This window comes from Ochotona princeps, chromosome 14 (assembly GCF_030435755.1).
Source record: "Ochotona princeps isolate mOchPri1 chromosome 14, mOchPri1.hap1, whole genome shotgun sequence".
Lineage (NCBI taxonomy): Eukaryota > Metazoa > Chordata > Mammalia > Lagomorpha > Ochotonidae > Ochotona > Ochotona princeps.
The window spans coordinates 4,522,760-4,582,007 of NC_080845.1; the positions used below are offsets into that span (position 1 = coordinate 4,522,760).

General features: G+C 55.1%; 2 protein-coding genes across 18 annotated transcripts; both read right to left on the bottom strand.

Moving 5' to 3' along the window:
* Positions 1-1,053: 1,053 nt before the first annotated feature.
* ODF2 (outer dense fiber of sperm tails 2) lies at positions 1,054-35,024 on the bottom strand. Of its 16 annotated transcripts, none has more exons than XM_012929329.3 (21): positions 34,550-34,704; positions 33,731-33,962; positions 32,122-32,212; positions 29,489-29,557; positions 20,171-20,341; positions 19,242-19,402; positions 18,340-18,469; positions 17,660-17,791; positions 14,419-14,490; positions 13,160-13,231; positions 12,939-13,055; positions 12,378-12,563; positions 11,691-11,800; positions 10,715-10,850; positions 6,961-7,071; positions 6,734-6,838; positions 5,620-5,778; positions 4,289-4,389; positions 2,815-2,977; positions 2,273-2,398; positions 1,054-1,253 (listed from the first exon to the last, which is right to left on the bottom strand). In XM_012929329.3, exons 2-21 carry the CDS (start codon positions 33,760-33,762, stop codon positions 1,065-1,067), a joined length of 2,433 nt encoding a protein of 810 aa, XP_012784783.2. In that variant the 5' UTR covers positions 33,763-33,962; positions 34,550-34,704; the 3' UTR covers positions 1,054-1,064. The 16 variants fall into 16 exon arrangements, with proteins under 16 accessions (XP_012784783.2, XP_058528348.1, XP_058528345.1 ...); XM_058672365.1 differs by having other exon boundaries at positions 29,432-29,557; XM_058672362.1 differs by having other exon boundaries at positions 19,242-19,459; positions 29,432-29,557.
* A 5,622-nt stretch (positions 35,025-40,646) lies between these two features.
* On the bottom strand, positions 40,647-49,461 carry CERCAM (cerebral endothelial cell adhesion molecule). Of its 2 annotated transcripts, none has more exons than XM_058672348.1 (13): positions 49,380-49,461; positions 47,108-47,218; positions 46,894-47,011; positions 46,362-46,496; positions 46,074-46,278; positions 44,619-44,738; positions 44,260-44,336; positions 44,060-44,166; positions 42,867-42,999; positions 42,070-42,197; positions 41,702-41,905; positions 41,216-41,468; positions 40,647-41,108 (listed from the first exon to the last, which is right to left on the bottom strand). In XM_058672348.1, the coding sequence occupies exons 2-12, from the start codon at positions 47,179-47,181 to the stop codon at positions 41,216-41,218; spliced, it is 1,554 nt and encodes a 517-aa protein (XP_058528331.1). In that variant the 5' UTR covers positions 47,182-47,218; positions 49,380-49,461; the 3' UTR covers positions 40,647-41,108. The 2 variants fall into 2 exon arrangements, with proteins under 2 accessions (XP_058528331.1, XP_012784790.2); XM_012929336.2 differs by lacking the exon at positions 49,380-49,461 and adding an exon at positions 48,457-48,710.
* Positions 49,462-59,248: the final 9,787 nt, after the last annotated feature.

Here is a 59,248-nt window from a genome sequence, read left to right on the forward strand (position 1 = left end):
AGACCAGTTGACACCTTAGAAATAAAACAAGACCCATCAGGCCTCTGTGTGGCAGTTTGCAACACTGGCATCCACATAGGATCGCCAGTTCAAGCCCTGCCTGGTGGTCTGTTTCGGATCCAGCTCCCTGCTAATGTGCCTGGAAGTAGCAGGACTCCTGCCACCCCGGGGAGAGCCTGCATGGAGCGCCTGGATTGTGGCTTCAGCCTGGCCCACCTCTACCCACTGCTGCCATTTGGGGAGTGAAACAGCAAATGGGCAATCTCTCTCTGTTCTTGTGCCTTGTCAAACAAGTACATACATATTTAAAAAAAGAAAAAGGTGATAGACACGTATCATTACAGGGATCTGTCTGGAGCAGTGATGCAGCAAACACCTGGAAACCACCAACGGGCTCTTACAGAATTTTATTTTTAGAAAAGGGATTGGTATTTTAAAAAAATCATCCAATGGAGCCATAAAATAACTGATTATAAAAAGCATTTTGTAAAACCATACAAATACTTCAAGAATAAATCGACCCCCGAGAAACAAACCAGGACAAAAAAAAAAAGTGAAGTTGGGACGACACCTGCACCGGGCCAAAGGGACGCCAGCCCTCAAAGGACCATGGGGAAGCGCTTTGGGGCAGGTGGGCTTGCACGAGACAGCCTCCCACCAAACTTCAGACGGGAGCCTCAAAGACGACCCACATCAGTGACGGAGGAAGACAGCAGATAGGCTTACGACCTGGGAGGCTCCTGCTGGTTCAGAGAGATTCCTGAAAAGATTGGAACTGAGCGAACCGGAGGAAAAGGTCCAGGCCAGATGTCCTGTTGGGAGAAGAGCATCCCGGCCCTGCCACCATAGCTCCATTCTAGTATCTATACCCAGTGCTAACTGAACACCTGCCAAGATAACTGAAACTCCCAGCTGACAACTGTCTGTCATCAGAGGGGCACAAACCAAGGGCAACAGAAGTCAGGGACTTCTCTGCCAGTCAGCTAAGGATAAGATCCTGAACTCGCTTTCTCAAGGGCGGTGAGAGAGGAATGAGGCTTGACAACTCCACAGCATCAAGCACCTCAGGCAGGAGGCGACCGGGAGCGGATGGGGGAGCTGGTCAGGAAGGTGCTGTAAGGCCCATCCCCAAACACGTTGGCGTAGGATGACTTGAGGAACTGGACATAGTTCTGCATGCTGCGGTTGGTGCCCTCCGACTGCTCCAGGCGGTCTTTCAGGTCCTGTAGCCGGCTCTGGTAGCGACGGTCTGCCTAAGAGAAGGAATAGATGGGTGAGTCCATGACAGACAAACCCAGATGCACGGGGACATTTTTAATGGCTGTCAGGGGATAGTAGAGGGGAACAGGGAGTCACTACTAGTGGGGATATCCCTGGGGGACCAGTATCATATGCCGTAAGTGGATGAAGCTGCTGCCTGCAATGGCAGTATTCCGTGTGTGTGCCAGTCCTGGCCATTCTACTTCCAGGCTGGAAACCAAATCCTTGGTCCCCTGCCATCCATGTGGGAGATCTCCTGGCTTTGGCCTGGACCAACCCCAGCAGATGAAAGATTTTTGTTTCTCACCCTCTCTGTAACTCTGCTTCTCAAATAGATAAATGAGTCTTTTAAAATATTTATATATATATATATATATATGCGTGTGTATATATATATGTGTGGGTATACACACTTTTTTTTTCGGGGGGGATAAGTGTTTAGGTTAGGTCACCAGCTCTGGTGACCCCATCCTGTCAGAATGCCTGGGTTCCACACCCACTCTAGCTTCCTGCTCATCTGGACCCTCAAAGGCAGTGGCGACAGCTCACATGTCTGAGTCCTTGCCAGCCATGTGGGAGACCTGGATTGAGTTCCCAGCTCCTTGTGGCCTTGGCCTTGGCTTTGGCTTAGTGCAAACTGGTGTGGGTTTTCTGAGAGATTGAACCAGTGGATGGGAACACTCTCTCTGCTTCTCAAATAAATAAAAGGGTTTTTAAAAATTATTTGAGACTGTGATAATTATACTACCCTGAATATACTAAAATCTACCACATTGTATCATTTAAAGGATAACAAAGTTTTGGAATGTAAATTGTATCTTATAAAGTTATTTTAGAAAAAACAAAAAAGCTAGAATATCCTTAGAATATCCTAAAGGAAGAGGGAAGTGCATAAAACTAAAACCATGTCACAGTCCTGAAAAGACAGAATGTGCTGTCCTGCCACCCCACAGGGAGCCAAGACCCCCACCTGCCCAACACTCTCCTGGCCCTTGCCCAGCAACCAACTCACGTCATCACGGCTCCTCCGCAGCTGGTTGAGTTCTGTCTTGGTTCTGCTCAACTGGGTCTCAAGGTCTAGGATTTTGCTCTGAGCTGCTCGCTCCTTCGACAGCGCCTGCTCCTTGGTTTGTTCCACCTGCACGGAGGGCACGGGGTAGGGGGCTGGCTTACCTCATCCGTGGAACACCTGCCCTTGCGGGGGGAGGGCCAGCCAGCCACTGCTGCCATCTGGCCCCACACACAGCACTTGCACAGCAGTGTGGGCGTGTGTGCTGAGTGACACCCTGGGGGCAGGAGTTAACCAGGGCACTCCTGCCACCAGCTGCGTCCACCGTTTCCCAACACTGCCTGAGTTGGTGGATCAGAGTCACAAGGCAGTGAGTCACTGAGTCATCACCCTGTCCTCTCTAACAGTGAGTCACTGATCCTTCCAACACAGCCATGAGGCCGGCACTACTACCTGTTCACTTCTCAGATGGAGATACGTGCTCAGAGAGGTTGCCCGATCTACCCGAGGTCACAGAACTCATTAGTAACAGGCTTGCGACTGACCTGTCTCCTGGCATCTTCAATAGCGCTCTCCAACTGCCTTGCCAGGGACCCACATTCCCTCGTTTTCTCTTCCAGGCGCAGCTGGGACTGGTGGATGGCCTCCTCCCTCTTGGCAATCACCTGTAGGAACTCGATATTCTGGGCACTGGTCGCCTCCAGTTTCCTAGGCAAGAGCACTCAATCAGATCCTGTACCTGCCCCCACTGCTCTTGCTCCTCCCGGCCAGGGGGCTGCCATCACATCACAAATCTCCAGGAAACCATGGAAAGAAACCAGAGAGACGTGCAGATTGGCGAGGCAGCCAAGCACCGTGCGGCATGAGCGCTGGCTGGAAGACAGTAAGAGGAAGAGCAAGCACTGCCGAGCGTGGGCTGTGCCACGTTGCACACTGTCAAGGGGTGCAGCTGCTGGCACCTCACAAAGCCGCCACCACTGCTGACCCACTTCCAGATGACACAACAAAACCTCCAAGGGGGGAAGTCCCTGGACTGAGTCAGACTCGTCACCTGTGCTGGTCACTGCCACCTCCCTCAGCAAAGGGACCTCAGTTGGCCACCTAACATCTTATGTGACCAGCCAATGGGAAAGAAATGGCCGAACCAGGGTACATGCAATCCTCCACCACTCTGGCAAGACGCCTTCCAGTTTCGGGATAGCATAAGTCTTGCTGGCACGAACTGCACTTTCTGGGTCAGTAGGGCTTAGCAGACCAGCTGGCTTGGCCTCCCTGCAGGTTGTACTGGCCATGCGGTGCTTCTGACCATTCTGAAACTAAGACTGGAATCAGAGCTCATGTGAGCTCTAGGGGGGAGCTCAGCTCTGCCAGGTACTGGCTCTGAGGCCTTGGCCAAATCACTGAACTTGTCCTGGCCCCCAAGCTCACAGACAGAAACCTTTCCGGAGAGTTTCTCTGCCAGGAAACGTGCTAATAAGCCTTTACAAGAATAACACCAGCAGTTCTTCTGCAAGAGTTACCCCTATTCTTTTCTCAAGATGAGAAAACTCAAGTTCAAAGGAAATGGTTTGCTTGAAGCCCCAGTGTAGATTTAAAGTAGCAGAGATGCCAGCCAAGGCCAGGTAAGCGGGTATACTCTTGACCTTTGACAAGCCCTAAGGAAAAGACAAGAGTCCTTCAGAAAAGTCCTGCTGGGAGGGCTGAGGGGCAATGCCCTGCACCTCTGTGTCCTGGCCATTCCATTCCCACAGGCCCGTGGTTGGCCGGCACCAAGTGTGCCTCGGCGAGGTGATCCTGCACGCTTGGTTGTGGGGTGCCGCCCAGGCCGGGACTCCACCTTGCTGCTCCTGCCCATGCTTACCACTGCAACGGGAGCAGCCTTTCCCTCTGAGGTCTGCCTAGTACCTTGCGGGGCCTTGAGTCCCTCAAACACTTCCGCGCACTGAGCACAAAGCAGCTAAGTGGCTGAAAGTTCCAGGTCCTAGGGAGAGGACAGAGATGGGACCAAGTGTCTCTAACCTCTCCAGTTCATCCACCTTCAGACTCAGCTGTTTATTTTCCTTCTGGGAGGCCTGCTGTTTCTCTCTCGCCATCTCCAGCTTGTCCCCCTGGTGTTCGATCTAAAATGACAGGAACACAGACTGGTTTATGAAGGCATTTCCCACGCCGGTCCTCCCTTTTCCCTGTAACCTGTCATCCACACCCAAGAGAGAGGCGTGCAGCCCTCAGCAGGTGTCCAGGTCTCAACACGCAACCTGGAGGAGAGAGGAGAGCAGGGACGGATTAGGCCATGCAGCTGTGTTGCCAAGACAGAAGCCAATGCCGTGCCAGGAGGATCCAGACTGGGACACTAAAGAAGCACAGCGATGCTTTCTTGGCCAGGAGAGGTCACTCAGAGGCCCAGCTGGGACACGGGGCAGGTGTTCAGAAGACGCAAGTGGAGAGGAGACCTTAAGTGGTCCATGGGACTGGCGTTGGTACCAGCAAGTTCATCTGCCCCTTAACTGCAGGAAGTGCAAGAAAGGCAACAGGATGGGCTGGCGAATGGGAGCAGTGACCCAGAGGCCTCAGACATCAGAGCCTCAAGGGTTCTGGCAATGCTCGGATCCAATGGAGGAGGTAGTCTAGAGATAAGAGTAATGAGAACATGGACATGGGAACTTGAGAGGGCTGGGAGGTTTGGATCCCCACAGGGTATTATTAGCACGGAGATGTTGGGAAATGACTTCTTCCCCTCTATGTCCTTGGGCTACTTTTTTTTTTTTTTTAATAAAATAGGAAATGAAATGAGAATGCTGGGGCAAAGAGGAGGTCCCTAAACATGTAACACTCCTTTCATTATTTCAAAGAAACAGGTCAAGAGGGGAAGGGCCTTGCCCAAGGTCACATTGCCAACAAGTGGACACCATGATGCCCATTAACCACAGATATCCGGGAAAAGCAAACGCTTGCTTCTCTTCTGTCTTTCGGGGCAGAATCTCAGGCAGGAGATCTGTTGAGAGGAAGCAGAGGCGGGTAAAGCAGGACACACAGGTGGAGAAGAGGGGCACACGTGGCGGGTTTGTGCTGGAGGACGCGGGCAGAGGTGAGCGCTCAGCAGGGACAACAGCAGGACCCGACGGCGCCACGGGAGAGTGCAGTCATATTACTACAATCACTTGGTGCAAACACAAGGTATTTGGCACACCAGACTTTTATTTCACAGCACTGATGATAGCTCACTTCTTTCAGAAAGCAGCAGCCAAGAAAAAGGAAGTGGTCCTCCCTTGTGGGGTGGGGCGTGCAGCTCATCTTGGTAAGCGGGCCCCTGCTCGGGCCAGTTCGTGAGACCCCTTCTGCCAGTCCCTTACCCGGCTGCGCAGGTCTGATATGATGGCTGTGAGGTCAATGTTCTTCCTCTCATAGCCCTGCAGCTGGTCTTGGCACTCGGCCAGCTTAGCCTCAGTGATCTTGAGGATGTCGGGCAGCTGCTGAAGGTCAGCCAGCTGGGACTGGAACTGCCGACGAGCCTGGAGGCAGGAGAAAGGCACTGTTGGGCAGGGCCCAGCCATCCTTGGGGATAGGCAGAGTCTGCTGGGGTGGGGAGGGGTGCGGCTGCTGCGATCCAGAGAGGGGAAGCCTGTCAAGTCCACAGGCCCAACACGGCCTGCCCTCCTCAGGGGACCGCTGAGCAAGAAGCCAGCCCCGCTCTTGGCCAGTCCTCGCCTCGGCATTCATTCAGTCATGCAACAAATACAGGAGTGGGGGTGGGCCAGCATCGTGCTAGGGGCTCCCTGCAACTGCTTCTTTCACTCAGTCAACAACCTGTGAAGCAGGGGCTGTGTCACCATGGACGGACACTTAGGTCCAAGAGCGTGAAATCCTCTGCTCCGGCTCAGCACTAGGATGGCCAAGAATGAAGTTTGTGACGCGCCAAATCCCCAGGAAGGCAAACACCATGCCACGGGTCGGAGGGAAAAGTAAGAGCTCTCTGCTCTTGGTCCATCCTTGTACCTAACTGGGGCACGGAGGGGAGGTGCTCGAATACTTGAGGGGGCAAGGAGCTGCCCCAGGTTATGACACAAGTTAGTGGCCGAGCCTGGACTGGACTCATGTCCGAGGTTAAGATGATCCTGTATGGGTCAGCTGATCATCTCTATAGGAATAGGCTCTTTGGGAAGGGGAGGGGCATTTAAAGGCACAGGGGCAGAACGAAAGACCTGGTCTATCCAAGTGCACTTGGATGCTCCAAGTAGCAAGGGCTTTTGTTTTCACATCTGTGCTTTTGCCAGGAAAATTTAAAAAGGAAGAAGCCAGTAGGTTAAGAAAGGGATAAAGCAGCAGCATGGCAGAAGGGAGAGAGGGCAGACACGTGCTAGAGCAGCCAGCCCGCGGACCAGAGTCAGTTCATCTTTGTCCCTCGGGTCCAGACCCTGAACGGGACATCGGAACTGGGTGCGGTCAGGGTAGGAATGAGAGCTTTACCGCCTCGATCTCTTTGTTCATCTCATCTTTCAGGATCTTGTTCTCTTTGTCGCAGCGTTCGAGCTGGGCAGCCACTTCATCAGCCTCCAACCTTGTCTTCATCACCTGTGAACCAACGTCACAGTGAGCTGCCTGCGAAGGGCCGAATCTGGGAGAAAACCACCTGCACACCGGGCCCTTCCTGGGGGAGACGGAGAGACGGGGCTGGGGACCGCCAGGAGGCCCACCTGACTCTTGTAGTTGTCAATCATCCCCTCGTAGTTCTTCACCGATGCTTTCAGCTGCTGGACCTCAATGTGTGCCTGGTTGAGCTTGTCCTCCATCGGGGCAAAGCTAGCCTGGAAGGGCGTGGGGGCTCCTGTGTAACCAACCAGCTCAGACGCCCCCTCCCCAGATCAGCTGTCCTCCAAGCAGCCAGCAAAGGAAAGCCCCCCACCCTGCCCGGCCCAGAGGCACCGGACTAGACTCCTAACTCCAGCCCAACCAAGGAGCGCCACACATCAGCGACTTCCACCTCTCAGAAAACATGCGTGTGCATTCACAAAACTGAAGGTCAAACTAAGCCACACTCATCATCAGCCAAGGCCCGGCGAGACACTGCATCCCCGCAGGCGCAGTTAGTGCATTCTTCTCAGCGCTTGCAACAGCCTCCTGATTTGTTCTTACATGCTTTTAAAATGAACAACAGGCTGTGAATGTCAGGCCAGTAAATGTCCCCGTGTAACTCAAATGCTCCCATCACTTTCAGGGGCTACACTGTATCACCACTACACAGCTGTGTCACACAAGAAATCACCTAGTAGACTTTCACGTTTCCAAATTTTCTCCTTCAGATTAGATTCACCACTACACTCCCACCAGAAAGCCTCACACCAAAAAGATTGACAATACCATGTGTTACCAAGGAAACAGAGCAGCTGTAAATTTAACCACCACTGTTGGAAGTGTAAGTTTTCCAATTACTTTACTGTTTGCTAACACCTGCCAAAACAGAACTTGGGTACACTACTTCTGATCCACCTGCCTGCTAATGGGATGGGGAACCTGCTGGATGGCCCTGGTGTGTGAGACCCTCCCCATCCATGTGGAAGACCCTGATGGAGTTCTTAGCTCAATGGATGGAATAGGTTTCTCTCTCTGCCTCTTGAATAAACAAAAAAAATATGTCTTTAACAAAAGAGGGACAAAGATACAACCCAACCGTCTACCTCAGACGGACTAACTATGTTGGTGTATTCACTAAGGGCACACTGCGTAGCACCGAGCCACTGCACACAATGGGATGACTCTCAAACACCTATTGAGTGCAAGCAGGGACAAGAGTGTATCAACTACACAAATACAGCTACCAGGATGAAAAACAGGTGCACCAATCCAAGATCATCAAGTTATGCCCACCATATGCAACACTGGAATCCTATATGGGCACTGGTTTGGATCCCACTTGCCCCACTTCTGATCCAGCATCCTGCCAATGTTCCTGGGAAAGCCGCGGAAGACAGTCCTAGGACTTTCCTTGCATCCATGAAAAGGAGTTCCAGGATCCTGGTTTTACCTGTTCCAGCCCCAGTTGTTGTGGCCATTTGGGGAGAAAACCATAAGATGGAAGATCCCTTTCCCCAACCCTTTCAATATCTTCCTCTCTCTCCTAACCTTGCCTTTCAAATAAATAAATCTTTAAAAAAATCAGGAATAGTGATCAGTAAGAGGGGCTAGCAAAGTGGCACAGCAAGCTAATTCTCTATCTGCTTGCACTGGCATCACACATGGGTACCAATTCATGTCAGTTGCTTTACTTCCCAGTCAGCTCCCTGTTAATGGCTCGGAAAAGCAGTGGAAGATGGCTCAAGTTCTTAGGCCCCTGCAGCCATGTGGGAGACCCAGAAGAAACTCCTGGCTTTTGGCTTTGAATCAGCTCAGCTCTGGCCACTGCAGCCACTTGGGAGAGTGAACCAGCAGATGAAAGACCTCTCTCTTTCTCCTTCTCTTTCTGTAAAATCTACCTTTAAAAAATAAATCTTGTACCCAGCACGGTAGACTACAGCTGAAGTCCTTGCTTGCATGCACCAGGATCCCATATGGGCACTGGCGGGTATGTCAGCTGCTCCACTTCCCATCCAGCTCCCTGCTTGTGGCCTGGGAAAGCAGTTGAGTACAGCTCCAGGGCCTTGGGACCCTGCACCTGCGTGGGAGACCTTGAAGAAGCTCCTGGCTCCTGGCTTTGGATCAGTTCAGCTCTGACCATTGAGGCCACTTGGGGAGTGAACCAGCAGATGAGGATCTTTGTCTCTGCTCTCCTTCACTCTGTAAATCTGACCTTCCAATAAAAATAAACCTATCTCTGTCTTTCTAACATACTTATGTCCTTCTCTCCATAACTTTGCCTTTCAAATAGATGTTTAAAAACAAAGTGACTGAAGAGGGACTATCACTGCTGTATAACCAGGAATCCCACACAGAGCACTGCTTTGAGTCCCGGCTGCTCTGTTTCCAATCTAGCTCCTTGCTGAAGCATCTGGGAAAGCAGAAGATGGCTCAAGTGTGTGGGCCTCCTGTGCTAAGCCTGAGTGGAGTTTCAGCTCCCAGCCTGGGCCTAGCCCAGCCCACTGGGGAGTGAACCATCAGACAGAAGGGATCACACTGTCTCGGTCTCTCCTTAGGCCTTTCAAACTGCCAAGTAATTAAATCAGCATTTAAAAAAGCCATTAAACAAGTCATTGAGATACAAAGTGTATTTACTTTTATGAAAATTGTAAATGAACTTTAACAAAAACCAAAATCAGTTAAAAAAAAAAAACAGCTAAATGTTTCTGCTGAAATCAATAAGAATATCAAACCTATTTCTGAGATGTCACCCCTAAGGTCCAGGTGCCCCTCGCCCTGTGTGCGCTGTCTGAGATGTCACCCCTAGGGTCCAGGTGCCCCTTGCCCTGTGTGCGCTGTCTTGAGATGTCACCCCTAGGGTCCAGGTGCCCCTCGCCCTGTGTGCGCTGAGATGTCACCCCTAGGGTCCAGGTGCACCTTGCCCTGTGTGCACTGAGATGTCACCCCTAGGGTCCAGGTGCCCCTCACCCTGTGTGCACTGTCTCTGTCATCTCTAGGGTCCAGGCGTCCTTCGCTCTGTGTGTGGTAAGGCTATACAGGAACCATAAGAGCCAGACCTCAACAATCCAATGCAAGTTCAAATTCCAACTCCAACACTGCCTTGGGCAAAATCTTGGTAAGAAACCTGACCTCTCTCTCTCTCTCACACCTCAGCTTCCCATATCTTATCCAATCATCAGATCACCGGGAGTGTCAGTAAGCATTACTGCAGGGCCCAGCAGTCCCCAGGAAGAATGCACAGTAACACTACAGTCAGCTGTCTCTCGTTGTGTGGGGGCTGCGTGTGCCATGAGCACTTCCCATGCATTTACCGCTCAAAGACCTTGTTTCCTCCTTTACGGAAACGGCACCAACGTGACACACACTGTCCTGGGTCCAGCACAGTAGCCTAGTGGCTAAAGTCCTTGCCTTGTATGCGCTGGGATTCTATTTGGGCACCGATTTGTATCCTGGCTACTTCACTTCCCATCCAGCTCCCTGCTTGTGGCCTGGGAAAGCAGTCGAGGACGGCCCAAAGCTTTGGGACCCTGCACCGATGTGGGAGACCAAGAGGAGGCTCCAGGCTCCTGGCTTTGGAACGGCTCCAGCCATTGCAGCCACATGGGAAGTGAATTGGTGGATAGAAGATCTTTCTTTCCTTCTCTCTGTAAATCTGGCTTTCCAATAAAAAAAAGTCTTAAAAAAAAAAAAAAAAAGAAAAGAAAAAAGATGCACTGTCCTGCCCAGGCCCTCAGCTATTCTGAGGCAGAATCAGGAACCCAGGCCTTCCTGCCCAGAGCGTGTGCCAGCATCATCGGCCCAGGCCCCCAGCCTCTGCAGACCCTCCTGCTCCTATCTGCACCCACCAGCTGCCCAGCCCCAGATCTCACTACACACCTTCAGCCTCTCGTTCTCCAGCTTGAATGCAGAATACTCGGCTGTCTGGCGGTGCAGCCTTTCCACCAAGCTGTCCCTGTCTTCCCGCATCTTCTCTTCCAGGGTTTGTTGTTGGTTGACAAGATCTGTTACCCGGCTGAAGTGAACACAGATGGGAAGGATCAACTGCACAGGTTCTCAGGAGCCTAGTCTTCGTGGGACGGGGACCAGGTTCACCCACCCAGGCCAGGCCCAGCCTCCTGGCACACTGCCTGCTTCAAGCCCTAACTTTAAACAGAGAAACAAGGGACCACCTGGCCTTGTGACACTGCTGCTGTGGTGTCCTCATGTCGTGTCCAGCCGTCTCCCTTGGGGCAGGTGGGAATGGCAGGCTAAGCCACTGCTCAAGGGTGCCCACATCCCACCCATTTCACAGCGCCATTTCATGTTCCAGCTACTGCTCTGTTCCCGATCCTGCCTTCTGCCAGAGTATTCTTGGAGACAACAGGTGAAAGCTCAGACACTTGGATCCCTGTCACCCACATGGCAGACATGGAGGTCCTGGCTCCTGGATCCAACCTGACATACCCTGGCCATTACAGCCATTTGGGGGAGTGAATCAGTGGGTGAAGACCTCTCTATATACAGGCAACTTTGCCTTTGCAATAAATATATCCTAAGAAACAAAAGCAGCTTTTGTCACTAGGAGGACAAAAGAGAAGAAAAAGGGACAACTTGCTCCCCATTCTCTGAGCACAGGGACAAAGAGGCCAGTGCACCAGGCCTCCATGAGCAGCAAAGCTGGTCCCTCCCGTACCTGCCACCAGGTAGGACCTCAGCTCCAGCCCCACATCTCAGCCCAGGCAGTCCCTGGCTGGAAGCCCCAGGATCCTGGCTCCCTTTGGAGCATGTGCCCCGCCCACCTCAGGTGGCCAGTCCCCCTCCACTTGCACACCCAAGTCCCTCAGCTGGCTCCTTAACCAACACAAACACGTACTCATTCAGAACAATGATTTCCAGCTCGAGGTCTCCCTTGTCCTTCACAACCTGGTTGTAGCGGCTCCTCCAAGACTCCAGAGTGGACAAAGCTTCAGCAACATAAAGATCCTGGGGACACAGGACAGTGGCTCGTCAGCCCTGAGCCAGCATCCAGGCTGCAGGGGTGGGGCGGGGCATGTCCTAGATCTCCCCTTCCTCTGGCACCCTGCACTTAACTGCACGTCCCCTCTCTGGAGAGCAGCAGGAGCCGCGGTAGGGCCAGCTGGGCTGATGGCCAGCACTCCCGTGCAGTCTGAACTGCCACTCCTATGCATGCATAGATGCACCTACACGATCCCACTAGTAGTCCACCTACCCACCTGTCTCTTCCCCAACCCCAGTCAGCCATCTTCCCAGTGCCTCCACACTTCCTGCTACCTCCAGTCCTCCATCTACACACTCTATCCAGTCACTGTGTCTACTCGGCCACCTCCACCAGCCCTCTAGCCTTGCACCCAGTCATTGCCTACTCAGCCATGCCCCCACCTTCAGCCTCCATCTGTGCACCCAGTCACTGTCCACTTGGCCATGGCCCTCAGCCAGCCAGCCATGCACCCAGTCACTGCCACTCAGCCAAGGCCTCCGCCCTTCATCTGTGCCTACTTGGCCACCCCAACTCCCATCCCTCTGCCCACCCCTCTGCCACCTTGTCGGCAAGTTGTACGTGCAGCTGCTCAGCATACTCCTCGCTCTTCTCGGCTCGCTCCTTCTGGGCTCGAATGGCCTTCTTCAAGGCCTCTTTGTCTCGATCTCCCTTTTGCTTCAGTTCCTTCAGCTGCTCCATGATGGCTTCCACTTCTGCCTTGTGCTGGTTCCCACTTCGTTCAAGGTTCTGAGAAGGAGGTGGGGGGAGAGTCAAGAAAATCAGGGGGAAGGGAAGGCCAGGGAGGAGAGGGAAAGGACAGAGGGAGAAGGGGAGAGGGAGAGAAACAGGTCAGGATGCTGCCTGCGAGGCTCTGGTCCCTCCTGGGCCTCTCAGCCGGCCGGGTCTGGACGTTAGGGAACAGTTCCCCAGACTCCTTCCAGGACCTCCACTCAGCAGAGCTGTAACTTCCCCCGACCCCCGGGAGCCTTGGCCATGCACCCAACCCTTCTGCCTAGTGCTTCGGCCACTACGCCAGAGCCTTGCTAAAGCCTCAGGCAGGCAGCATCCCTGCAGCCAAGGGCCAGGCCTCCCGCTCGCTCGCCCTCCCGCTCGCCCTTCCACCTTGATCTGCATGCACAGGCGACTGTTCTCAGCCTCTTTGCACCGGAGCTGTGCCTGCAGATGCCCACGCATGGACTCCATGGACTTCGAGAGCTCAGATGCTGTCTTGGCTTGGGCCTTTGGAGAGACAGACAAAGGGATAAAGTCGGGAAGTGATGGCAGCAGCTCTCTGCAGCTGCATCATGCTCCAAGGTGCAAAGGCACAGAGCTGGGGATGGTACCTTCTCACATTGGATTTCCTGGAGGAGCTCTTCCACCTCCTTGTCCTTGTCTTGCAGCATTAACAGCAGGCGCTGTAAGAGAACATACATGGTCATGGGCCGCTGGGGACAGCAAGGAGGCCCAGCCCAGGGAGAGACTTAGAAATGCCCAGCCCCAGAGGCCCACGGTCCCAAATGCACTGGCCCACACCACCAAGAGGTAGGAAGCACTCAACATTATGTGTTGAAAAATTTTGTTCTTAAACACCAAACATGAATTTTGGAATTTCGAAAAATGGTGTTAATTATAGAAAATATTAACAATCAAAAATCTCGAAAGAACCACCTAAGCCCCCTACAGCAACAGTGCAGTCATTAGCATGTTTTACTGTTCCCTAGCCTAAAAGCTCACATTTACCATATGTGATTAAATATTCTGCACCTCAGGCTCGGCAGCGTGGCCTGGTGGCTAAGGTCCTCGCCTTGATCCCATATGGCCGCTGGTTCTAATCCTGGCGGCTCCACTTCCTCTATCTCTCCTCCTCTCAGTATATCTGACTTTGTAATAAAAATAAAATCAATCTTAAAAAAAAAATATTCTGCACCTCTTCAAACAGGAATTTAATGTCACAAGTTACTGATGCACAACCACCTGGGGATGCAGGAGCTCCCCAGTCACCACTCCTCCCTCAGCTCAGCCCTGTACTCAGTGGCCCTCAGCTGGCCACACTGTTGGAACAGTGTGCAGCTACCTTCCTGGAGACTCCTCAAGGCCCCAACAGGGCTCGGAGTTAAGCAGCCTGCTAGCCAGTTCCAGCCCAACAAGACTTCCCTGCGTTTATCTGGACATAGAACCACCCCATGTCCATTTTTTGGGCCCTCGTTTTCACTCTGAGGAACTTAGAATCCAAGTAATAGGCTTTGGAATGTTATAGAAAAATCTAGAATTGGGACTGCTGAGTCATGAAGTATCCACTTTGAAGTCATGATGCAAACACTGCAACCTGGGTTTCTCAGACCCTGGGGAATCTGTAAGTCCATCATCACATCGAGCATGGACATAAACATCACAGCCCCCACACACTGTCCAGCTTCGGACCCCCAGCTTTCAAGTGATGGACCACAAGCCTAGAGAAACAGACATGCCACGAGCCTCCAGGCCACACGACAGCTCAGGGAAGTGGGAGCCAGAAACAGGCCAGAGCAGGGCTCCAGTTCTCCCACTCAGGTCTCTGTGGGCGAGCCAGCCCCTGGCAGCCAGGCAGGGGGCCCGTCGTTACCGCTTTTTCCGAGTCGGCCTCCGCCAGCCGTTTCAGGAGTGCTCCTTGTTGTTCCATCAGTCTTTCAGAATCCTTCAAGGGACGGAGAGGGAGAGAAAGCCAGGTCATTAAGCAACAGACCCCGCCATCTGCCACTGGCTGATGCTTCTCCAAATGATAGATTAGTACCAGTAAGTGACCACAGAGTCATGTCCACAGCCACCCATGCTCCCCCCGTCACCAGTTTGATGGGGCCCTTCCTGCCCCATGCACCTGCTCACTGCCACACCTAGAGAAGCTGTGTGGGCTGGGAAGGCTGAATTTGCTAACTATACAAACATTTACATACTGCAACTTGGTTTCTTTCTATTTTTTTAAAGATTTATTTTATTTTCAATACTAGGACAGATACACAGAGAAGAGGAGAGACAGAGAGGAAGATCCTCCGTCCGATGATTCACTCCCCAAGTGAGCGCAACGGCCAGCGCTATGCCAATCCAAAGCCAGGAGCCAGGTCTCCCACACAGTGCAGGGTCCCAAGTCCCCGGGCCATCCTCGACCACTTTCCCAGGCCACAAGCAGGGAGCTGGATGGGAAGAGGAGCTGCCGGGATTAGAACCAGCATCCATATGGGATCCCGGCGTGTTCAAGGCGAGGACCTTAGCTGCCAGGCCACAGTGCCAAGCCCACAACTTGGTTTCTTAAAAAAAGATTTCTAAATATGAAAGGCTGTTACAGAGAGTCACAGAGATTTCCATCAACCGATTTACTTTCCAAATGGCTGCAATGATTGTGGCTGGGCTGGTCCAAAGCTAGGGGCCAGGAGCTTCTTCCCGTGCCCATATGGGATGGTGGCCCTATCAGCGCCACAGTGCCAGACGCACAACTTGGCTTTTTTTTTTTTTTTAAGATTTATTTTTATTGCAAAGTCACATATATATAGAGGAGGAGACACAGAGTATCTTCCATCCAATGATTCACTCCCCAACTGACCACAACGGCCAGTGCTGCGCCGATCCAAAGTCAGGAGCCAGGAACCTCTTCCGGGTGTCGCACACAGGTGCAGGATCCCAAGGCTTTGGGCCATCCTCCACTGCCTTCCCAGGCCACAAGCAGGGACCTGGATGGGAAGTGGAGCCGCCGGGATTAGAACCAGCGCCCATATGGGATCCTGGCACGTTCAAGGCGAGGACTTTAGCCACTAGGCCACACCATGCTGGGCTCAAAAAATCAGTCTTTCTAGCACCAGTGTTGTGGCATAGCCTGCAATGCCAGCATCCCATATAGACACCACCTCGATTCGCAGCTGCTCCACTTATGAGCCAGCACCTGGCCAAGGCACCCAGGACAACAGTGGAGGACTGGTCCACGTGCTTGGGCCCTTGCACCCATATGGGAAACCCAGACACTGGATCCTGGCTTCGGACAGGCCCAGCCCTGATTGTTGAGGCCATTTGGAGAGTGAACCAGCAGATGGAATGTCAATGTCTCTCTCTCTCTCTCTCTCTGTAACTGTCTCTCAAGTAAAGTAAACATTTCAAAGAAGAAAAAGAAAGTTACGGAGATTTCAATGTGCCATATTGTCCAACCATTTGAGGTGCTTAGCACACTGACTACAGTTAACTGAATACCATAGCAGATAGCTGAAAGTCACTACGAGGAATTTTTTTTAGATTTTTTGTAAGGGTGGGGGAACCTGGCATGGTGCCTCAACAGACTAATCCTCTGCCTATAAATGCCGGGATCCCATATGGGGCACCACTTCTAGTCCTGGCTGCTCCACTTCTGAGCCAGCTCCCTGCCAGTACTCCAAAGAAAGTAGTAGAAGACAGCCTAAGGCCTTTGGTACCTGCACCCATGTGGGAAACCTAGAAGAAGTTCCAGGATTCTGGCTTTAGACTGGCCCAGTTCCAGCCATTGTAACCATCTGGGGAGTGAACCAGTGGATACAGGATCTCTTTTTTTTCTGTAGATCTGCCATTCAAATGAAAATGAATGAATTAAAAAAATGTATCGGTGAGAATAAAGGCGGAGATTTGGGGGAAAAATGTACTGGGGACAGCATTATGGTGCAGCAGGCAAAGCTGGAGTGCCAGTGTACACTCTAGGGATGCCATTTCAAATCCCAGATGCTCCACTTGCAATGCAGCTCCCTGCCAATATGCCTGGGTAGGTAGCAAAGATGGCCTGGATATCTGGGCCATTGCGGCCGGGCGGGGGGAACCTGAATGCAGCTTCTGTCTCCCCAGCTTCAGGCCGCTCAGCTGTGGCTGTCGTGGCCCACTGGGGAGTGAATGAGAAGATGGAACATTTCTGTCTCTCCCTCCACTCTCTATAAGTCTGCTTTTTCAACAATTAAAAAAAAGTTTAAAATTTTAAATTATTTATCTGAAATCCAGAGTTGGAGAGCAGTGCTCAGCCGGGACGCTGGCAGTGCAGGCCCCACACACTGCATCTTTCATCTCTCCCTGATTTCTAACCTCTCACTGCCCGCTGCTCTGGGAGGCTTAGGGGAAGCTTCTAGCTCCTGCGTTTGGATTGGCTCAGCTCTGGCCTTTGTGGTCATTTGGGGAGTGAACTAGCAGATGGAAGATCTTCCTTTCTGTCTCTCCTCCTCTGTATATCCACCTTTCCAATAAAAATAAATAAATCTTTTAAAAAAAATTATCTGAGAGACAAAGACCTGCATTTACAGGTTCACTCTTCAAAAGCCCACAACAGTCAGAGCTGGGAGAGAAACTCAATCTCCCATGTGGGTAGCAGCGGCCCGGTGACTTGACCCAGCACCTGCTGCCTCCCATGATACACATCAGCCAGAGACTAAAACTGGGACCAGAGTGGGTAGTCCAAGCCAGGGTAGCCCAGGCAGCACCTACATCCCTGTGCCAAATGCCCACCCCAAAAACAAAGTGATAACCACAAAATTCCTGCCTGCCAGCAACTAATTCTCCTGGCCAAGCAAACCTCAGGCCTGGTACTCACCACCCTCCCCCGTGCTCCACCACCCCTGAATGGGCCGAATCTACCTTCCCTTCCCCATCTCCTGAAGCTCCCCCTAACCGCTCCTTCCTGTGTCACTGGCCCAGCTTCAACCCCAATGGCACCTGACGACAGGACACCAAGCACTTGCAAAGGGAAGGATCTCATGCAGCCCTGGCATGCTCCGGCCAGGCACTCGCAGCACCACCTTTCTCACAGCCAGAGTGCGAGACCAAGGGGGCAGGCCCACGGAGGCTATGCGCTGGCCCAGCCAAGAGCTCACCTCTTTGCAGTGCTGTTCCCTCAGCAGGTCTCGAAGGGTGCGGTTGGTCTCTTCGAAGGTGCTCAGCTTCTGCAGGAGCAGCTCCTTCTGCCTCGTAAGGGTGTTGATGTCCGTGCAGGTCATTTGTTTTTCCTGGAAGACAAGGAAGCAGCCTTAGAAGGTCCAGGGCAGATGAGGAGAGGTAGGAGAGGAGGGGGTGCTGGTGCCAGAAAGCCCAGTCAACAAGAGCCAGGCAGCAACCAGGGCCAAGGTAACCAAGAGCAGACTTTCAGGAGGCAGACCTGTAAGGTTGGCAGGAGCTGAGCCTGCCCAGAGCAAGAGGTGAAAAACGGGGCAGTAAAGCCGAGCGTGGGTGAGCGTGGTCAAGGCAGACTCCTTGGAAGAGGCGAGGATGATGACATCTGGTGGCCAAGACGTGCAGGAATCAATCATGACTCACTGTGATCCCTGGTGACCCATCGTGAGGTCTCCTAGAGGCCCTGGCTACCACAGGTCATGTTCAAGGGTCAAGGCCTAGGATGTGAGAGAGGCAGGAGGGGTAGGGAGGGAGGGCAGGTCCTCAGCCAGCCTGGATATGTCACAAAGACATTCTGATGACTGCGTCAAGACCCCACCCTGGCAGCAGCAGTGCCCTTCCCAGGCCCAGTCCCACACTGGCACTGGTCCTGGCTGCTGCCTACCGTTTTCAGCTTGCCGATGGTGTCCTTCAGGGCCATGACTTGCTTGGCAGCGGCGGCTCCATCCATTTCCGCCTCGACCAGTTTGGACATGAGGCACTCCTTCTCCTGCTGGAGGTGTTTCTTCTGAAGCCTGGGGCCAGGAAGACAGGGCTCTGTGAGCCCTGACAGGCCCTGCCCACCTAGAGCTCCAGGGCTCGCCTCACAATGCCCTCTGGGGCTTCCCCTCTTGTCTTCCTGGGAACAATGGGGGAGGGGATGGGGATGATCCCTTGGACACCAGCACTCTTCTGGAAGGCGGAGGGCAGACGGCAGCCTCCACCCCAAGGAGAGCCCTGCTCGACACTCAGACGGCCACCACTGCTCACCTCGGTCTCATCACCAGCTTCTGAACCCTCCCACCCACTCTTCACACTGAGCCACGTCAGGTCACACCATTCTCCTGCCTTTAAAAGCCTTCCTATGGCTCCCAGCAACCCTGGAGTCCACCCCAAATGCTCAAAGTGGCTGTGAGAGCCAGGCCCCTTGACCAGCGCAGGGGCATCTCCTGCCTTCTGCTCACTGGCTCTGGCCTGCCGTCCGCCCTCAGGAGCCTGGGCCCTCCATCCCTGGGCCCTCCCACAAGCTGCTCCCACCGTCAGGCTTTCTTTCCCAACGCTCATCTCCACTGACACCTTTTCCAGAAAGAGGCCCCCACCAATCCCCATCCTCCACTCCATCCCCCAGCACTGCTAGGCTCCTCGTCGTCCCTCACAGTACAAATCGCCAGAGCAATCAGGTAACTAACACATGACCGTGCCAAACAGGCCACCAGACTTGGACACGGGCTCTGAGCCAGTGTCCTCCACAGCTCGGGGCAGCCTGGCAGAAGGACCCCGGCCGCGGGCAGGGTGGGTGCCACTTACACGGTGAAGTCCTTCTCCTCCTTGATGCGCTCGATGTTGTGCCTCAGCACGGTGTTCTCGTGCTCAGTCTCGGCCAGCTCGTGGGCCACCTCCTCCAGCTCCTCCTTGCGCTCTTCCAGGAACCTCTTGGCCATCTGGCGCTCCCCCTTCTGCATCTTGACCTGCACCAAGGCATGCGCACCAGGGCTGCTGAGGGGAAGCTCTTCTCTGCCACAGGGCTAGGCACAGTGGGACCAAAACTCAGGCTGGGAGCCATGGGCCCTGAGCCGGGCTGGTCCGAGTGTGACCTCAGGGACCCATCACAAGCTAACCCTCTCCATTTTGGGGAAGAGGAAACAGAGTGGAAAGAGCCGGAGGGACTCACTGTTTAGGAACGGATCCCAGCAGCAAAGCATGGCTCGGTGGGCACACCATGAGTGAGGTGGGGCACAAAGGCCTGCTGCCAGGTAGCCAGCCCCGGGTGCTCCAGGAAGGACCTTGGCACCCATACTACAGAGAGAGGAGTGCTCAAGACACTGTGAAATCACATTAGCAGCCAACACCCGACTTAAACATCCATTTCCTGGGTGGGGGACCTTAGACCTCGGATTTAGTTTCCAATCCTCTCTGCCTCAGCTGAGCTTCTGTATAAAATGGAACGTGTGGGCCCACTTCCCCATCAAGCCATCTCTGCATAACAGACAAACCACAAACAAGTACCAACTCCCCCAGCTTCATTTCCTGGGAGAAAAAGCCAGGCACGGGCAGCAGCAGGCAAGCTGCACACTACACAGAGGGGACCCCTGGCAGCACAGGCAGGCACCTGGGGACCTGGGCAGCCCTGCTGGGGACAGCAGAGACGTGGCCTGTGCAAAGGGTCCACCTGGCACCCAGCTGAAGCATCCATACATCTGGGGGGCACTAGGCAGCCCAGCCCCTACCCCCCTCACCTCAGACTTGAGGCAACCAACCGCATTCATTAGACTGTCAATCTTCTTATCGTAGTGGTTCATTTTACAGTGACCCGAGTCGTCATCCTCAGTGGACAGATCACTCAGCCGCATCACGGAGACCAGCTTTTCAGAAGATGGCGGGGTGATCTCCAGGCAGTGTGGTGGGTTCTGAGGTCAGGAAGGAAGAGGACAAAGGTTAGCTCCTGAGCCAAAGCTTCAGGCAGGAATTCATAGCAGCCGCAGCTGGGGCATTCCGACATGGGCATAGCAGCCCAAGGGTGGCCCCAGGAACCCCACATATACCCGAGGAAGACCCCAAAACACAGCCCAGGTTGCAAGAATCTCTAAAGTCCAAAGATGATGTGGTAACTTGGGCTACAATGTTAAGCCTTAAATAAAGTATGTAACAAAATAACAAAAACATGCACATATACACAAAGTTGGCACTGTTTGCTTTCACACATTGAGAAAAGAAATCTATCACAAATGCCTTGGGCCAGCTTGGTGGCTTAACGAGCTACTTTTCTGTCTTACAGCTACAGCATCACATACGGGTGCTGGTTCTCGCCCCAGCAGCTCCATTTCTGACACAGCTCTCTGCTTCTGGCCTAGCAGAGCAGTGGAAGATGACTCAAGTCCACGTGAGAAACCAGAAACTCCTGGCTTTGCATGGGATCAGTTCTGGCTGTTAGACACTTGGGGAGTGAGCCAGTGGATTGAGGATTTCCCCTGCCCTGCTCCTTCTCTCAGTAAAGTTAGGATTTCAAACTAAAAAAAATAAAACAAAACAAAAACAAACTTTAAAAAAAAAATGCCTTAAATTGGACCCAGTGCGAAAACCTAGCAGCTAACTCCCATATGGAATCCCAATGTGTGCCGGAATCCCATATGGATACCAGTTCTTATCCCAGCCACTCCAACCTCCCATCCAGCTCCCTGCTCCTGGCTTTTGGCTCTGGAATAGCTTAGTTCCGGCCATTAGGGCCACTTAGGTAGTAAGCCAGCAAACAGAACATCTTTCTCTCTGTAACTCCTTCTCTCTGTAAATCTTGACTTTCCAATAAGAGACAAATTTTACTTAAGTGTCCTAAATGAATATGAATGCTGGGGCTAGTGTTGGGACACAAGAGGCTAAGCCAACGTCTATAACGCTAACGTTCCATATGAGCACTGTTCCAGCCCTTGCTGCTCCACTTTTCATCCAACTCCCTGCTAATGTGCCTGGGAAAGCAGCAAAACGATGGCCCAGACTGTCACACCATAACAGACCCAGCTGGAGTTCTAGGATCTTGGCTCCAGCCTGGCCCCAGTCCCCACTACTGCAGCCACTTGGGAGTAAAATGGCTAATGGAAGATCTCTTTCTCCATATATCCTTCTAACTCTGCCTTTCAAATACATAAGCCTAAACGTGGACACGGGGGGTGATGTGCAGAGCTGCGGTGTTGTTACCTAAGTCTGAATGTGCAGTGCCAGCATCCCATGTGGGTGCCAGTTCACATCCTAGCTGTTCCACCTTCTATCTAGCTCCCTGGTAATCTGCCTGGGAAAGCAGAAGATGGCAAACTCTAGCATATTTGCACCCACATGGAAGACCAAGAAGGCTCCTGACTCCTGGCTTCCAATCGACTCAGCTCTGACCATTATGGCCATTTGGTGGGCAGTGAATCAGCAGACGGAAGATCTCTCTCTCTCTCTGTCTCTCCTCTCCGTACGTCTACCTCTCAAATAAAAACCCCCTTTTTTTTTTTACAATAAAAATGAATACATCAGAGTAGATCAATATTTTAGGGATAAATAAAATATGTAAAAATCAGTCAGATACTGTAAGACATTAAGAAACTCTGGAACCAGTGTCCTGGCAGTGCCACCTGAGTGCCACTTCAAGCCCCAGCAGCTCCGCTCTGGAACCAGCACCCTGCAAATGCCTGGGTAAGTGAAAGACTGCCACAGTCCTTGGGCCCAAGGCACCCGGTGGGAAAACCTGCATGGAATCCTGGGATCCTGGCTCTGGCCTGGCCCAGCCCTGGCCTTTTGGGACCATTAAGGAATGAACAAATAAATAGAAGACCTCTGTCTCTGTAACTCTCTTCCTTAAAGAAAAAAAAATTGTTAGGACTAATTAGCATTTTGGTTACATAGAAAAATAACAAACATTATTAGAAATACATATGATGTACAATATAATAGGCTCGGAAGCCTGGCAGGTGGCCTCATAGCTACACTCCTCGCCTCGCACGCACCAGGATGCCATATGTGTGCTGCTTCCTATCTGGGGGGCCCCACTTCCCATCCAACTCCCTGCCTATGGCCTGGGAAAGCAGTCAAGGATGGCCCAAAGCCTTGGGACCTGCACCTGCGTGGGAGACCTGGAAGAAGTTCCTGGCTCCTGGCTTCAGATCGGCTCAGCTATAGCCGTTGCGGTCACATGGGAAGTAAACTAGCAGATGGAAGATTTTTCTGTCTCTCCTTCTTTATGTAAATCTAACTTTCCAATAAAAAATAAATGTTTTTTTATTTTTTATTTTTTTTAGGTTTATTTTCTTTTTATTACAAAGTCAGATATACTGAGAGGAGGAGAGACAGAGAGAAAGTGGAGCTGCCGGGACTAGAACCAGCGGCCACATGGGATCAAGGCGAGGACCTTAGCCACCAGGCCACGCCGCCAAGCCCCAAATAAATGTTTTTTTAAAAAATGGTCTGATGGGCCCGGTGCAGTGGCCTGGCGGCTAAAGTCCTCACCTTGAACGCCCCGAGATCCCATATAGGCGCCGGTTCTAATCCCGGCAGCCCCACTTCCCATCCAGCTCCCTGCTTGTGGTCTGGGAAAGCAGTCGAGGACAGCCCAAAGCTTTGGGACCCTGCACCCGCATGGGAGACCTGGAGAAAGTTCCTGGCTCCTGGCTTTGGATCGGCTCAGCTCTAGCTGTTGCGGTCACTTAGGGAGTGAATCATCGGACAAAGACCTTCCTCTCTGTCTCTCCTCCTCTCTGTATATCTGCCTTTCCAAAAAAATACATAAATAAATCTTTGAAAAAAAAAAATGGAAGCCATCCTACATCTGTGCGGGAGTTCAGTCCCACTAAGGGCTAACTCCTCACCCTGCAACCACTGGGGTCCCATATGGACAGTCTGAGTGCCGGCTACTCCACTTTCCTTCCAGCTCCCTGCCTGTGGCCTGGGAAGACAGTCAAGGATGGCCCAAAGCCTTGGGACCCTGCACTGTGTGGTAGCCCCAGAAGAAGCCCATGGCTCCTGGCTTCAGATTGGCTCATCTCTGGCCATTGTGGCCACCTGGGGAGTGAATCAGTGGACAGGAGATCTTTCTCTCTGTATCTCCTTCTCTCTGTGTATCTTCATTTCCAATTTAAGAAATGAATAAATAAAACATAAATAATGGGCTGAAAGTCTTTTAGGGATCGTCTTGGTGGTGCAGCACATCTCACGCCACGGTGCTAGCCCCCCATATTGGCACTGATTTTTGTCTTGGCTGCTCACTTCGGCTTCAGTTCCCTTTCAATGGCCTGGGAAAGCAGCAAAGGATGGTCCAAATCCTTGGGCCTCTACACCCACGTGGGACACCTGGCAAAGGCTTCCATCTCCTGGCTTCAGATCAGCCCAGTTCCAACCACTGTGGCCATTTGGGAAGTGAACCAGCAGATGAGAGACCTTTCTGTCTCTCCTTCACTGTGAAAATCAGCCTTTCTAATCAAAGTAAGTAAATAAATAAGAAAGATACAACCTGGGGGATGAGAGTGCTGTGGTGTAGTAAGCTAAGCTGACACGTGGGACACCCACATGCCATGTCAGCATTGCGCCTGACTGAGCGGGCTCCCCTGCCCTCACAGCTCTCCCTGACGACCCCGGGAAGTGCTGGGTGATGTCAGAGAGTAGGATGGAGTGCCAGGCTCCTGGCTCTGACCTGCCCAGCATCCACCTGCTGCCTCTGAAGAGGGAACCAGTGCATAGAAATACATTTATTGGCTTTTCAAATCAATAAATAAATATTCTTTTAATTACAAAAAAAAAACTAATATAATCTAGAGGCCAAGGCTTCCTTTTCCATTTTGTTTTGGACACTGAAGAGAAGTAATGGTGACTGCTAATTTGCACCTTACTCGCTGCTCCTCAGCAGGGGGCGCCAACCTTCAGTTCCCAGAGCCCAATAGGAAGGAGAAGCTGTGCTCCCAGCCCTGGAAAGCGTCACTGCCTCTGGAGAACAGCACTTGCAGGAACAATCAAGCAAGGGCTCTGTTCTCCATCCCTGTGGGCTCCATCCCTGAGGACCAACTACAAGCATCCAGCATGAAACAAGACATAAATGTGAGGCAGGGACACAGCTAAACTTGTGATAAGAAAGTGCTCTAGGACAAAGGACGCAGCAAATACGCATCCCTGGATCACACATTAGAAATGTGCAACATGGGGCGCATGTTCACCCCCTGCCTGAGATGCGGCCATGCTATATGGGCACTGGTGCAAGTCCTGCTTGCTCCACTGCCAATCTAGCTCCCTGCTAACGTGCCTAAGAAAGTACTGGAGGGGACCCAGCGTGGTAGCTTAGTGGCTACAGTCTGGGATCCCATATGGGCACCAGTTCTAATCCCCACAGCCCCACTTCCCATCCAGGTCACTTCTAATGGCCTGGGAAAGCAGTCCAGGACGCTCCAAGTCTTTGGGTTCCTGCACGCATGTGGAAGACCCAGAAGAAAATCCTGGCTCCTAGACTCTGAGCCACTCAGCTCTGGCCATTGCAGTCACTTGGAGAGTGAACCAGAGGATGCAAGATGTTTCCCTCTGTCCTCTCTGGAAATCTGCCTTTCCAATGAAAATAAAAATAAATCTTTTTTTTTTTAAGATTTATCTATTTTTATTGCAAAGTCAGATATACAGAGGAGGAGAGACAGTGAGGAAGATCTTCCGTTCACTGATTCACTCCCCAAGTAACCACAATGGCTGGTGCTGTGCCGATCCCGAAGCCAGGAGCCAGCAGCCTCCTCCAGGTCTCTCATGTGGGTGCAGGGTTCCAAGGCTTTGGGCCATCCTTGACTGTTTTCCCAGGCCACAAGCAGGGAGCTGGATGGGAAGTGGAGCTGCTGCCGGAATTAGAACCAGCGCCCATCTGGGATCCCAGTGCGTTCAGGGTGAGGACTTCAGCCACTAGGCCACTGCACCGGGCCCAAAAAATAAAAATAAATATTAACAACAACAAAAAAAACCAGGAAGCCACCCTACATCAGTGTCAGAGTTCAGTCCCACCCCACCCAGTCCAGTTCCAGTTACCTACTAAGACACACCCTAGAAGTTGGTGGCAAGGGCTCAATGCATGCACCCCTGGTTCCTGGCTTTAACCAGGCCTTTTTGGGCTATTGATGAACATTTGAGGAGCGAATAAACAAAAGGGAAATTTCTCTCTTTCAAAAAATAAATAAATAATACATTAATGCCTCCCATATCCAGAATTAATCACTGCTAACTACTTCTGATACATTGTCCCTCCAAAAAATCTTATGCATGTGGGGACTGACGCAACAGCCTAGTGGCTAAATCCTCACCCTGCATTGGTCAGGATCCCATATGGGTGCTGGTTCCTGTTCAGGCTGTTCCATTGCCCATCCAGCTCCCTGCTTGTGGCCTGGGAAAGCAGTAGAGGATAGCCCAAAGCCTTGGGACCCTGCACCTGCACTGGAGACCCAGAAGAGGCCCCTGGCTCCTGGCTTCAGATTGGCTAAGCTGCAGCCACTGTGGTCACTTTAGGGAGTGAATCAGCGGATAGAAGATCTTCCTCTCTGTATCTTCTTCTCTGTTTATGTGCCTTTTTAATAAAAATAATAAGTCTTTTCCAACAACGTTACGCATGTGGACAGCACTGTGCTGCAGCAGATAAAGCCCCTGTCTGCTATACCAGCATCATCCCCCATGAATGCTGCCTTGAGTCCCAGCTGCTCCACTCTGATCCAGCTCCCTGTTCATCTGCTTGGAGGCAGTGGAAGATTGGCCCAAGTGCTTGGACTCCTGCCACCCATGGAAAATCCAGACGGAGTTCCTGGCTCCTGGCTTCAGCCTGGCCCAGTCCTGGCCAAGGGACATTTGAGGAGAACACCAGCAAGTGAAAGACCTCTGCCTCCCTCCCGCTGTAACTCTGCCTTTCAAAAAACCAATAAATCTGTAAAAATAAATGTATATCATGCACAGATGAACACAATGCATACATACACAGACAACACTGATGCCCACTTCACGTACAAATAAGGTCAAACTCTCCCTGTCACACATCTTCATGCTTAATCACACACAAAAATCCACCTCAGTGTGGAAGGCTGCATCCCACTGCAGGAATGCATAACTTCAGCAACACAACCTCACAGCCATGTAGACACTTCCAGTTTTTCTGGATCACACTTGTGACAGACTCCTGTACTCTTTTGTGACTTTAAGGATGAATTCCCAAATGCAAGACTACAGAAGCAGCATGTGGACAGTGCCACCACACCGCCCCAAGCAGCTCAGTCTCACGGTCCTGTCAAGATTGTCTACCAAGGCACTGGTGTTGCCGCTCAGTGGGTGAAGCCACAGTCTACAAAGCTGGCATCTCACATGGGAACCAGTTCCATTCCCAGCTGCCCTACTTCCAACCCAATCCCTTTTAACGTCCTAGGAAGGTGTCCGAGCATGGCTCAAGAGCCTGGGGCCCTGCCGCCCGTGTGGAAGACTGAGTGTTGCAGGTTCCTGGCTGCAGTCTGGCCCAGCATCAGCTGCGGAGTGAACCAGCAGATGGAAGAGCCCCCTCTGTCTCTCCCTCTCTCTTTCAAATAAATAATCTTGAAAAAAAAAAGTCTACACAGCTTTATTGATATTTCATACACTGGTTAATACATTTGTAATCTTTTCTTTTAAAGATTTATTTATTTTTATTACGAAGTCAGATATATAGAGAGGAGGAGAGATAGAGAGGAAGATCTTCATCCGATGAGTCACTCCGCAAGTGACCTCAACGGCTGGTGCTGTGCTGATCTGAAGCCAGGAGCCAGGAACTTCCTCCAGGTCTCCCACACGGGTGCAGGCTCCCAAGGCTTTGGGCTGTCCTCGACTGCTTTCCCAGGCCACAAGCAGAGACCTGGATGGGAAGTGGGGCTGCCGGGATTAGAACCGGCACCCATATGGGGTCCCAGCGTGTTCAAGGCGAGGATTTAAGGCGCTAGGCCACGACGCCGGGCCCAACATTTGTAATCTTAAAATTTCTTCCATTTAGTAAAAATCGTATCCCACAGTTTATTTCTAAAATACATATTTTTGCTCATGTGCACAGTAAAAATAAAAATGTAAGACGGCAACTCAGCCTAAGCCCTCCTACGCACGCTCGTGCCGCTCAGAGAACACCGCAGTCACCGCTGAGAATTTCTCATAAGGAGACACTGATAAATCAGCAAGTCAAAACCATGAGGCGTGACTGTATACTTCAGAATAACAGGGGCCAACGAGTTGGCTCAGCTGGCTAATCCTTCACCTCTAAGCACCAGCATCCCATATGGGCACTAGTTCCTGGCCCAGCCATGCCACTTCCCATCCAGCTCCCTGCATGTGGCCTGGGAAAGCAGTAGGGGACAACCCACAGCCTTGACCCGCACCCATGTGGAAGAGCCAGAAGAAACTCCTGGCTCCTGGTTTCGGATCAACTCAGCACTGGCCATCTGGGAAATGAACCAGAGACAGAAGATCATCCTCTCTGTCTCTTCTGATCTCTGTAAATCTGTCCTTCCAATAAAAATAAATAAATCTTAAAAAAAAAAAAACAAAACTTCAGAATAACCACTTTTATTCTTTTTTTTAAGATTTATTTTTACTGCAAAGTCAGACACACAGAGAGGAGGAGAGACAAAGAGGAAGATCTTCTGTCCGATGATTCACTCCCCAAGTGACCATAATGGCCGGTGCCGTGCCGATCCAGAGCCAGGAGCCAGGAACCTCTTCCAGGTCTCCCACGTGGGTGCAAGGTCCCAAGGCTTTGGGCCGTCCTCGACTGCTCTCCCAGGCCACCAGCAGGAAGCTGGATGGGAAGCAGGGCCACCAGGACTAGAAAACGCACCCATATGGGACCTCAGCACGCTCAAGGTGAGGATCCTAGCCGGTAAGTCACCGTGTCAGGCCCAACCACCTTTATTTAACAAATTCTACGAAAGACAATCCTCAAGCTAGGTTATCATCACGGCACACTCTCCCGAGCCCTTCCCTCACTCCAGGAACAGCTTTGTCTTAGGGTTGGTGCACTGCCACCAACTAGACGGAAGGCACATGTGCTGCTACACAGCGGGGACCTCAGCACCCAGCAGTGCCCGGTACAATGCTCAATAAACGAGTGCTGCCTCACCTACTGCACGGACAGATGGATACACAGGTGGAACAGTGATAGCTGGAGAGACACACAAGCACCACATGAGAAGAAGCAACTTAAAAAAAAGCCAGTTGGGGCCGGCACAATGCTCAACTGGCTAACCTTCTACCTGCAAGCACCCGCATCCCACTTGGATGGCAGTGCAGGTCCCAGCTCCTCCACACTTCTATCCAGCTCCCTGCTTACAGCCTGAGAAAGCAGCAAAGGATGACCCAAAGCTTTGGGGTTCTGCATCCACTGGGGCGACCTGGAGGAGGCTCCTGGCTACTGATTCAGGTCAGCTTAGCTCCTGCCATTGTGGCATTTGAAGCGTGAACCAGTGAGTGGGAGATCTTTCTGTTTGTCCTCTCTATAAATCTGACTCTCCAATAAAGGAAGGGGGAAAGTGGCAGTTGTCTTAGCCACTAACATGAGGCAACTATTCCCCAGGAAACTGTTCCCAAGGAGATTTTCATGGTCTCTGGGGGAAACACGTGTGGTCTGTTTCAGGAAGTACCTTGAAGGGAGCGATGCTTCATTAGACATGTGTATTTCAGGTGCTATTAACACTTATTTGGAGACACACAAGTAGCCAAGAACACAGCCTCTTTAATGAATCGCTCCTGCACCCCAGCTCCGTGTGGGCTGCACGCTAGGTGGGGGACTCCAGGCAAGCCACTTCATACCTACAGTGGGACAGCTGGACCTACCTACCACAGGGGTGTGCTGGGAAAGCACAAGATTCTACACACTAACTCAGCCAGGCAGAGTGGACCGACCCTCAGGGAGGTCTCTGATGGCTACGGCTGACCCTGAATCCTACCGCATCTCAGGCCCTGCTAGAACCTGCCCAGTCCGAGAAGGGAAGCCTGAACAGGAGTGAGCCTACCTCCCACTTGCATCCCACATGCCGGGCGGATGACTTGCCAGGGGGCATCCAAGGTACCTTGGTTTTCACCCGGACACTCCGCCGCACATTCACCGTGTCCCCTTTCATTCCGCGCTTATGAGATTTCTGTAGAAAGGAACAAACTCAGTGTCACCTCCACATCCATCTGGCAGGCCACCGTGTCACTCTGGCGGCCAGCCTCCACCTCTGGCGCCACGGGGAGCCCGCTTCTGGCCACAGCTCTGGCTGCCACGCCTGCATGACAGCCTGCCTACCTTCTTCTCACCAGGCAACTGACCTCCAAGGAGAGTGTTATCTGTCACCCAGACCTTCCAGGGGGATGCTGGCAGCACCAGGAGGCATCGCCCTCATCCACAGCCGTGGCCTGGCCCACTGGCATGCTCCTACCTGGCTGGTGGTCGCTGACGGTTTCGGGAGCTTTTTTATGTGGACATGGACAGGGGTGTTCTCATCCACGTGAACATGTAAGGGGGGAGTTGAAGAGCGGTCCTTCATGGTTCACTTCTGGTGGGTGGAGGAGGACATGAAAGAGATTGAACGGGGGATACAACAGTGCTCATGGCCTTTTGGGGTACCATTGTCTGTCTAGCCAAGCGAGCAGGACAGCTACCAACTACCGGCATGCGGGCAGGGGCCAAGGTGAGTGTCTTGCAGCAGGCTCCTGCAGATATGTCAGCTCAAGACCGCCAGGGGGCACTGGGAGGCCCAGGGTAGTGGCCGAGAGCCCAGGGCCAGGACACCAGCTGCTCAGGGGCTCACCAGGAGCCCACGGCCAGGACGCCAGTGCTCTGTGCTGCATCTCCCTCCAAGCCTGCTGCAGGGCACGGCTATTCCTTGGACTGGCGAAGCACAGCTGGAAGGAAGGGGGAATCTTGCACAGGAACTCTCACCAGGCATGCAAGATGGGATGGGATGGGAAACATACCACGTGGTTAGCACAGACAGAATAAAAAAAAAAATCTGTGGAAACAGAAAGCTGTAGGAAACGCCAAGGTGGAGGAGGAGGTTGACTATCCCCAAGGAAACAGGAGCAGGGCAGAGCCCAGCGACTCACACCCCTCACCCAGCACCTATTCCCTCCCTACATTCTTTTTTTTTTTTAAGATTTATTTTATTTTTATTGGAAAAGCAGAATTACAGAGAGAAGGAGAGACAGAAAGATCTTCCATCCGCTGGGCCACTGCCCAAGTGGTCGCAACAGCTTGAGCTATGCCAATCCGAAGCCAGGGACTTCTTCCAGGTCTCCCATACAGGGACAGGGTCCCAAGGCTTTGGGTTATCCTCTGCTGCTTCCCCAGCCTGCATGCAGGGAGCTGGACAGAAAGTGGAGCAGCCAGGATACAAACCGGGATGTAAACCAGCGCCCAAACGGGATCCCAAAGCATACAAGGCAAGGATTTAGCCACTAGGCCATCGCACTGGGCATTCCCGCACTCTTTTAAAAAATCCTTTTTTTTTTAATCTATCTGAAGATCTGGGGAATTGGGACCAGTGTGTGGCAGAGCAAGTGAAGTTGCCTCCTGCGATGCCAGCATCCCATGTGCGTACTCATTTTTTTTTGGAAAGTCAGATTTACAGATGGAGAAGAGACAGAAGGAACTTCCACCCACTGGTTCACTGCCCAAATGGTCGCAATGGGTGGAGCTGAGCTGATCCGAAGCCAGGAACCAGGAGCTTCTTCCAGGTCTCCCACATGGGTGCAGGGTCCCAAGGCTTTGGGTCGTCCTCCACTGCTTTCCCAGGCCACAAGCAGGGAGCTGGACGGGAAGTGAAACAGCAGAGATACAAACCAGCGCCCATATGGGATCCTAGAATGTGCAAGTCGAGGATCCAGCCTCTGGACCATCGTGCCAGGCGCCCTGTTGGCACTCCTGTTCAGGTCCTGCTTGTTCTTCTTCCAGTCTAGCTCCCGGGGAAGGCAGCAGCAGCAGATCGCCCAAGTGCTTGGCCCCGGCACCCACATGGGAGCGCTGAATGAAGCTCCTGGTTTCACACTGGTCTAGCCCTGGCAATGCAGCTACCTGGGGCGTGAACTAGGACATCAAAGATGCCTCTCTAACTTCTTCATATAAATTAAAAAACAAACAAACAAAAAACCTTTGAGGCCACTGATGTGCTATGGCCAGTGCAAATCTGAGACCCAGCTGTTCCCCTTCTGAGCCAGCCTTCCATTAATGCGCCCAGAAAAGCAGCAGCAGATGATCCAAGTGCGTGGGCCCTCACACACATCTGGGAGACCAAGGAGAGGTTCCTGGCTCCTGGCTTCCAACCAGGACAGTTCCACCCATTGTGGCCATTTGGGGAGTGAACCAGTGGATGGAAGACCTCTCTCCCTCTCTCTTTCAACTCTGCCTTTCCAGAAAATAAATGGATTCTTTTTTTTTCAATCCTTAAAAAAACATAAGAAAATTTTTAAAAATAAAGATTTGAGGGATTTCCCTACAAGGATAAGGTTTAGACAACCTTCCCACATCCTCAGCAGCCTTACCAACAGCACAAAAAAGTCAGAAATCAGCAAGACAGAGGCACAAACAGCAGCACGCAGCGGGTGCCCAGGCTCTAGTGACACAAACAGCAGCACGCAGCGGGTGCCCAGGCTCTAGCAGCTCTAGCGGCTCCCAGGAAGGGTGCGCAGTGCTGCAGGCAGGGCCCAGGGCCACGCCACCTACCGTCACGGTGACACTGGGTGCACCACAAGGTGTTCGCAAGACCTTTTTCTGCGTGAGACTTGTTACTCCGTTCTTCCCGCACGATGGAAACCTGCATCCGGGCACAAAAGTCAGGTTACAAGCAGAACACTTCCGGGCTCCCCAGCTTCCTTTAAAGATGTGCTTATTTGGAAAACAGTGTTACAGAGAAAACTCCCCAAATAGCCACAGGGTTGGGGAGGGGCCAGGACAAAGTCCCTGAGTGCAGCAGCCCAAGCTCTCAGGTCATCTTCTGCTGCTTTCTGGGGTGCATCAGCAGGGAGCTGGATCAGGAGTGCAGGAAACTGGGACTAGAACTGGTACTCAAAGGGGATGCCGATGGTGCAGGTGGCAGCTTAACATGCTGTGCCACAGCCCCAGCCCCCACGTAGCTTCTTAGATCTTCCGAGACCTCCCTCCACAAGCAGTGGCTAACATATTCAGGGCCAGACCCAGTCTGGAGTTCCTTGCCTCTCTACAGATGAGCAACAGACATGCATGGCGGGCCCAGCAGCAAGATGGAGAGCAGGTGAAGGCCCCCAGCGCCACCAGCCTTTCAACATGCTGTCGCATCACATGTATTGTGACCTTTGGTTCAGAAAAGCTTCGCTGTCATCCTGTCTGCTGGTGACAGCAAGCAGGCCTCATGGGAGGCACAGCCTGGGAGGGGAGGGGGGCACTGCAGGAGCTTAGAGCGTAAACTTGGCACAGAGGCAGAAGCGACCGGTGAGCGACAAACCTGAACCTGTGACAGAGTCGCTGTGACCCTAACATGTAAGATGGACAAGCACCTGCCTCCTGCGGACGCTCCCTGTCCTCCCCGTTAGCTTCCAAGCAGCCAAGGACCTCACAGGCTTTCCTTTTCAAAGCCACCTCTAATTAACCTTGCAGACACAGATACAGCCCATGGCATGGGCTTCACCACCCCAAAATCTCCCAGCAGGACCGGACACCTGACAGTCAGTCCCAGGGCGGGAAAGGCCTGGGAACCACCAGTCACACGATCCACCACATGGTCTCCCCCAAACATTTCCTTCTCCTCCCCAAGAGGATTTGAGAAACACAGTCCAAAAGGAAGAGGCAATGTAAAAATACTTGGGGCCCTTTAGTATATATTTTGCTGTAAGCATAGCACACTTGATTTTAGAAAAAACAAATTGTGCTTTAACCCGTCCCTGTCAACACTTACACTCATGTGAAGCCAATCACTCTGGGACCACCCCCTAGGCTGCCTGGGGTTCATCAACACCTTGCTCATGGCTGCAGCCACATCACTTAAGTACACCTGCCTGCCTTTGTAGCTGACTGCGCAAGGACAACCAGAGGGAGCCGGGTGCCACCAGGGCCAGGACACCCATGGGTGGGGCTAGGGGAGAGGGAGGAGGGAGGCAAAGCCGGGATCTTTTCTCCTTCCCTTTTAAAAAATGCTTGGGCTTTTCAGCTTTTTATTATTATTATTTTTTTCAATGTTTTGGTCCAGACCTGCAGGAAACATCACAGGGGTGCTGACCCAAAGAGCAGGTTGGACACCCCCGGCTGGCTGCCTTCCCCTGCCCTACAGCGGAGGCGTCCCCACACACGCTGGCAGTACCTGGGGGAGCCGCCCGAGGATGAGGCAGACATGGCTAGGCATCAAAGCCGCAACCGTGGGCAATTGGGTCAGCAGGCTCTGCTCAGGGGGGACCAGCCGGGGCTTGTCAATGAGATCTCAGGGGCCCGGCATCAAACGTGCTCTCTGAGAGGAGGGTGGAAGCTTTGGGGGTGGCAGGTGGACGAGAACTTGGGAGGCGCTCCTCTACTGTCCAAGTCGCACAGCAACTGTCCTGCCAAAGCGGGGAGGGGAAGGAGGGGGAGGAGATAGGACAGGCTGAGCGACCTGCAGGGTGGCCGGGAGAAGGGGGCGCAACCGGAGCTCCCCTGGGCGCCGGACCCGGGCCCCACCTGATGAAGGAGGCAAGGGCTAGGGGGCTGGGAGACAGCTAACACGGGGAAAAACCTGAGGTGCTGGCTGGGGTGCGCGGAGGGCAGGTGTGTGAGAATCGCTAGGCCCCAAATGGGCCCCAAAGGGCCCGGAACCCGCGCAGGGAGCTGAAGGATGTTCGGAGTGGGGCCGGGGCAACTGTCTCCTAGGAGAGGGGGCGTTCCCGGTACAACAGGTGCACCCATCGCGTCTGGAAGAGGGAGGAGTGGCGGTCCCCGGGGTCGGGGTACCAGCGAGGGCTTGGCCGCGAGTGGGGTACCCATAACCACTCAAGGGGAGGCGGGTCGGACGGACGGGCAGGAGGGCCCAGGCCAGCTGCGCCCGTGACCCGAAGGCAGCGAGAGGAAAGGAGGACCTGGCGATGCCCGCCGGCTGGCAAGGGGACGAAGAGCCAGCCTCCGCCGGTGGGGAGAAGGGGCGGCCACCCACCAGCGGGCAGGAGGGCACCAGTTCCTGCCCATAGAGAGGCCCTGCCGGTGGCCCGGAGAGGGAGGTGGCCCGGCCGCCCGTTACGGGAGGAAGAGGAGCAGCCCGCGCCGGGGGGCGGGGCGGGGGCCACATTCTGACCCCGAGGGCCCGGGTGCGGGTGCGCACGGCCGCACGGCGCGCCCCGGGGGGCCGGGGACGGCGTCCCGCCTGCCGGCGGCCTCTCACCAGGAGCGACACGGCTGCGCCCAGAAACGCCTCCTTATGAAGTCGTTGAAGTCGGAGGCCAGGGTCGTGCCATGGAGACGCCGCGGCGGATGCAGTCCGGCTCCGGCGGCGGCTCCTCCCCGCTTCCGCCTCCTCTTCCGACACCCGGTCGGCAGCTCGCCCATTGGCCAGTTCAAACCCCCCCCTGCGCCGCTCGGCTGTCGCCATTTAGGCCCAGCCCTCGGCGTCACAGAGATGCCGCGCCCCGCCGCCAGCTCCGCCCACTTCCGGGACGCGTGGCCTGGTCGCCCGGGAGACGCGCGACGCCCGGAGGAGGGCCGACGCGGCCCGGGTTTCTGCGGGAGCGGCTTGCCCTTCTTAGCTGTGGTCACCCTTCCTTGAGGCTGGAACGCCTCCCTTGGGTAGGTACGCTGGGCTCGAAGGGCGGCCACTTGCTGCTAGAAAGCGACGCCTGCCCCTGGTCCCTGGTCAGTGTGGAGGGTCCAGGAGGGCTTCTGCACCTTTCCCAGGCCCTCCGAGGCAGGGGTCGGGCCACCTCTGGCTGCACGCACTCTCCTGCACCCCTGGACGCTGCGACAGCCTTCTCCGTGGGCCGCTATTTTCGCTGCAGTCCCCTGGGTCGCTGTAGGGCGGGGATGGGGGGGGCTGTCCTGTGGCTCCCAGAGCCAGAGGAAGGCTTGAACAACCTCCGAGCCCAGCCAGACTTCAGCTTTGGCTTCCAGCACCTCAGCAGAGCAACCCCTCCCAACGTGGCACAACTTCTTCCACCTGAATTTATTCATTTGTATTTGAAAGGATCACAGAAACATCTTGCATCTGCTCGGCCACTCCCCAGATGGCCGCCAAGGCTCTGCAGGACAAAGCCGGTGCAGCCCGGAGCTCCATCTGGGTCTGCCACGTGGGTGTCAGACCCAAGCGCTGGGGCCGTCGCCTGCTTCCTTCCCAGGCGCATTCGCAGGGAGCCAGCTCAGAAGCAGAACGGCTGCGACTCCGCAGTGGGATGCTAGGGTAACCAGTGGCAGCTCCACCAGTGCTGGCCCACCGTTGTCGTGCCTACTGAGAAAGTGTTGCACATACCACTTCCTAGGCAGAGACGCACCATGGGACTGGAATGGAGGGGCAGGCAGGACAGAACCTAGATGACTCCAGGGAAGTCCCCCTCCACCCAGCCTGGGCAAGGGCAGAGCCTCAAGGGCCAGAAGGACAGTGGAGTCCCTTAATCAAACTCTTACATCACAGCAGGTGCACCCTGAGGCCCAGATAGTGTAACATGAGGCCTGTTTTGTTAGTAGGGGGGAGGAGATGGACGTGAGATGAGCCCCTTTCCCCAGAAGTCCCCACTGCAGAAGGACCCCAAGGTTCCCTCGGGAGCTCTGTAGGTACCCCGCTTTCCCCCGCCTGCACCCTCTGTCCCTGCTTGCCTTGGTCTCACCATGGTGGCCCACTCGCTCCCTACTTGCCACCAAGCTTCTGCTGTTGCTATAAACAACGGCCGCCACTGGCCGAGGACCAGGCCCTGACACGCTGCTTCCGTGCTCACGCTGCTCTCGCACACTCATCCTTTGGCTTGGAGAGCAATGCAACCTGCAGGTCACAGAGGTTACGGGCACTCTTGAGGACTCCCAGCAAGAGTGCACAGGGCTTTGGAAAGAGCTCCATTTATACCCGGCGTTGCCCCTGAACTCTTAACTTCTGGCTGCCCCGGCTGCTTTACTAGTGTGGCCTAAGGCACAGGTGGCACCCTCAGTGTGGCTTGTACAGGAGGCACCCTCTTCCCGCTGTTGGGTGCTGATGGGTCTCCAGTCCCTGACTGTTTGTTAGGACTTCCTCGAAAGCCAGTTAGAGGGAGAAGATTCAAGTGGCTGCAGTGGCCAGGGCCGCAGCAAGCAGAAGCCAAGAGCCAGGAATTCCATCAGGGTCTCCCACACGGGTGGTAGGGCCGCACTGGCCGGGCCATGATCTGCAGCTTTCCCAGGTGTGTGAGCAGGAAGCAGGATCAGAACCTGAACCGCTGGGACTCTCACGGGCACACCGGGATGGGATGCCAGCCTCGCCAACTGCAGCTCCACTCATGGTATCACAAACTCTGGCTCCCTCCAGTCGTTCTTGTCACCTGCCCCTCTGAGTCGGCAACACCAAATCCACAAATCCTCCACTGAGCTGGGGTCGCTTTCTAGCAATGGCATCAGCCCTTAGACATGCCCCACCTTGGGTGGCTTGTCTAAACCTTTGTCCCTGCCCCAGACCATACTCTGATTCTCCTTGTTTTCCAGAGAAGAAAAATGATGCCACCAAGTGGCATGTGCTGCCCCTTGTCCGTTCTGTCCTCTCATTTCTCCATCTGTAACTTCCCCCAGCAGAGATGAAGAACTGATTCAAGTGTCCCACCAGCAGGCTAGCCGCTGGCCCTGACACCAGCCCCTGCACCGCATGTTCTAAATGCAAACCACTCTAAACCACAAGTGGTGGCTTTTTATTGGAAAAGCAGATCTACAGAAAGAAGGAAAGACACAGAAAGATCTTCCACCTGCTAATTAACTCCCCAAGCAGCCACAACGGCCGGAGCCTAGCCACTCAAAAGCCAGGAGCTTCTTCCAGGTCTCCCAGATAGGTGCAGGGGCCCAAGGACTTGGGCCATCCTCTGCTGCCCTCCTAGGCCACAGCAGAGAGCTGGATAAGAAATGAGGCAACCATGACGTGAATTGGCACCAGGATGGGATGCTGGCACTACAAAGTGGAGGATTAGGCCTGTCGATCCATGGCCCGAGCCCCTGGACGATGCCCTGTGCTCTGTCCTCACTGGGCTCAGGCTCCTAGAGGACCAGGATGCCCTCACTGTGGTGTCTGCAGCCCCCAGAGCAGCAGGAAAGAGGACTGGGCATTGTGGTGCCCTGGGTTAAGCTGCCATGTGCGATGCCTGCAAGAATATGTGAATTGATTCTTGCCCCTGCTCCCAATCCAACATCCTGCCCAGGCACCGGGGGCACCAGGGGGCACCAGGCGCTGGCTCAAGCACTCGGGTCCTGCCACCCGCATGAGACACAGGGAGAGAGTCCCTGACTTCGGGTGTTGGCCTGGCCCAGCCTTGCCTGTGGTGGATGTGTGGGGAGGAAGTTAGCTAATAAATTTCTCTGTGTGCGCACACACTCATGCCCTGGCCCCATCATCCTGCGTCTCAAATAAGCAAATATATACATCTTTTTATTTTTAATATTGTCTCCATGGTTGGGAGGGATGCACACCCATGTGGGCCTCCCAGTGGGGGTGGGGTGTGTCAGGCTTGGAAGAAGATGCACAGGACACAAATTTCTGTCCCTTTTCTATTTTTTTTCCTCCTGTGTCTACAAGATAGGAGGGGACCACTAGGCCACCGCACTGGACCCAAAGAAATTTTTTTTAATATTTATTTTTTTTTTTATTGCGAAGTCAGATATATAGAGAGGAGGAGGAGAGACAGAGAGGAAGATCTTCCGTCCCATGATTCATTCCCCAGGTGACCACAACGGCCAGTGCTATGCCAGTCTGAAGGCAGGAGCCAGGAACTTCCTCTAGGTCTCCCAGGTGCAGGTGCAGGATCCCAAGGCGTTGGTTGGGCCATCCTAAACTGCTTTCCCAGACCACAGGCAGGGAGCTGGATGGGAAGTGGGGCTGCCGGGATTAGAACTGGCAACCATATGGGATCCCGGCCCGTTCTGAAACCTCAACAAGGAACATAGGCTCCTCTTGCTGGTCAGCAATGACCAGTCACCACTCGCCATCAGCTCCTGTCCTGCGCTGCCCTGCAGTCAGGGCCCTGACAGGCTGGCTCAGGACCCTTCCCTCGCCAGTCTGTGGGCCTGGTCCTAGCTGCTTCCAGTCGGGAACGCCCTCCCACAGGGCCATGATGCAATCATTACAGCAGTGCCCTGGGGAGAGGGCATTGAACCTTTGCTGTGCAAGTCTGGGATGTAGGAGCCCGGAGGAAGAGTCAAGGAGTGGCCTCACACCCCTCCCTCGGCTCTGCATCGCTGACACTGGACAGACACATGTCAGATTACACAGGGAACCACATCAGGAAACTCAGTTTAGGCAAGAAAATGGGCTTAGGATGAAGGTCTGCTAGAGTCGTGGCTCACGGCAGTGGCAGAAGCAACACCAGGAGTCAGGCCATCCTCTCGGGCAGCCTCCCCAGGGGCAGCCTGGCCTACTCCATCTGGACAGAAAGTAGAGCAGCCAGGACTCGAACCGGCACCCATATGGAATGTTGGTTGGCCTCAAGTTCATGACTGCCTTTGTGCCTGGCAGGGTGCCCACCTGAAGTGGCTCAGGGAACCACACAGCAAGAAATCGACAGGAGTATTCAACCCCATGTGACAGATCTGAAAGCTGACATTAGAAAAATGTCCAGGGGCCCAGTGTGATAGACTAGCAACTAAAGTCCTTGCCTTGCATGCCAAGATCCCATATGGCATTGGTTCTAATCCCAGCAGTCCTGCTTTCCATCCAGCTCCCTGCCTGTGGCCTGGGAAAGTAGTCAAGGATGGCCCAAAGTCTTGGGACCCTGCACCCACGTGGGAGACCTGGAAGAGGTTCCAGGCTCCTGGCTTCAGACCTGCTCAGTTCTGACTGTTGTGACTATTTGGGGAATAAAGTAGAAGATGGAAGATCTGTCTTTCCTTCTCTCTCTATAAACCTGTCTTTCAAATAAAAAATATAATACATCTTAAAGAAAAAAGTAAAGCTAAGCCTCAGCACCAGGTACAAGCCCATATGGGGCTTGGGACAGTCCAGGCAGCGAGCTTGGAATTACAGTGGGTCTCTGAGCCATCACCTGCCTCTCCCCAGGAATCAGCCACAGTTCCTGCTCAGCACAGTAACCGGGGTATTCATTAAAGCTGTGAGAGCATGCTACTTCTCTGCTGGGTGATCATGACCCTTGGGACCCGTGTGGGAAAAAGAAGCTCCTGGCTCATGGCTCCTGGCTTCAGATCAGCTCTACTCCAGCCGTTGTGGCCACTTGGGTCTTCCGGGTCTCCCACGCGGTTGCTGGGTCCCAAGGCCTTGGGCCGTCCTCGACTGCTTTCCCAGGCCACAAGCAGGGAGCTGGATGGGAAGTGGGGCTGCTGGGAATAGAACCGGCGCCCGTATGGAATTCTGGCATGTGCAAGGTAAGGACTTTAGCCTCCAGGTCACCACACCAGGCCCCAAGATCTTTCTTTTTGTCTCTCCTCCTCTCTGTAAATATGACTTTCCAATAAAAATATATATTTTTAAAGATTAGCTTATTTATTGGAAATGCAAATATACAAAAAGATACAGAAAGAGACAGAGAGGTTGCACTTGCTGATTCACTCCCCAAATGGCATCACAGCCAAGGCCAAGGTGAACACCCTCTTTCCCTGTTCTGGGTACAAGTGCGGGAGACAACAATTGCTGGCCCCAGGGCCAAGGAAGAGGGAGGGGAAGGCCAAGGTCCCAAGCACAGGAGCTCACGGGGCACGGGGTGGGGGGCAGATCCCCCAACTCTAGGCTCGCTTCACCTTTACCCCAAAGCAGCGCTTGGTTCTCCAGGGGCCCAAAGGGGTTCAGGCTCTGCCACCTTGCGCCCTCTGGTGGCCGCTCTGTTTAGGACTAGACAAGAACCCTGCCCTGGGTCTGGCCCTGGGCTTCCACCCACGCATGCCGGCAGGTGGCAGGTGAGGACACCCCCAAGCACCAGAGAGCCAACGAAGGCTGGCACATGGAGGGTGGTACCTGCTGCCACAGCTCACCCAGCACGAGCAGGATTCCAAGGCAGCCCCCCCAGCTCCGTGCCCCCCCATCCCTGCATGGGGACGGCCTCTCTCCCAAGCCGGTTAGGTGCAGACAGTCTCAGCCACGAGTTCGAAAAATATAAAGTGCAAATACAGTGGGCTTTTATTAAAGGCCTACTGTGTGCTGGGCACCAGATCCACAAAGGCCCACCTGCCCCTTCCCTGGGAAGCAGGTACTGGCGAGCCCTGTGTGACGCAGTTGGGGAGGGAGCCGAGGCGGAGGTAGAAGGAAAAAGGACCACCTCCCAGGGGCTGAGTCCCCAGGGAAGGCCAGGGCTCCTGGGTTCTGCCAGCCTGGACAGCCACCTGCTTCCTGTTCCCCAGGCCCCCAGAATCAGCCAGTCAAACTCCAGGAACCCCAAGTCCCTTGCCATTGTGCTGTGTGACCTTGGAGAAATGAGATCTGTCTCTGAGTGGTTGCTCCTGATGCCAGAAGAGTCCCCAGGGCAGAGCGGCCAGGCCCAGGGGAGCAGCCTGATGTCTCAGGGTTGAGGAGTCTCTGGCTCCCACGGGTAAGGCTGACTCCTATATGCGCCGCTGACCTGGTGAGAGAGGCAGGAGAGAGAGAGAGAGAGAGAGAGAGAGAGAGAGAGAACCAGTGTTAGAACCAGAAAGAGAGACAGAGAGATGCAGATGAGCCCAGCCTCACCTAGAGTTCATCCGGGGGGTGGGAGCGGAGGCTGTGCCCGCTGCTGCCAGCCAGGCCTGGGCCGGGGCTCCGCAGGGTCTTCTGGGAGCCACTCCAGCTGACCAGGCGGCCGCTGTCATCGTCCCATGGAGAGGAAGTCTCGGTATCACTGAGCCATTCATCGTCCCCTGCGTAGTGGGTGGGGGTGGCAAGCAGGGGCCGGGCTGAGAATGCCCGCAGGTCTCGTGGCCAGAAGTGTGCCTTGTACTGCTCGCTGCAAGGAGGGACGGCAGCTCAGCCCTCATCCCAGGCCTCCCCGCCCCCCCAACAGCCCTGAGATATGAGGGTGCCTGTTGTCCCCCATGATTCCAGCGGAAGACACAAAGGCTTCAGACAACTACCACCCTGTGCAGCATGCATGCTGAGGCTGCTCCCTGAAGACCCGGATGCAGGCCTTGGCCTCCCCAGCCTCCATGCTTCTCAGAGTAGGCCCTGCGAGAGCCTCACTTGGGGTGCTGGTCAAACATGATGGGCAGGAACTCGTCCACAGGCAGCATGCGGCGCAGGGGCTGTGAGGCCAGCAGCTTGCGGGCCCCGGCCAGGCTCAGGGCATACGCCAGTGTCCAGTACGAGTACCCGGCCACCACCAAACCCGGCAGCCCCTCCACGGCCAGCTCCTCCTCAGGGTTCACCTGCTTCCGGCCTAGATAGCTGCAAAGTGTCACCAAGGGTCCCCAGGAGTCACTGCAGGTCCTGGGGTGTCAGCGTTCCCCAACCCTTTCCTTCCCCCACCCCAGGGCCAGGCTGCAGGCGGGGAGGCCTGGACTCAGGTGCAGTCCCCTCTCTCCCTTGACCCTGGGGAGTGGGCTGCCTACATCAGGTCCCACGCAAGCTCCTGTGCCTCCACCTCCTCCATCAGTTGCTCCAGCCTCCGCTTGAAGTTGCTCTCAAAGCGCACGTCATCCTCAAACACCACGACCCGGGCCAGGCCCCTTGCAGCCACCTGCAAGACCCAAGGAGGGGAGTCGGGGAGGCCTTGGCCTTCAGCTGGGAACCACTGGACTCTTACTGGTGGCAGCTGCATTGCAGGTGCTTAGCCTGGCTACTCACTGAAGCAGCTACAAAGCCTGCTGGCTCCCACTGCCTGGGGACTGAAAGCCCCACCTGCTGTAGCATTTGGAACTCTTCCAATATAATCTGAAAAGCAGTCGGGTCCCTGGCTACATCCTCAGGGCACCGCTGAGGGGAAGAGGAACTTTCTGCTCACCTCCAGGGACCTCCCTTCCAGGAAACATGTGATGGTCCCCCTGCCCCGCCATGTACCATGCACCACCCACACATGACAGGAATTGGGGCCAGAGCCCTCAGAACAGCCGCCTCCCTCCCCTGGCACCAGCCTTGGCCCCCGTGTGCCCCCCCTCCAGTGCCTGGGCCCCAGGAGGATTGCCCCATGCTGAAAGCAGATGGACGTCAGTAGGTCCCAGCAGCACGCAGCAGGTGCTCGGAGGAGACGGTGGTACCCAGGACAAGAAAGAACAGACAAGGCTCCTGGACCCTAGTCACCTCTTGTAGATGCATTCATTCATTCATTTACTCACACAGCTCGCCCAAACCTGGGGCGTAGCTTCCAGGAGCCCCAGGCACCCCTGCTCTCCCCTGTGGGATGTCTCACCTCCTCCCATATGGAGTAGTGGCTGAGGAAGCAGCCCACCTCGCCCTTGGTCAGCGTGCGGCCAGAGTAGGGGTCCTGGTAGCCGGGGAGCAGGTCCACGCCCAGGTTCCTCAGGACGCTGCTGTTGAGCATCCTTGGGGACACAGCACAGTGGGGTGAAGGCCCCTTTTAATGGGAGTGGCATGCTGGGGCCAGGTCTGTTGGCTTTGATTCTTATTTGAAAGCAGAGTGACATAGAAAGCGGTGGGGCGGAGGGGAGTCTCGCACCATCACCCTCTGCTTGCCCAGGCCTATTAGCAGAGCTGGATGAAAACTGGAACAGCCAGGACTTGGAACAAGTGCTTTGAAATGGGATGCCACTGTCGTAAGTAGAGGCTTAACCGACTGCACAACACCGTCTCAGAATTGTCACCACTTAATGAAGCATTGTGGGGTAGAGCAGAGCAGGGGAGCCCTGCACCACAGAAGCCCCCAGGGTGAACATGAAGAACTCAGTAGAAAATTTTTGGGTAGAAGCCTGAGTAAAGGGTGGTCACCCTATGGCCAAAGGACCTGGGGCTTGTATCAAACAACAACAACAGGTGCACGACCCAGGCCACCTTGGCAGCCTGCACTCATCCCCAAACCTTGGGGACCAAAGTCCAGACTGGAGACAAACGTGGCTGAAGACGCTGAATCCTCTGATCCTCGCCTCCTCCATTCTCCACTGGCCTTATGCAACCCTACAACTGAAGCGGGCATTGTGGGACCAGGCTAAGGCACCACTTGGGCCACATCTCAGAACAGAGTACAGTTCTAGTCTCGGCTTCTCCGCATCTAATCCAGTTTCCTGCTAATGTGCACACTGCATGGCTGCAGACTCAAGCAGTCGGGCCCCTGCCATTCATGTGGAAGATCTGGATGGAGTTCCTGGCTCCTGGTTTTCAGCCTGGGCCAGCCCTGGCTGTTGCAGGCACTGGGGGGAGTGAGCCAGCGATGCAAGATCCTCTGTGTCTGCCACTCTGCCTTTTATGCAGATGGAAAAAAAAATGACCGAGAACCGAGACCCTGCAGCCTTACCCACCTGGTCCCTCTGGTAGGCTGAAGGAGGCACCTTGTCCCCAGTGTGTGTCCCACAACTCCCTCAGCCTCACTTTCCTCACTCCTGGCAGCCCCGGGATGTGCCTCGTGCGGGGGGGTGGGGGGCGCCTCACCGTCCATCCACAGCATCCAACACCCGGCTGGAGATCTCCATCTCCCAGAGCGAGCTCAGCATGCGCTGCCGGCGGGCTGGCCTGCGGGCCAGGCTGATGACAAAGACCTAGAGAGGCAGTGGGGTGGGAGCGAGGGGGATGTGTGTAGAGAGAGCCCAGCAGTCTCCCAGCCCCCAATCCCACAGGTGGGAAGAGATTACCTCATTGAACCCCATCTTACTGGGCCTCTTTGGGGGCCTAGAAACATGAGCTGAAGCCTGCATGGGGGGTCCATCCACTGCAAAGGAAAGTATCCCATGATCTAGAGTCCCCGCTGGCTCCTGCAAAGGCAGCACCCCCCACCTCAGGTCAGGGGAGAGGGGGCGGTCCCCTTATTGCCTTATTGGCAATATACCCAGCAGGAGGGCCCGGGCAGATCAGAGTCTACCAGCCCCCACCTGCCTGCACTCTAGGCATGAAGAGACTGAGCCTTCCCCCCAAAAAAAGGAAAGAGACTCACTCAGACTCAGGGCACACGCGTGGGGAAGGCAGGACCCCCCAGCAAAGCTCCCAGCCTCACCCAGCGACTCCAAGAACAGGTGGATGAAGTTGACCTTCTCGTCCTCCAGCCCCTGGTGGGATTTTACAGCCACATTCATGTACCCATAGCGGTGGTCATTGCACACATGGGCCGGGATCCCTGTCAAGAAGGAGGTCCCATGAGCACTGGACTGGGGGGTAGGGGTGGGGGTGGCAGGGCTCTCAGAACCTGGCTGGCTGACCAGGAATGAGGTTCCGGGGACCTAGGAGGTGAGGTAGACAGAGGTGCCCACATGATATCATTTTCTTTTTTTTATTGGAAAGGCAGATCGGGTTCATAGAGAAGAAAGATTTTCCACTCGCTGGTTCTCCCCACTTCTCAAGTGGCTGCAATGGCCATAGCTGAGCTGATCCAAAGCCAGGAGCTAGGAGCTTCTCCGGGTCTCCCACATGGTGCAGGGTCCCAAGGCTCTGGGTCGTCCTTGACTGTCTTCCCAGACCACAGGCAGGGAGCTGGATGGGACGTGAAACAGCCAACAGCTCTGGCCAATGCAGCCGCTTGGGGAATGAATCATCAGATGGAAGATCTTCCTTTCTGTCTCTCCTCCTCTCTGTGCATCTGACTTTCCAATAAAAATAAACCTTTAAAAGAAATAAAGAGAGCCCAATGCGATAGCGTATGGTTAACATCCTCCCCTTGCATGCCCGGGATCCCATATGGTCGCCAGTTCTAATCCCAGCAGCCCTGCTTCCCATCCAACTCCCTGCTTGTGGCCCGGGAAAGCAGTCAAGGATGGCCCAAAGCCTTGGGACCCTGCACCCGCGTGGGAGACCCAGAAGAGCTCCTGATTCCTGGCTTTGGATTGGTTCAGCTCCAGCCGTTGCAGTCACTTGGGGAGTGAACCATCGGACGGAAGATCTTCCTCTCTGTCTCTCCTTCTCTGTGTATATCTGGCTGTAATAAAATGAATAAATCTTAAAAAAAAAAAAAAGAAAAAAGAAAGAAAGAAAGAAAGAGGAGCAGCCGGGACAGGAACGGGAGCCCATTTGAGATCCTAGTGCTTGCAAGGTGAGGATTTAGCCACTAAGCCATTGCACTGCACCCCCGCACTGCCTCCCTCTTTTGTTAATGCAGAGTGGAGGGGCTGGAGGGTGAGTCCAGCCACTGTCTGCAACGCCAGCAACTTACATGAGCACCAATTCATATCCCAGCTGCTCTGCTTTCAACCCAACTCCCTGCTGACATGTCTGGAAAGCAGTGGAGGTTTGGCCCAAGTGTTTGGACCCCGGCACCCACATGGGAGACCCCGTGAGGCTCCTGGCTTGTGCCTTTGGTCCGGCCCAGCCCCAGCTGTTTCAGTCCTTTGGAGAGTGAGAGCAGAGGAAAGATCTCCTCCTCCTCTCTCTGCAACTCTGCCTTTCAGATTCAATCAAATAGAATCTTTTTAAAAAGGAATGTGCATGCGTAGAGGCTCAGAGGTAGGCCGGTCCTCACCCGCAGCCTGACAGGCGTAGGCGAAGACAATAATGTCGTCGAAGGGCCACGTGTAGTTGGGATGTGGTGGGTAGAAGGCCAGCTGGGCTGTCCCCTTGGCCCGCAGGGACAGCAGGAAGGTGGAGTGCACCATGGGGACCCGGAAGCAGCCCCGGCGCTGGCGGTTCTTGGTGGGGAAGTACTCGGCTGTGCGGCGGTAGTAGCCCTGGAGTGGGTCGGACGCCCAGGCTGTCAGGGCTCCCCTTGGAGCCCTGGGCTCTCCGTCCCACTCCCCACGGCCGGCCGTACCTGCGGGGTGATCCCACACCAGAAGTTGGAGTAGTAGGTCTGGGAGTCCAGCATGGGGGCAGCCAGCGGCAGGTCGCGCTCCACCAGCAGCCGCAGTGTCTGTTCGTTGGTCAGGATGTTATCTGTGTCTGCAAACTTTGGGGAGCCAGATGACGGATGTCACCGGCCCCGACCCTGGTGAACTGTAGCCCCTCACCAACCCCATCCCTAGGAAATTTGCTGAGACCCGGCCTGTGGCAGAAGTCTCTATTCAACCACCCTGACAGATCCATTTAGGTGTCAAGGATCTACTGGGGGGTAGGTCTAGGGAGGCTGATTTGAGACCCTAGTCTGAAATCTGGCTTAGGGATCCAGGACGGGTTTAAATTCGGGGCTCTCATTGAGGAATCTAGGCTCAGTCTATACCTACTAATCTGCCCTGAGGATCCAGGCTTCGTACCAAGCCAGATTGCAGATGAAAGGACCAGCAAGATCGTCACAAGGGGGCTGGGAGCTGAGATGCAGCTCCCAGGCCGCTGGCCGGCTTTCTTACCAGGATGTAGTCGGCCCCCCAGGTCCTGGCGAAAGTCAGAGCTTCCTGCTTCAACTCCATCAGAAACTGGTGCCTCTGCCGGGTCCAGTGTTTGGGGCCTTCTTCATCTGGGTAGGGTCTGTGGGGACCGAGAGAGCTCGTTTCCCAAGGTAAGGGTGACAAGGGGCCTGAGCCCCAGCTGGTGGCACCCCCTCGCCTCCCCCCAGAACTCCACCTGGGCTCCCCCTCGGGCCTCCAGACCACAGCTGCATAGTCGTCCCCAATGGCCGCCAGCCATTCCTGCAGCATCTCTGTGGTGTTGTCCACATTGTGGTCCGTGGCGCACCTGGGGATGCAGAAAGGTGAAGGGTGAGGGGACCTCTCCAGCGGGGCGTGGGGTGGGGGCGGCCGGGAAGGGCGGGGCGGCCAAGGCCCAGGCACGGCTCTGTGTCCTGCTGTGTGACTATAGGCCAGTTCTGGTTCTCTCTGGGCTTTCCTTCCAATTACCTTGTCCTGCCTGTGCCCCGGGCCCTGGGAAGAGGAGGAGAGGGCACTTGGAATGGCAGAAACCATCTCCACCTGCCCCTGTCCCCAGCCACCTTCCCTCCTGGCTGTGTGACCGGGGACCAGCCCCTCTCCCTCTCTGAACCAGGCCTGGACAACAGCAACAAGGACAGCAGCTTTCCTGCACCCACAAAGCACAAAAAAGACCAGACCACACTCCGGCGGTCCCTGAGAAGTGCTGATGGGCCCCCCACTCTATTGCCTTGGAGCCCAGCCTCCCCTTCCTGGGGTGGGTGCACCTCATTCAGAGGTAGAGGCCTTCACTGGGAGTCCTGGTTTTAGGCAGTGCTGCCCCTTTAAGCCAATTCCCCGAGGAGTGAAGATAACTACGTGTCCTGATGTCTAATGGGGGTGGGAACTGCCTGGCTCCCAAACTGTGGTCATTGTGGGCGGCCTCCTGGGCCGCGCTCCACCCCCAGCCCCAGAGCTGTGGCAAGTTCGGCGGGGGGTGCGCCATCTCGTCCAGGGTTCCCCCCAGCCTCAGCTGGGAGGGGAGGGGTGTCCTCTGCTCTGGCTCTTACTGTGGAGAGGGCTGTAGCCTCTGATCCCTGAACCCCAGTGGAGACTGACAGGAAGCTCCATGGAGGGGGCAGTTTCCCTGGGCCACCAGCAGCTTCCAACACACACCCCAGACCCCTGCTTCCCAGGGCACCTCCAGGCTGACCAGCACTGGCCACAACCCAGCCCAGGCCACAGTTGTCCCATGGGAGCTGAATCTGGGGAACCAAGCCTGGGCCCAAGGACACCCAGAGAAGACCTGGAGAGGTGGAATAGAGGGCTGGGGAGAGAGAGTGGCGTCCCCCATCTCCCTAGGGGCTCAGAAGTCCATGCTTGCTGGCAAGAGGCGCTGGGGGTACAGTCTGGAGCCTGTGGCTGTTGGAGGGCCTGCAGGTTGAGAACAGGGCCTTGTCTGGGGTGGCGCGTATGGCCAGGGAGTGGTCAGGCAGTGTTGACCTCAAGGTTGGGAGCTGAGTGTCCGTGGGAGGAGGGCAGCAAGGGGGCATCCCGGGTGTCTCTCACCAGAGGGCCAGCCTGGCCCGGGGGTAGTCCAACCGCTCCAGCGCGCCCAGGTAGTGGGGCAGGGAGTGCTCGGCATTGCGGGCCAGGATGGCGAGGACCACAGTGGGCAGCGGCGGCGGCTCCCGGGCGCCAGCTGCCCCGAGCCGCGGCCCCAGCAGCAGCAGCAGCAGCAGCCGGAGCAGCGGGACGGCGCGCATGGCGGGCGCTCGGCGGCGACGGCCCCCGGGGCTCCCGGCCCAGCCAAGCCCGGGGAGAAGGCGGGCCAGCCAGGCCGGGTCGGGGCGGAGCCCAGGCGGGGCTGAGGCAGCCCCCGGGGCCGGGGAGCGGGTACCCCGCCAAGAGCGAGCTCCCACTCCTGCCTCCAGGGCGTGGGTTACCGAGTCCGCCTCTCCTCCGCCCCGGGGACGCGGGAAAGAGCGGGGCCCCCAGCGCAGCGGCAGACGCGACCCAGGGTGCAGCCCCCCAACCCGCAGGCGGCACCCCGGGTGGGGGAAGCAATGGGGGACCCAGGAGGAGGGGGCAGGTCTGGGATGACGACATCTGAGCCGGCCCGGGTCTCCTCGATTCCTGAGATCCCGACTCTACCGAGCCCACGTGTGACGCTCGAACTTCAGGCACAGACCCCAATCCGCGGCGGCCTTTTCGGGGTTCTCCCGACTCCTGAGTGCCCTCTGGCGGCAACTTCGCAGAAGAGCAAGGCGACGTAGGGGGCGGAGACGGGGTTCCCTGCCTTGGGGGCGGCGTCTCCCTTGCCCTGCTGCACCTGTTGTTCTCCCAACCCCGCGCGTTACCGTCTTTGCTTACCTGCAACCATCCTTGCTCCGGCGTTTGAGAAAGCACAGCCCACATTTAGCCTGAGTGCAGAACTAGGGCGACCAGGCCTGTGCCTATACCCCCACGGAGCGGGAAGGGAAGGGACTTACCTTATGGCTGCCAGGAACTGTGTGGGCGGCCTTGAACCCCGAAATCCTGGCTCTGGTCAGCTATGGCAGTCAGCATGTGGCCCTGCAAATGAGAGGAGCTCAGATCCCCAGTGGAGGCATCTTGGGGAGCTAGGAGGACCCTCCTGGGCAAGAAGGCATGCGTAGCCCAGTACAAGGACCCAGACCTGCCAAGCAGTGCCCCCTGACCTCATCCACCCTAGCGTGGTCCCGCAGCCTCCTTCCTGCCGCCCCCCTGCCGCCCCCCATGTTAGAAGACAGGTAGGGGAGTGAACACCCTCCCAGATGGAATTTGGGACCCTGACCAAGAAGTTTAGGGGAACAGGTTCTCCCCTTGTGCCCAACGAGCTCTCTGCTCTAAGCCCTCCCGGCCCCCTCCCGTGATGACCAGGCTCCTGCTAGACGCCAAGACTGCTGTTGGGAGTCTCCATCATGGACTTGGGGTTCCAGAGCTGGCAGCCATAAATTCCCACTTACAAATTTTTGGCCTAAGGTGAACTAAGACCCACGCTTCCAGATGCTTCCCTGGCCTTGAATCCCACCCTGCACCACTGCATCAGCCTTCCCTCCATCATCCCTTCCCCCTCTCTCACCCCCAAAGCACCCCTGCTCCCCTCACCCTAGTGCCTTGTCCCAGGGTTTTCCCGTCACCTCTGCCTGCAAGCGCCTTAGTGCACTTGGTTCTGGGGCAAGATGAGGCTGCTGGGTAGCCAGGACTCCTGCCCTCAGCTCAGCTCACCCCTAGACCCCTGCGCCCCTCTCCTCAATGACACCCAAATGCTCCCACAAGCTCCCCTCTCTCCCACACCAAGATCTGCTCGAGGACAGTAGAAGCCATCTCCTCCCACAACAGGCTCCCTCCTCACCCAGCCCCTTCCCCCAGTCATCCCCTAACTCTCTCCACCCAGGCTCCCTGCACCTCTAGCCAGTACTCATCCTTCCAAAGATGTGTCCCCTGAGAAGTGTCCCGTACCAGACTCCCCCAACTGCCCCTGCCCTCGCCTGCCTCCTCTTCATCCCTCCTCTCACAGAGCCCAGCCTCCCTGTGACACCCCCCCCCCCCCACTGCATGGATCACTCTCCCTGTTTCTGGAAAACCAATATGCATCACACCTGCTTATCCAAGACAGAACCCCAAAGCTTCCCTAACCAAGCCTGTGATCCCCTTCTGGGGAGGGAATGGCCCCTCGGCCTGCCTGACCCTCAAGCTGGAGACCTCTGTGTACTGGAAGACAAGTGCCTCTCTCCATCACCAACTCCCTCGCCTCCTCCTGGACCCCCCCCATTGCCTAGTCCATCCCTCCCAGGACCCATGCACCCCTACTTCCTGCCAGCTCTCATTCAGCAATAATCCTCAGATGCCCAGCCTAACACTCCTGGCACCCGGCCTGCTGTGAAGGGCATCCATCAAGGCCCTGCATGACTGCCAGCTGCTTCTCCAACTCCTTTGATCCAAACCCCACCCCCATTTTCTGCTCCAGCCAAATTGGACAATTCACTATTGTTAAGGGCTGGTGTTGCGGTATAGTAGATTAAGACGTTACCTTGGACATCCGCATCCCAAATGGGCCCTTGTTCAAGACCCAGTTCTTCCACTTCTATTCCAGCTCCCTGCTAATGTGCCTGGGAGAGCAGTGGATGACGACCCAAGGCCTTGGGTCCCTGTCACCCACATGGGATACCCTAGATGGAACTCCTGGCTCAGGCCTGGCTTTGGCCATTACAGTCAGTTGAGGAATCAACCAGTGGATAGATCAATACCTCTCTCTCTCTCTCTCTCTCTGTGACTGTGTCCCTTTCAAATTAAAAAAAAAATCTTTTAAATATTTATTTTTTAGGGCCTGGTGGTGTGGCCTAGCGGCTAAAAGTCCTCACCTTATATGCCCCGGGATCCCATATGGGGGTCGGTTCTAATCCCGGCTGCTCCACTTCCCATCCAGCTCCCTGCTTGTGGCCTGGGAAAGCAGTCGAGGACGGCCCAATGCTCCACATGGGAGACTGGAAGAAGTTCCTGGTTCCCGGCTTCGGATCAGCGCGCACCGGCCGTTGCGGCTCACTTGGGGAGTGAATCATCGGATGGAAGATCTTCCTCTCTGTCTCTCCCTCTCTCTGTATATCTGACTTTGTAATAAAATAAATAAATCTTTAAATATTTATTTTTAGTTAGCAGGGAATTAGATTAGAAGCAAAGAAGCTGACCAGAACTATTGTGGGACAACAGCAGTGGAGGAGCCAGCTTACCTCTCTGTGACATAATGTTGGTCTCAAACTGATCCAAAGCCAGGAACCAGGAGCTTCTTCACGATCTCTCATGTTGGGAAATGGGGCTGCCAGGATTAGAGCCAGCGCCCATGTGGGATCCCGAGAGTGTAAGGCGAGAACTTGAGACACTAGGCTACTGCGCCAGGCTCTCCCCCCCCCAAAAAAACTTTAAAAAATCAAAGAGGAGCGCGTATGATATTCTGGTGACCATATGGGATTCTGGCACATTCAAGATGAGGACTTTAACTGCTATGCTATCTTGTGCTGAGCCCTAGGTACCAGTTCTAATACTGGTTACTCTACTCCCCATCCAGCTCCCTGCTGTGGCCTGAGAAAGCAGAGGATGGTCCAGGTCCTTGGGACCCTGCACCCACATGAGACTCCTAGAAGAAGCCAGGAGGCTTCAGCCTGTCCCAATCTGGCTGTTGCAGCTATTTGGGAAGTGAACCAACAGATGGAAGATCGGTCTGTCCGTCTCTGTAAATCTGCCTTTCCAATCAAAATAAAATTTTTTTTAAGGATTTATTTCTTTTTATTACAAAGTCAGATATACAGAGAGGAGAGACAGAGGAAGATCTTTTGTCCCATGATTCACTCCCCAAGTGAGCCGCAACGGCCGGTGCTGTGCCAATCCGAAGCCGGGAACCTGGAACCTCTTCCGGGTCTCCCACGTGGATGCAGGTCCCAAATCTTTGGCCTGCTTTCCCAGGCCACAAGCAGGGAGCTGGATGGGAAGTGGAACTGCCCGGAGTAGAACTGGTGCCCATATGGGATCCTGGGGCGTTCAAAGTGAGGACTTTAGCCGCTAGGCCACGCCACCGGATCCCACAATAAAAATAAATTTTAAAAAATTTTTTTTCTTACTTGAAAATGTGAGACACACAGGAAGCAAGAGATCTTCCAGGTCTCCCGACTGGGTGAAGGAGCCCAGAGCCTTGGGGCCATCCTTGACTGCTTTCCCAGGCCATTAGCAAGGAAGTGGATTGGATATGCAGCAGCTGCGACAGCAACCTCTAATCAGCTCCCATATGGGATCCCGGCGCCACAGGCGGACAGCTAGCCTGCTCTCCACCCCTCCAGCCCAATGCACATGTTTGTAAAAACGGTCGTCAGAGCCGATTTCGTTGGTTGGGGCCCAGAGCAGAGGAAAGCACCATTCAGCCAGTGCAGTTCCGACCAGCGCCAGGTGGTGGCGACAACACCCTAGGCTTCCCTCCGGCTGCCGGCGTTAGCGACCCTGCGAGCACCGGTCCCCTCCCCAGCGCCTGCTCCCCACAGGGAGCCTGGCTTCAAGGCCTGTCACCCACTGGCAAGGGCTTTGCAGCGCGGCCTTCGTTAGAGATGGGGGCACTGGGGCTGACACACTATCTGAGCTCCAGTCTGCCATGCCAGGAGGCTAGGAAAGTGGTCCAGGAGGGACCTGGGGAGAGCAACTCGGATGGACAGCTCCGAATTCGTGAGCTCCTTGCCCACCTTGGCCGGCCTCATTCATGGTCCCAGGGGCTGCTTCCCGGCCAAGGCAAGGAGCCCCAGACAGAAGCCCCAGGGTGGCGGTCCTATAGCCTGACAGCCAAGCAGGCGAGCAGGCGAGCCTTGGGGATGCGAAGCAAAGAGGGTACAGGAATGGAGGTCTTACCAGCTGCTGGCCTCACGGCTCCCCGAGTTGGGGGCTGTCTCTGAGCCCCAGTCCAGCTCTGTGGCCAGAGGAGCCCGCAGTCCTGGCCAGAGGCTGGATCCATACCCCTGCTCCCGGTTCAGGTACAGCGGGCAGCGAGAAGGGCAGCAGCTCAGCTGGGGCGCCTTCCAGGCCTCCATAGCCTCCTCCCTTGGGACTGAGAGGAGGCTCCCATAGGCCCCCCTGCCCCTCATTTTTCCTACTGGATGCTGAGACCCTAAACCACAACTGGAGGCACCCCTGCCCATTCCGCTTGGGCCAAGAAACCTGTCCCCCAGCCCTCCCACTCCCACGGCCTTGCATCTCCAGGGGTCCAGCGAGCACCCATGCACACACTCCTGAAGACCACTCTCTCCCTCCTGGTCAGGCCATCTTTTCCCAGGACCCCATTTGCAGTGGCGCTGTGCTCCTCGGATGGACGCTCTGCCTGTGGCCTCAGGGGGCTGGGCCCTGGCCAGCTGTTTTCCCCAGGCTCTGGCCAGCTGTTTTGCCCATCAGGAAGCAATCCTGGCTCCTCTACTGAAATTGTGGCTGCAGCGTGGCAGCCCTGTTGGGCCTGGGCCTGGAGCTATTAACTCCTCTGGGCCCAGTCGGGCCATCCCCATCCCTGACCCTACACCTCCTCTTTGCTGGCAACTTCTCAATCAGGGACCCTGCTGCTCCTCGGGTGTGCAGGCTGGGTGGGTGACTGGGCTAAACATTGCGATGTCGCAGCTCCTTAGCCAGTCCTGAGTGACCTCTTGCTTCCAACAGCCCCCCCCCAGGAAGGAGGGGATCTGTTTATTTTACTGGAGAATAAAGCGGGGGGAGCCTCAAGGCAGGTGGAGCCCAGAGCACATACCCCTCGCTCAAGCTCACAGATTTGGCATTTGAAATCAGATCTACCCATCTGTTTGGGTGTCAGCCTCCCCATTTGGTTATGCCTTGGTATTGCTATAGAAGTTTCCCTGAGGGCCCGGCGGCATGGCCTAGCGGCTAAAGTCCTCACCTTGAAAGCCCCGGGATCCCATATGGGCGCCGGTTCTAATCCCGGCAGCTCCACTTCCCATCCAGCTCCCTGCTTGTGGCCTGGGAAAGCAGTTGAGGACGGCCCGGTGCATTGGGACACTGCACCCGCGTGAGAGACCTGGAGGAGGTTCCTGGTTCCCAGCATCGGATCGGCGCAGCACCAGCCCGTTGCGGCTCACTTGGGGAGTGAATCATCGGACGGAAGGTCTTCCTCTCTGTCTCTCCTCCTCTGTGTATATCTGGCTGTAATAAAATGAATAAATCTTTAAAAAAAAAAAAAAAAAGAAGTTTCCCTGAGTGCCCTGTCCAGGCGTGCCTTGTTCTGGCCTGGGCCTCTACAGGCACATCTGTGAAATGGGGACTCCGACAAGTGGAGCTGACACCAGCAGCGGCAAGTAGCTCCTTGGATGCTGAGCCTGCTGTCAGGCTGGGCTCCACTACCTCGAAGTACCTCCCCAGATTTACTGGGCTGCTCCTCCTGGTGTCTGCGGTCCCGGGCTAGAGTCCCAGCCTCGCTGCCGCCTGCTTGCTGGTTTTGACTCTCCAAGTAGCCAGTCTCCCAGGCCACCATAGGCAGACAAGAAAGAAGCCTTGATAGTGTGCTTAGAAATGATGGAAACATGCAGGTGTGACGGTTGGCCCAGAACTCAGTCTGGGGGTGGAGAGAAGCGCTTGCCCCTATGAATATTGACCCCTTCTGGAAGGCTGCGAGAGGCCCGTCCACCCCTGGGCATGCCCACACCCAGCACAGAGCTGGCACACTACAGAGCTACTTTGTCATTACTGGTCCATGAATGGATCCTGGCCCCGGGAGTCCCCATGCGGGACACACAAGCTGGGGACCAGGGCCAGGGTGTGTCCATGGTCCCACAGCTGCCAGCGGGGGAGCCTCAGCCCTCACTGGGACTCTCCCAAAGCCTCCCTGCTTAGACTGCTGCCCCCTCCCCACAGCTTCCTTTCCTGACCTGGTGCAGGGGGGTTGGCGAGGGTGGGGGGCGGGTGCAGGAGACGAAGTGATCCAGGGTTAGGAGAACCCAGAGGCTGCCTCGGCTGCGGTTGGGTGGGATCCCAGGGTCTGGGGACGACCCCCGAGGATGCAGTGACCCGTGCTCTCTTCCTTTGTCCCTGCACCCCCCTGCCCACCATGGGTCAGTTCCCTGGTCCCAGCCTAGACATCTGGAACCAGGGCAGACAAAGGGCTGCGGGGAGGGACAATACCCTTCTGTCCATTTTCAGATGCCGTCCCTGGCCTGGCCAGGGGCTGGGGGCCGAAGCCCCGGCGAGGCGGTGCCAGGCCCCCCGCGGGCAGCGGACAATGTTGGCAGTGATGGAGAGGAGGCGTTTCAAAGCGTTTTGTTCCTGCTGACCCCCTCCCTGCCACATCTCGCCTCAGCCCCACCCTCCCCCCAAGACACACACACACACACAAACACACACACACACACACAACCAACGCCACCTCCCCAGCCACCCAGGCCTCTGCTCTGGGCCGGCTTGGGGTTGGGGACCGGCCACATTCTTGACCTCAGGGGAAAAGTTTAGACTCTGTGCCCCCGGCAACAATGACAGTGTCACTGGGCTGATTTAGGAGCAGCGCTTACCATCACAAAGCGACAGACAAAGACACCAGGGCTGCAAGCTCCCTGGCCTTGCCTCGGTGGTCGGTGGTCGGTGGTCGGGGCTTCCTCAAACCGGCTGGCCGCTGGCCGTCCTGGACCCCACCTGGGGACGCTGGCCATGGTCCCCCTCCCCAGGACTGGATCCACCTGGGAATCAATCACAGTGGGGAAACAGACAGTCACTTCCTGCTCCCCTACCAGTTTTGCTCTGTGACCCTGAGCAAGTCCTTTGCCTAACCCTGAGCTTAAAATGCAGGAAGCATCGGTGTGGTCAGGTGCCAGGGAGTGTTTAGCACTTCATCCTGGGTATTTGCTGGGTGCCTGACGGGGGCACTGGCTTGCTCAGCCCTCTCCAGCCTTCTTCCCCTTCCAGTGATGGTGGCACACCCCTAACCCTGCTCCAGGGCTCATCAATAGGCTCAGGGAAGAGGGGTCACTGGTCCAGGGCTACACAGCTCGCAGGTTGGGAAGCCAAGACCCTGCGTTCCTCCTGGTACTACCCAATGGGAAAAAAAAGGGGGGGCAAGGAGGCAGCTGGACCCTGGTGAGCCCCCAAGCCAGAAGGCTATGAATAAATGAATGTCTGATTACTCCCAGGGGGAATTCCGCTCTTGGAGCAGGTGCCTTTAAAAAAAAAAAAAAAGATTGATTCTTGTCTGTCTGTGAGCAGGGGTGGGCCTGGGGACACAGCCAGAGGCTGCGATGGGACACAATGACTGGGCTCCATGGGGCCAGGCCATCAGCCTTGGCTTTTCCTGACAACATGTCTGTCCCTGGATGTGTCACTGCAGTTTGGTGTGCTTCAGGTTTTCTATAAAATAGTGACCATGCAGGGAGGTCCAATCGCAGCCTGGATCAGGGAGCACTGCCTGGGGCTCTTCAGCCAGGTAAGGGGGGAGGGGACCAAGGGTGCAGGACACCTCCAAGTGCAGCCACTGGGGTGCTGGCTCGCTCTTCTACTTCCTCAGAAGTGGCTGGTTTCTGATCACAATGGGATTGCAAAGGGGTCCCTGATCTTTGGGAGCCCTCACTGTGGTCACCTAGAGCTGTCCCTGGGGGTTGGCGCCACATGGCAGCAACCTGCACCTGCTTGCCTGGAGCCTGGGAGGGAAGACAAGAAGGGGAACAAGCCGGAGGTCCTAGAGCTAAGCCTGCTGGCCCTCCTGCACAGTGCCCTGCCCATGGGCACCAAACTGTGCACAAAGAGGTTTCAAAAAGTTTAGGGCAACTGGAACTAAGTAAAAGGAAAGCTTGATTTGGTACCCACAAAAGTTTAAAAATTCATGCATAATTTTTTTCATGACATATCTCCCATAAATTATATATATCAGCTCAGCTCTGGCTGTGCCATCACTTGGGGTGTGAACCTGTGGATAAAGACATTTCTCTCTCCTCTGTAAGCCTGCCTTTCAAATACAAAAAAACATTTTTTTTTTTTTTTAAAGGCAGATAGATATACAGAGAGGAGGAGAGACAGAGAGGAAGATCTTCCGTCTCATGGTTCACTCCGCAAGCGGCTGCAACGGCCAGAGCTGAGCCAATCCAAAGCCAGGGGCCAAGAGCTTCTTCCGGGTCTCCCACACGGGTGCAGGCTCCCAAGGCTTTGGGCCGTCCTCCACTGCTCTCCCAGGCCACAAGCAGGGAGCTGGATGGGAAGTGGGACTGCCGGGATTAGAACCAGTGCCCATCTGGGATCCTGGTGCGTTGAAGGCGTGGACTTTAGCCCCTATGCTATTGTGCCAGGCCCAAATAAACACACCTTTAAAAAAAGAAAAGAAATAATGAGAGTTACACAGAAAGGGACACAGAGAAAGAGAGGAGAGAGAGAGAGAGAGAGAGAGAGAGAGAGAGAGATCTTCCATCCTCAGGTCATTCCCCAAAGGGCCACACCAGCCATGGCTGGACCAAAGCTAGGAAGGTGGAACTCCAGCTGGGTTTCTCACATGGGTAGCAGGGGACCCAAGTACTTGGACCATCTTCTGTCACTTTTCCAGATGCATTAGCAGATACTGCACTGGAAGTGGAGCAGCTGGGTCTTGAACTGGTAACAGTCCCACAGGCAACAGCTTCATTTGCTATGCTACAACACTGCCTCATCCTTGAAAAAAAAACAAAAATTTTTTTTTTAAAGGCAGAGTGACAGAAAGAAAAGATGAGAGACAGAAAGCTTCCATATGTTGACTCAACTGCCTGAATGTTTGCAACAGCCAGGAGTGGGCTGGCCAGGCTGAAGTCAGAGCACCAGAACTCCATCTGGGTGCCAAGTTCTTGGCCAGCAGATGCTGGCCCCCAGGGACATTAGCAGTGTCTTGATTCCAAGTTCTCGGCCTCAGATGGGACACAGGCATTTTAAGCCATGGTCCAGCCCATCCAGGAACTGTTGAAGAGTCAGTCCCCACTGCATGCATCAGCTTCAAGATTTATTTTTATAAGATGTTTGTTTGTAATTCTGCCTTTTAAATAAATTAATGAAAGAAATTTTTTACAGCAGAATAAGTTTGTTTTGATTCTCTCTCCCACAACGTCTCTGAAGTGCTGCGGGATGTGGCCGAATGTGGCACCCACAGCACCCACGACCCTGCCTGTGGCTTCTCTGTTGTGTCACCCAGGGTACATGGCTGCCCCTCTCTGAGCTCATCCTGAGGTTCTTCTGGAACCCAAAGCATTCAACCTAATCCAAGAGTGGGTTGCGATCCAGGGCTCCTTCAGCCCTGAGCCCCTGGCCCTTCATGGCCTCCAGTCCTCTTCATTCTCCTCCTCCAGTTACCAAGCCACAGCCATGGCCACCAGCGTCACAGGCAGAGGGCGAGGAGGTCCCTGGGGGACCGACTCAGGAGCCAGTAGGGATCATGGGGTGGCCGTGGGGCCAGTAAGGACAACCTCCCCATACCCCAACCCCGCTACCTGGCTGCTGAGCCAGGGGAACACTCACCAGGGTGCAGCATCTTGAGGTCCCCCCCGCCCCGAGCCTGGTAGGTAGAAGGCACTGCTGGGAAGGCATCTCTGGCCAGCTCACAGTGGTGCCTCCTGCCCCAGCTCCTGCCGCTCCCAGCTTGGTAGGGCCGACTCCCTCCTGGGCACAGATTTTCCTGGCACCAGCCAAGCAGGAAGGGCACAGGCTGGGGGATGGAAGGGGAGCTAAGAATGATTTGAGCAAAGGGGTCTCTTACAGGACTTCCCCTCCTCCACTCCTACCCCTTACTCCACTTTGGGATGCTGGGGGCCCGGATATCCAGAAAGCTAGAGACCCTTAGGGCGGGAAACTGCTGATGCGGGGAGGCCCTTGC

What these genes read in the sequence shown, in the direction of transcription:
- ODF2 (XM_058672358.1), bottom strand. Translation starts at nt 34,938, where the DNA reads ATGGGCGAGCTGCCGACCGGGTGTCGGAAGAGGAGGCGGAAGCGGGGA. An exon ending in GAAATCATTGTTCTGAATGA is followed by an intron (nt 10,851 to 11,690) that starts GTACGTGTTTGT and finishes TGTTCACTTCAG; the next exon opens with CCGGGTAACAGATCTTGTCA. An exon ending in TATCAGACCTGCGCAGCCGG is followed by an intron (nt 4,390 to 5,619) that starts GTAAGGGACTGG and finishes CTGTCATTTTAG; the next exon opens with ATCGAACACCAGGGGGACAA.
- CERCAM (XM_012929336.2), bottom strand. Translation starts at nt 48,653, where the DNA reads ATGCGCGCCGTCCCGCTGCTCCGGCTGCTGCTGCTGCTGCTGCTGGGG. An exon ending in GGTGTGGGATCACCCCGCAG is followed by an intron (nt 46,279 to 46,361) that starts GTACGGCCGGCC and finishes GACCCACTCCAG; the next exon opens with GGCTACTACCGCCGCACAGC. An exon ending in GTAAGATGGGGTTCAATGAG is followed by an intron (nt 44,167 to 44,259) that starts GTAATCTCTTCC and finishes CTGCCTCTCTAG; the next exon opens with GTCTTTGTCATCAGCCTGGC.